We start from the raw sequence: 60,948 nt of genomic DNA on the forward strand, positions 1-60,948 counted from the left end.
GATTCAAGTTTACCTTGAGGATAGCTAGGTCAAATCCTCCCCAGGTTTTTATCGGTTTTGTTTCCTGGGTTATCATATCTTGTGTTATTTATTTTCCACTACTTTGCATGATTTGATCTTTGTTATTATGATAACCTAGACTTGTTAAATTAGACTAAGTAACAACTTGGCTAATTTCCTAGGTTAAATCAATTGTTTTAAAGGGTCTAAAAACTATTAAGTGGTATCAGAGCGGGTTGCTCTTTTGTTGTTGATCTTTTGACCACTGAGCTGATCCTTGACCCCTGTTGTCATGAAACACAGACACTCTCTAGTTATTCCTCCTTACTTTGATGGGAATAATTATGCTTATTGGAAAGTAAGGATGAAATCAATCCTGAAATCTATTGATGAGAGAGTGTGGAACTCCGTTGAATACGGATAGGAGAAGCCCACTATTCCTGTTAGTGAGTGGGAAATTTCTAAAAAAGAAGCAGCTGCGTTTAATAGCAAGGCTATGAATGCTATCTTTAACGCTGTTTCTATGGAGGAATTTAAGAGAATTTCTAATGTTGAGGTTGCTCATACTGCTTGGAATATCCTCCAGACTGTGCATGAAGGCAAAAAGGTTGTCAAAATAAATAAATTGCAGCAATTGACTTCTAAATTTGAAAGCATTAGGATGTCTGATGATGAATCTTTTGATGAATTCTATGCTAAATTGAATGACATTGTTAATTCTGTTTTTCATTTGGGTGAAATCTATGATCAACCTAAAATTGTTAGGAAGATTCTTAGATCTTTAACTGAAGACTTTAGACCCAAGGTGACTGTCATTACTGAAAGCAAAGATGTGGACTCCATCCCTGTTGATGAACTTGTAGGATCTCTTCAATCCTATGAGTTGGATCTACCCAAAACTACCAAATTCAAATCAATGGCTCTTAAGTCAGTTGATGATGTTGAAGGAGGTGGATTTGATGATGAGCTCTTTGCTACAGAGATTGCTTACCTTGCCAAGAACTTTAGAAACTTTCTCTGAAATAGTAACAGAAAGGCAAGAGGCACAAACACTGCTGAACCTAGAAACTTTAGGAAGCATGATCCCACTAAGGTTAACAATAATGATAAACCTAGAGAAATAGTAGGCCAATCTTCTAATAATTCTTTGGGTTCTCAGTGTTTTGGATGTCAAGGGTATGGACACATGAAATCTGAATGTCCTACCTATTTGAAGTCTAAGGGTAAGGTTATGGCTGTAACCCTTAGTGATGGTGAAGTTTCTGATAATGAGTCTGATTGTGATGAGAATGGAAACTTCATTGCTTTCACTGCTACTGCTGTAGTCGATGAGAGCATATCTGTTGAAGAGAACCCTTCTGATGGGGAACTCTCTGAAAATGCAAATCTTCAAGAGGCCCATAATAAACTTTGCAAAGTTGCTGCAAAGGATGCTATGAATGTTGAACTTGGCCTGAAGAAAATTGAATCTCTTGAGCTTGATAAGAAGAATTTGCTTGTTAAACTGTTTGATACTACTGAACTTTTGAACAATGTGAAAACTGAGAATATGCTTTTGTTTGATAACGTTAAATCTTTGGAACTTGATTTATCTGTTGCTAGATCTGCTAGTTCTAAACTTGATCAAATGCTGAGTGTTCAAAAGTCTTCTTCTGATAAATTTGGATTAGGTTATTTTGAAAGCATCTCTGTGTCTGCTCCCCATTCCACAAATTTTGTCCCTTCATCTTCTTCTGAATCTTCTGTAAGTGAGATAGTGAGTGAAACTGTCAAACTCCTTGTGAGTGAGGTTGTCAAACCCATAGAAGTTTTATCATCTAGGAAGATTAGGGTTGATCTGAAAGAATCTAAGTCTAAGAAGCCTACCCTATCTAAGGACAAGGCACATGATAAGCCTGCATGGGTTTGTCACTTTTGTGGAAAGTCTGGACACATTCGTCCAAACTGTTACAAGCTGCAAGCTGCAAAGAGAGCGAACAAACCAAAAATACCTGTGCCTCAAGCACAAGATCCTGTGGTACTTATTGGCAAATTAGTAAAGGCTTTAAACCTTTATTCCAATCCTGGAGTTGGTAATCATTCCCATGTGAATAAGAACTCCAATGCTCATGGTGCATCTAAAAGGTTTTGGATGCGAAAGACTCGAACTAACTGAGTCTTTCTGACATGGTCCTTGTACTTCATTGCTCTACCCTTTGTGACCATTGTTCTTTGGTTTTGTTTTGTTTTGTTTTGTTTTTTGTTTTTTTTCTAGGATTTGCATTGCATAACATTCATTAATTTCATTCTAGTTTTTTTTTTTTTTTTTTTTTTTTAAAGGAAGAAAAAGGAAGCAAATTGTGTTTTGTACTATTCTTCTTGGTTTTTGAAGAACAAGGTTGGTCAATTTATTTTCACATAACATGTCGTTTGTACATTGTTTAGCTTTGATGAGCTTACTTATTGCACTTTACTAGTTAAAGCTTTGTAGTGCATGTTGTGTGGGAAAGATGTTTATGATTTTTGATTACTCTGTCTTAATCTTGAAGTCTCATGTTTTTGACCGTCGGACTTGAACTTTTAGAGAAAGGCATAAATAACTATCTCACCACTGTTTACTAGCAAATCATGAACACCTTAGTGCATATCATAAGATTTTGTGCTTGAGAAAATGTAGCACATGCACGAAAAGAACATAAGGTGAAGCCTCGGTTTAAAATTGCTTAAATACTTAAAATTAGTGTGTACTATAAGGCTTGATGCCAAAATCACATGACTTAAAATTGGTGTGTATATTATGAGGCATAAATTCAAGAAACTTACATGATTGCAAGCTTATGATCTAGGAGATGTGAGAGTTATATGATGTAACTCTTTAGGTGATAGTCTCTTTTAAATTCTTTGTGATGAATTTTGTAGACTTTGTGATTGATTGCTATTCACATATCACCTCACAAGTGATAGTTTTTAGACCCCTTAAACAATTTATTAAACCTAGGTAATTAGCCAAGTTGTTACTTAGTCCAATTAAACAAGTCTAGGTTATCACAATATAAAAGATCAAATCATGCAAAGCAGCGGAAAATAAATAACACAAGATATGATCACCCAGGAAACTAAACCGGTAAAAACCTGGGGAGGATTTGACCTAGCTATCCTCAAGGTAAACTTGAATCCACTATCTTGAAAGAATCGAAATTCATACAATAAGACTTACAACCCCCCACGCTCGACTTTTTATTACTACCAACCAGTAGAACTTACTGACACGACCACGTGCAAGCTCTGAATCCACGAACTCCTTCTTTCTTAGATTCACCACCAGCTACAAGCACACTCGCTTGTATTTTCTTTAAGCTTCAATGGCAGCAACTGAATTGATCATGAAGGCGTAGATAAATCTTCTCCTTGAAAACCCTAAGTTTGTGTAAAAGAAAGCTCCTCTAGATCTCACAAGAGATTTACACAAACCGCAAATATGAGCAACACTAAAATGTGGCTAGGATTTGCCTTCTATACTTAGGACAAATAAGAAACCCTAAAAACGTTTTAAAACAACTAGGGCTGAGTTGGACGAATCTGCAGAAAAACATTCTGCCCGAGCTTCGATCGATCGAGCCTATCTTTCGATCGATCAAGCTAGGCCGAAAGGCACAATCCTTTCCTGCTTTAACTCGATTCCAACTTTACATTGACGCACAACTTTGAGCTAGCTTTAAACAATTCTAAACACATTTTTTTGATCATGGTTTGCCAACAATACAAATTAGAGTTATAAATACATAAAATCCTAAATTTTAGAACCTAACAAACTCCCCCTTTGGCAATCCATGACAAAACACAACTAGAAACTCAAAGTTTACAAAAATAAAAAGCCCTTTACAAAATAATTCTCATAAAACAAATTCAATCCTAACTACTATCCATCAGTTGCAAGTGTAGACAGCAGCTCAATTGAATCAACCTGTATGTTTCCTGAAACACTAAACAAAATGCATAACCGCATGTGTGGAAACAATACAAGTAACCAAAATAACTTCTTGATTTCAAACAACACACAAATAAAGACATATATCAATGAATAATTCATAAATATAAATCAATAAGCAGTTTGAAACAAGAAACATATAAAGTAACAACAAAAACATAAAACTCCCCCTAACATGAATATCCCATCACAAACAAGTTAAGAGCTAAAAATGTTAAGTACAAAGTGAAGCACCTAGATACAATCTAAACTCCACAAGCTCCAACCAAAAACAAATAAACTCCCCCTAAAAGTAAAAACTCTACAAAGTACTCCCCATTTTTGTGACGGAATGCCAAAGGGCAAACAAGATATCCATCATTAAAAGGGAGGTGGACTAAACTGCGCCAACTCTACACGCAAGGCACGGATCTCATCGAGCACGTCCACCAAAATCTGTCCATGAGCCGCCTGAACGGTCAAGACATGATCCAACGTGCGACGAATGTCTGAATCATCCGAAGCAGTCGGTGGAGGAACATCAGCATCAGCAGCAGCACCTGACGCCTCAGCAGCAGCTGTACCTATAGAAGAGGGAGGAGGGGGAACACCACTAGATGACGCACCTCTAGGACGAGAAGGAGCAACTCTTAACTGAGCAGCCCTCTGACGAAGAAAGGTGGCACCTATGGGAGCAATCACATGAACAGGCTCACCAGACGGAAAACCATCTAGACCTAAGAAGAGCAAAATCCTATGAATGAAAATAGGTTGAATCAGTGCATGCCCTACAGCAGAACTCCTATGAACCTCGTTCAAAGAACGAAGGAATAAGTGAGGAAAACTGATAGATGCTCCAGAAACAAAGGCATATAAAAACACACATCGCTCTAAAGGGATGGTGTGGAAGTGAGAGATAGGCCACAAGGAATGACACGCTATCCTAAAGAAGAGATAGGCCGTCTCGGTAAGCTCAGCGGACGTGATTTGAGGATCAGAACCCCACCGGATAGATGACCCAGTGATGTAAGACATGACAACATCTAATGAGGGTGACTCATCATGGGGATAGTCAGCATCCCGAACAACAGGCACCCCAAGAGCCTCAGCCACTACCCGAGGGGTAATGGTGAACTCTACACCTCGTATCCAACTCCTAACAAGGGTGTTGGAATTATAGATGTGGCAAGAGAGGTTCAAAAAGAACTCTCTAATCAGGGCGGGCGAGGGTGGATGATCTATCTCTAAGAGAGGCAACCAACCTCTAGACTCAAAATTGGCCCTAATGGCCGGATCAAGCTCATCTAAGACCATAGCTCGCTCGGCCCAAATCTTACGCTTACGGTTCAAAGTCTCATAGGCCTCACGACACTTCTCATTCCTAAACTCCTCAACCCTAGAGGGAGACACAGAAGAAGTGGAAGGGGTCCTATTGGCTCTAGTTTTCTTAGGCATGGTGCTAAGATAAGGACCAAAAACACAGATCAAAAGAACAAAAACACAAAACCAAAACCAAGGGCAGACTGCGAGTTAGCACAAAAACAGAATATAGAATAAAAATCTGTATGATGCATGAACAAATTTAAATGACATGATGCATGTTCTAATGCAGTGCATTAAGTCCAAAAGGTTCAAATTTACAAAATTGGCTTGAACATTAAGATTTTAACACAAAAACCCCAAAATTTGGAAAACCACTTGATCAATTTGAAAAATATTGATGAATTGATCATTACACACGATAGAATAACAAAAATAATGACCAAAAGCACCAATTTGATAAGCCAATTTCATCAATTTCACCCAATTAGACAAAATCCCCAATTCGGAACAAATTCAAAACCCTAGAATTTCCAATTTTTCAAAAATCACAGAATTGATCAAATTAAACTGTAAGGAACATCATTATAGCATCATAGAACAAAAACCCATTGATTAATTTCACCAAACTAGGTTCGAATCATCAAAAACCCCAATCTTGGAAAGTGCCAAAAATACCCATGATAATGCATGAAAAATGCATGAAATCAAGAAATAAAATTGAAAAGGAAGGGCAAAAGGGACTTACCGGCCTCCAAGGACAAAAACCTTGCAAAAATCTTGAAGGAAAACGACAAGAAATTGGATGGTGGAGCCTAGAGCCAACACGGAGAGAGAGAAAAGTTGAAAACTATTTGAAAAAGTGACTTTGAAAAAGTCCAATCTGTCTTTTAAAAAAAAACTGATTCACGAGTTTCGATCGGTCGAAAATCATCCTCGATCGATCGAAACAGACAGAGACTCTCTCTCGCAAATTTAAAAATTTTCGATCGATAAAAAAACAGAATGGATCGATTGAATCAAGCAGAGGCTCACCATATTTTTGAGGAAAAACACAATTTTTGAAAAACAATTTGATTTAACTCAAAGAATTGAAATTTAAGAACAAAAATGCATGAGTATGGGATGATATGATTTTCAAAACAAGGATTTTAAACCCAAAATTCCCAAAAAAAAATTTTCTTGCATTCTCCACAAATTTTCAAGCAACAAATTAATTTTGCACAAAAATCAAAGTATTTGCAAAACTTGGTTGGTCAGACCATAAACACACACAATAACATGTACAATGTTTAGCAAAGAGTAACTCGTGCAGTGTGTGCAACTAGCAAAAGCTTGAGATACATGTGATGTGATATGTGAATAGCAATCAATCACAAAGTCTACAAAATTCATCACAAAGAATTTAGAAGAGACTATCACTTAAAGAGTTACATCATATAACTCTCACATCTCCTAGATCATAAGCTTGCAATCATGTAAGTTTCTTGTATTTATGCCTCATAATATACATTCCAATTTTAAGTTATATGAGTTTGGCATCGAGCCTAATAGTACACACCAATTTTGATTTTAAGAATTAAGCAATTTAACCTGAGGCTTCACCTTATGTTCTTTTTGTGCATGTGCTACACTTTCTCGAGCACAAAATCTTATGATATGCACTAAGGTGTTCATGATTGGCTAGTGAACAGTGGTGAGATGGTTATTTATGCCTTTCTCTAAAAGTTCAAGTCAAACAATTAAAAATATGTGACTTCAAGATTAAGACATAGTAATCAAAAGCCATAAACATCTTTCCCACACAACATGCACTACAAAGCTTGAACTAGTAAAGTGCAATAAATAAGCTCATCAAAGCTAAATAAGGTACAAAAGACATGTTATGTGAAAATAAATTGACCAACCTTGTTCACATAAACCAAGAAGTATAGTACAAAACAAAATGTACTTCCTTTTTCTTCCCTTTTTTTTTTTTTTTTTTATAAAAAAAAAAAAAAAAAAAAAAAAAAAAAAAAAAAAAACTAGAATGAAATGCATGAATGTTATGCTATGCAAATCCTAGAAACAATAAAACAAAACAAAACCAAAGAACAATGGTCACAAAGGATAGAGCAATGAAGCATAAGGACCAAGAAGATCAAGACAGATCAGGGACACAGAATCACACCAATTACTTGACGAAGAGTCTCAAACTTACTTCTATCAAGAGGTTTGGTGAAGATGTCGGCATTCTGACGTTCAGTAGGAATATACTCAAGACACACAATCTTTCTTTCAACAAGATCCCTAATGAAGTGGTACCTAATCTCTATGTGCTTAGTCTTAGAATGTTGAACAGGGTTCTTAGATATGTCAATAGCACTAGAGTTATCACAGTAAACCACCATGGTATTTTGGGATATCCCATAATCAGTTAAAACCTTTTTCATCCAAAGAAGTTGTGAGCAACAACTTCCAGCAGCAATATATTCTGCCTCAGCAGTAGACAAGGACACAGAATTTTGCTTTTTGCTCATCCAAGCAACAAGATTAGCACCAACATAAAAACATCCACCAGTGGTGCTTTTTCTATCATCAGCATTATCAGCCCAATCAGAATCAGAAAAACCAGCAAGAGACAGATTAGACTCTTTACTATAAAATAATTCATACTCACAAGTTCCAGCAACATATTTAATTATTCTTTTGACAGATTTAAGTGTGAAACTTTAGGATTAGATTGAAATCTAGAACAAACACCAACACTAAATGCAATATCAGGTCGACTAGCAGTCAAATATAACAAACATCCAATCATACTTCTGTATAATGTAACATCAACAGACTCACTTGATGGATCTTTTGTTAATTTTGCATTGGCAGCCATTGGTGTTCTAGCATGGGTAGCATTGTCCAGTCCAAATCTCTTGACTAGATTCTTTGCATATTTTGCTTGGTTGATGTAGATCCCTGAATCCATTTGCTTCACCTGTAATCCCAAGAAATAAGTTAGTTCACCAACCATACTCATTTCAAACATCGCCTTTATTTGATTTGCAAAAGAATGAGCAAGAGAGTCATTAGTAGCACAAAAAACAATATCATCTACATAAATTTGAGCTACAACAAAACTATTCTTATCCTTTCTTATGAAGAGAGTAGTGTTTGCAAATCCCCTTTTGAAGCCGTGCTCAGTAAGATATGCAGTCAATCTATCATACCAAGCCTGTGGAGCTTGTTTCAAACCATACAGTGCTCTCTTCAACTTATACACATCATTCGGTCTGTGAGGGTCAACAAATCCTTTAGGTTGTTCAACATAACCTTCTTCTTGCAGCATTCCATTCAAGATTCTAGATTCTTTGCATATTTTGCTTGGTTGATGTAGATCCCTGAATCCGTTTGCTTCACCTGTAATCCCAAGAAATAAGTTAGTTCACCAACCATACTCATTTCAAACATCGCCTTCATTTGATTTGCAAAAGAATGAGCAAGAGAGTCATTAGTAGCACAAAAAACAATATCATCTACATAAATTTGAGCTACAACAAAACTATTCTTATCCTTTCTTATGAAGAGAGTAGTGTTTGCAAATCCCCCTTTTGAAGCCATGCTCAGTAAGATATGCAGTCAATCTATCATACCAAGCCCGTGGAGCTTGTTTCAAACCATACAGTGCTCTCTTCAACTTATACACATCATTCGGTCTGTGAGGGTCAACAAATCCTTTAGGTTGTTCAACATAACCTTCTTCTTGCAGCATTCCATTCAAGAAAGCACTTTTGACATCCATTTGATATAACTTGAAGTTCAGATGACTAGCTATAGCCAGCAATATCCTAATGGATTCCAATCTTGCTACTGGAGCGAAGGTCTCATCAAAGTCAATCCCTTCCACTTATGTGTAGCCTTGAGCAACAAGTCTTGATTTATTTCTGATGACAGTGCCATGTTCATTTGACTTGTTCTTGAAGATCCACTTAGTTCCAATTACATTCACACCCTTTGGTCTAGGAACGAATTCCCACACATTATTCAGAACAAATTGATGAAGTTCTTCATGCATAGAGTTTACCCAATCAGCATTTTGAAGTGCCTCATCTACCTTCTTCGATTCAAATTGGGACAAATAGTATGAGTGTGTAATTACACTTAAGGCTTTTGACCTTAATCTCATGTTGTCATTCAAACTTCCCAATATATTTAAGGAGGGATGATTAAGCCTTACTCTAGAGGAAGGACCTTTAACTGGAGATGTGGATGAACCTCTCTGTTCTGATGAAGGACTAAACTCATGTTGAACCTGTTAAGTCTCATGAACTAGAGTGGATGGTTCAGGATTTGATGGCACAGAAATTGCATCATTCAACACCATTAGCTCCTCATCACTATGTTTCACAACATAATTAACAGGAAGAGAGTCATTAACCTCCATAGGCTTATCTTGAACCTGAGTAGTACTTTATGGATGTGCTTCTGGACATACTTCATCATTGATCACAACATTTGACGATTCCATGACAGTTTTGGTTCTCAGATTATACACTCTATATGCTCTACTAGTAAAGGAGTACCCTAGAAAATATCATTTGTCACTCTTAGCATCAAATTTCTCTAGGTGTTCTCTATCACGTAAAATGTAACAATCACTGCCAAATATCCTGAAATACTTGACGACCGGCTTCTTTCCTCTCCAGAGTTCATAAGGAGTCTTCTTGGAATCAGGTCTGAAATACACCCAGTTGAGTGTATGGCAAGCAGTGTTAACTGCTTCTCCCCAGAAAGATTTTGGCAATTTTTTATTGTGCAACATGACACGTGCCATCTCTTGAACGACCCTATTTTTCCGTTCAACTATTCCATTTTGTTGCGGTGTCTTGGGTGATGAAAATTCTTGATGTGTGCCCTGTTCATTGCAGAAGGTAGCTAGCTTGGTATTCTCAAATTCTCCTTCATGGTCACTTCTGATTTTGGCTACGACTGTATCTTTTTCAACCTGCAATTTCTTACACAGATGTATCATCTTCTCAGGAGCCTCAGCTTTATCTTTCAAGAGCACAACCCAAGCATATTTGGTAAAGTCATCCACAACCACTAGAATATATTTCTTTCGTCTCAAACTCTGAACTCGAGCAGGACCCATAAGATCAATGTGCAGTAACTCCGGAGGTCTTGAAGTTTGAACACTAGCCACAGACGGATGTTTACATTTTATCTGTTTACCTATCTGACATGGTCCACATATGCACTTATCTATCTTCTCAAACTTAGGTAAACCAACAACAGCATCACATTTTGAAATCTTTTCTAACTGCTTATGACTTGCATGCCCCAGCCGTTGATGCCACAAATCAACTTGATCAATCTTTGCACTAAAATACTTGTTGCTTATGCTTGGTGTCAATCCATAGCAGTTGTCCGCTATTCGTACACCAACACACATACAGTCACCTCTTCCATCAATTATCTCACATTCATACTTAGTGAAGAGAACATTTAGTCCATTGTCACAAATCTGACTGATGCTGAGTAAATTTGCCTTCAGTCCATCAACATACCAAACATCTTCAAAGACCGGTAACCCTGGGATGTCCACCGTTCCAATGCCTCTGATGACAGATTTGCTTCCATCTCCAAAAGTGACTGTCCCAATCTTTCCTTCAAAGAGGGTCTTGAATAATCCTTTATTTCCTGTCATGTGCCTGGAACATCCACTATCCAAATACCAAAGACAAGAATCACGTGCCTTTAAGGCGGTTAAGGCAGTATAACACAAATAATTATTTCCACATATGATAAGACCAAGATGTTCAAGGAAAGATTTAACAAACTTAACAAGAGACAAATACACAAAGTAAACAAGTTGATGAATAAGCAGAAAGAATTTCCAAAAGTCCATAACAAAGGGGTCAAGGATCAGCTCAGTGATCAAATGATCAACAACAAAAGAGTTACCCGCTCTGATACCACTTGATAGTTTTTAGACCCCTTAAACAATTGATTAAACCTAGGTAATTAGCCAAGTTGTTACTTAGTCCAATTAAACAAGTCTAAGTTATCACAATATAAAAGATCAAATCATGCAAAGCAGCAGAAAATAAATAACACAAGATATGATCACCTAGGAAACCAAACCGGTTAAAACCTGGGGAGGATTTGACCTAGCTATCCTCAAGGTAAACTTGAATCCACTATCTTGAAAGAATAGAAGTTCATACAATAAGACTTACAAGCCCCTATGCTCGACTTCTTATTACTACCAACCAGTAGAACTTACTGACACGATCACGTGCAAGCTCCGAATCCACGGACTCCTTCTTTCTTGGATTCACCACCAGCTACAAACACACCCGCTTGTGTTTTCTTTAAGCTTCAATGGCAGCAACTGAATTGATCATCAATGCGTAGATAAATCTTCTCCTTAAAAACCCTAAGTTTGTGTAAAGGAAAGCTCCTCTAGATCTCACAAAAGATTTACACAAACCACAAATATGAGCAACACTAAAATGTGGCTAGGGTTTTCCTTTTATACTTAGGACAAATAAGAAACCCTAAAAACGTTTTAAAACAACTAGGGCTGAGTTGGACGAATCTGCAGAAAAACATTCTGCCCGAGCTTCGATCGATCGAGCCTGTCTTTCGATCGATCGAGCCAGGCCGAAAGGCACAATCCTTTCCTGCTTTAACTCGATTCCAACTTTACATTGACGCACAACTTTGAGCTAGCTTTAAACACTTCTAAACACATTGTTTTGATCATGGTTTGCCAACAATACAAATTAGAGTTCTAAATACATAAAATCCTAAACTTTAGAACCTAACACGTTTTTATTCATATCTTCCGACTATTCAATTGCCAAGGATCTTTCCAATCTTCTCTCAAATGTTATCTTTGTCAGTGTTAGGACATATATGATTCACTTGTTAGGAACATATGTCATTATTTTATGTAATTGGCTAATTCTTTGACAAAACGCACTTTGCTTGTATTTGGATAGATCTAGGATGTGTTCAATACTTCAAGAAACCTTGTTTCAAGTTCAAGTCTTAAAGCCAAGCAAGTTTGTCCAAGATTCAAGTGTAGAAAGTTCTGTTCATTAAAGCTCAACAGTTAGCCATCTATCGAGCCTTGAAGAGCTGTTCTAACTCGTGACTCGACAGCAGCTCGACAGATAGGCATCGGTCGAGGTTTATGAAAAACAGAGTTTCAAGTCTGTTTTGACTCCAATCCGTGATTGTATGTTTGGCATTTCTTTTCTTACAACCCTAGACATATAAAAGGATTATTTTAAGGGCCGTCAAGGGTGAGGAACAAGTTGCACAAGTGTTGAGCAAAGTTTGTTCAAGCAAATTGTGACCGGAGACAGAATTTGCCCTAGTTCATCTTCCTTGTGAAGAAGCTGCTGTGTTTGTACACCGTAGGGTTTTGTAACCAAGGAGCTTCTCGATCTTCATCATGTGATGAACTGAAGAACTTCGCAGCCAACAACCTTCTTTAGTTGGTGATTGAAGTCGCGTACTGGGATCCACGCAATTGGTTAGTCACGTATTAGGAGCCGTGTATTACAAGGAGATATTGTCACTACAGAACAATTCCAATTGGAAATTGGGGTAAGGGTTCAACTGTAGGTTGGTATAAGGTACTGGGATTCCTTTACTTGTAACCGCTTGTTTTGATAATAGTAGATTCTCGAGAGTGGTGACCTTAAAATCACCTAGTGGGGTTTTTTGCTATGTAGGTTTTCCCCATTCGTAAACAAATCACTGTATCAATTTATTTTCCGCTACATACTTAGTTTATTGGTGATTTGTTTGCGCTATCACGCGTTTGCATGTTAATTTGATTAATTAATAAATTTGGCTAATTAATTAATCAATTTATCACAAGGGGTTAATGCATTCTTGGCCTGTTAGTCTGTACTCCGATTGTACCATGTATATGCGACTAACCCTTAAACCCCAAATCAGCTATGGCAAAAGTTTTCAGTTTCAGCTTATTTATCTAAAACTGAAAACTTTTTTGCTGAAAGTATTATAGATAAAACTAAAAGGTAGCTGAAATAGTACATTGGAACCCATGAATAGTACTAAAAAGTGCAATAGGACCCATAAATAGTAACAAAAATAAACTGAATTGTAGCAAAAATAGACTAAGTAGTGAAAAAATATGGCTTTTTAAGCCGATGCCAAACGCAACCTAAAATAGAGTAATAGTCTAATAAACCAAGATGTGAATGCTCTATCAAAATGTAAAAGTAACATAACAGTAGAAATGTTAGATGACGGACCAGGACCAAGACCCTAGTAACGAAGCATGTAGCAATAGTGTGTTTATTAAGCCTTGGAATGGCCCCCTTAAAGTGTAGCATAGGAACCATTATAGTGGGCCTAGACCTAGGACCAAGGACTGAGGCTTAGCATGTGAGTAACCAAAATAGTACTCTAGAAGTGTAGAATGAAAGAAATCGTAACGTTTTCAACTTGGTTTTACTATATGATAAGAGAAAGAGAAATGAACGACCCCTCCCTAAACTTATTCACCACATATGTACGAAAATGCAAATAATTTAATCATTAACTACGCCAGACTACCATTTAACATGTTAATTCCATCTGAAGAATTGTATGGCAATGATGAGGAATGTGGAATTGTGGATAGCATCATATATGATAGAATTAAGAGTAAAGGGTCTAAGTGCAACATCAAGGACTACCCCCTCACCATATTTCACGTTTAAATAGAAATAACAATCATTTCTGGATAATTGAAGGTACAATAATTGAATCAGCATTAGTAAAAACAAGGTGAACAAGTATATTTCATCCAAAATACTGCACCTTACAAACATATTTAGTTTTACTAACCTCTAAATAAAAATAGCTTTCTACTTCATTAGAGTGTAACCTTAAATCACTTGATAATTTACAAAGCTTTTAAATATAGGCAAAATACAATAGAATAGTCAAAATAAACCTTAAAGCTCAGATAATGATGATCTGTACAACCTCTGCTGAAACAACTCTTCTCATCCCTGTTGTCTGGGGAAAAAAAATTTGAGCTTTCTGTTTTGCCATTTAATTTCTCTAATCTTACAACATAATGAACAAATATTTGTTTGGAATTCATCAAAACAAAAGATAAATCAACCCAGTTAAGGAACCCACTCACAATAATGAAGATAAATAATATGTCACAAATTGTTACAATATAAAAGCTCAAAATCAAGACCCACTTTCAATTAAAAATGAAATAAACCCAATTACTGGAAACAAATCTGTGTGTGTCTCAAATTTTTGCAAGCAACAAATTCCAACAAAGAAAACCCCACTAAAATCAATATAACTCACTTTTAATTTATTATTTCTTTAGCTTTTAATTTAAATATTATTTCTTTATTAATTTTTTATTATTTCTTCCACAACTCACTTTATCTGTCTCTCCTCTCATATGAAGATTTTGAAGAACAACTAGCAAACCCCTAACCCACAGCCACCTCCACTGCCCATGGGCCCCCATTACTACAACCCAAATCCACCAAATTTGCAACAAAATCACCCCAAAAGCCAACCAAAATCACACATAAAAACAAGCAAAATTCAACAAGCCCACAAATGGATTTGGGAAAGAAAGATTGGTTACTTTGAGGGTAACCACCTCCTTAGCAAAGGAAAGACTTAAAGAAAGGAAAAGAGAGAATACCTGTTTTTTTTTTTTTTTTTTTTTTTTCAATAGGTTGCAGGCTCTTAAAGAAGGCCACTCATTTGATGACTTTAATTTCTTCTTTTTTGATGTGTAAGATCCTTCATCCCTACAAAATGGAGCATACAAATAAGTGACAGAAGGTAATGTTACTATTAGCTGCAAATGAGATAAACTCTTCCTAATGCAATTATTGGGCTAGATCAAAGGGCCAAATAAAATAATAAACCTCATTAGAGGTATAGCAAGCAAGAAACTTACACTAACACACTTTCAAGAAGGGGTATCCAGCCATCCACGGAATACTTATGGACTGACTGAATGGAAACTCTCAATCCTTGTTTGTAAACATCATCATCCTCTTCTTCTTCTTCTTCCTCTTCTTCTTCTTCCTCTTCCTCTTCCTCTTCCACCTTAAGCACTACACAATATATATAATGAGCATAAAAAATTCTCCTACCCTTCTTCATCCTCTTTATACTCCTTGACTGCAAGATAAGGTAGAAATTCCCATTAGGCAGACTGGGAAGATCTATACGTACAGAGTCCCATCGTTCTTGCCTCCCAAAAATACTAGTAGTGTGTAGGCTTTCTTCATAACATTTTCGATTGACTAAATCAAATGCACTAATACGGCAAATAGAGTCATCCTCCTCCCGATTGGAAGCCCAATATAGAGTGCTACCAACAGTAATAAAACTTCCAAAATCAAAGTACTCTGTTTCAATCGCTCTTATTGGTCTTGCAACCTTATAATGAAAACCCATCTTACAATCAGCCAGAAGTTTTGTCCAAACACATGTTCCAACATCATTACCATAGATTTGAGCAATCTCACAATCACTTGAAATTGTAGACAGAAGAATCATTTGATTATCCTCTAAAGATGCAGTAAACATAAGATCCGACCTAATGCTAAATCCAGGATTTGGCAAGGGTTCCCAATTTCTTTTTATGGGGTCAAAAACCTCCATCCAGTGAAAACGATCACTCGTATTCTTTTTTAGGTCAAAACATCTTGAAACATACAGTTTACCACCTAGAACGATGGTATGCGGGTTGCATCTCCCAGTTTTCAATCAAGGTGCACGACTCCATCCCTCCTTAGCACACGCAAGGTCCAAGGTCCACACCTTATGACATAACAAATTTTCAGACGTTCTCACCGGAGCGTCCACGGAAAGATCATTGGCAACAAAATAAAGTTTGCCATCTAACACAGCAAAGTGATTGCATATCTATACCTTTTGTACCGAAATGGGTATGAGATGCTCCACCTTTTTCTCTTCTTTTTCTTTCTCATTGTCAAAGAAGAAGAAGAAGAACCCTCTTGATGGGTGTATGGAACCTTGATGACATAAAACTTAATTTCATCATTACAATTACCAAAATCATCTTCTCCTTTCCCACAAAGACAATTTTCAATTGTGTTTTCCATAGATGACAAGGGGGATGAAGTATACAAAGCCGTTTTTTTTTTTAGCTGAGACAAAAAAGTATTCAAGCCGTTATTAATAAATAATATATAAATAAATAAATAAACTATTGAATGGGTAAAATACAGTTTTATACAATTAGCAGAAACCATGCCAAGACTTATTATTCAAGTTTATATTCAAAGACTGTTGTGATTCAATTAATCTCCTTTCTAGTATATAAATCGATCTCACCATCAATACCAATCCCAATATCTAACATATGAATCCTAAAATATTCAAACCCAAAGCTCAGTTTCCACTAAAATTTCAAGTACACAATCTCAAAGAATTAGAATTTAAAAATTCCTTATGAATTTCGAATTTATATCCAGAATTTAAAGGCTCATGGATCAAAACACCAAAATCAATAGCACTATCAAATTATTCAGAACCAGCATAATTAGATCCATCGTCCAATACATAAGAACCATAATCAAATACAAGAAACCCATATCAAATACACTGGAACCATCATCCAAGCACCACGAAACCCATAATCAAATACACGAATCCCACGAAACCCTACCATTCATAGCGAAATACCCAAAACCAATCCAGAAAATTCAGAGTAAAAATTGGGAAAAGGAGTCACACCTATATGAAAACAGCAAACAGTTATTGCAAAACACACAAAAACAATATCGCCAAATACATTACCTTGAGCGAGGGAGAGTGAATAGAGGTTTGGGGATTTCAAGGAGATAGTAGAGGGATGAGATTAGAGATAATAGAGTTCTGACGTGACTGAAGGAGACAGAGAGGGAGATAAGCAGCTGAAACAGAGGTGGACCTTGGCGTGAAGTCGGTGGCGAGTTTTTATAACACTATTGTTTTAAAAAAAAATTAAATGGGAGAAATCAATTTAGGGGTTTGGGGGTTTTGACTATTGTGAGAGAGAGAATTTGAGATCTCCAATTACTTTTTGTACATTTAAATAATTAAAGAATCAGTTTTGTGCTTATTGGGCTCATATGTGACCGTTTTCCATTTATTGGGCAACCCGGCCCGATATAGATGTCGGCCTAGGCCAAGGACTAGGACCCTAGAAAAGAAGCAAGTAGCAATAGTGTGTTTTTTTAAGCCTTGGAATGGGCCCTTAAAGTATAGCCCAGGAACCATTAAAGTGGGCCTAGACCTAGGACCAAGGACCAAGGACTAAGGCTTAGCGTGTGAGGAACCAAAATACTACTCTAGAAAGTGTAGAATGAAAGAAAGAAATTGTAAATTTTTCAACTTGGATAGACTTTTGATAGTGTTTGGATGGCAATTATCTTTTCTAAAAGAGGGGAAAAAAAAAGGGTCAACATAATCGAAATCTTGAAATTCCTTCTCCTTCCTCCTTGTTTGTTCATTCTTCATTTTGGGGGTTTCGTTCAACATTGAACATCGAAGTCCGAGGAGGCCAATCCATAACCTAAACATAATCAAATTCGAAGTCTAATAATAAGGTATCATATCATTTTTTTTCTTTTTATCATTTTTAATTTCCTTGAAATTAAGGTAACCCTAGTCTATTGAACATGATGTCTCTACCGTTTTCAAAACCCTAATTCTTTCTATGCTCTTGTTGTTCTAGGACCTTAACATGATTGCCAAGCTCATTTGAATTGAATACTAAGCTTTATTATGAATTAACAGGCTTGCTTGATTCTAAATGGGGTTTGTTTATTATTGTATTTGTTATTGATGGTTGATATACGGGACGATTTGTTTGGTCTGTTATCCACTCATCCTGTAACTCCCTTGATATCCCTGCTCCAGGAGGTATAAAACAACGCAAGAAAGCTTGGCGAGCTAAAACTTTTAGAGTTACTTCCTTTCCAATCGAGTCTAAAATCTTAATAACTTATGCTAGGTTTGTTAATTCTGCTTCCAACAATCTTCCTCTATGTTCTTGATATTTGATCCTTCATTTTGTGAATTTTAATTATTTTTATTTTGCTTCATTCTTCTCTCTTCAAATATTACGATTATTTACTAGTGATATTTCTGCATTATGGTGTTTTTAATACAAGGCTACTTTTGAATCAATCTGTATCTATGCTAATGGTGTATATATTGAGAATTTTAATAATAATGGCATGGAAGATTTTGATAAAATCATGAATCTTAACTTTTGTTGAGGGCTGCAAAAGTAGGAAATGAAAATTCTAGAATTCTGCTTTTGTTTGCATAGTTTTGCAAGGCAGTTTGCTTATGATGGGGGAGCTTTAGTTATAGAGTAGGGAGAAGAATGAAGCAATCCAAGAGAGACTCTTTGTGATACAGTGTAGAGTCAACAACAATATGCCTTCACCTGTTTTCTCATATTTCATATGACAACTTAAACAAGTCTTATGAAGAAGGTTATTTTTAGTGATAAAATATAGTTAGTGAAGCTGCCCTTAGCAATTTAATAAGATTTTGTTGTTGATTTACAAAACTCTTTGAATATTATGATCATTTGTTATTAGTGCATGTCATATATTTTACTTTCTGTTAGTGTTTCTTTTAAATGTGATATGTAATCTTTTTATTTGAAATTTTACCCTTTATGTTGTGAAGGCAATAACCAGTGATAGAACATCATATTATTTTTCATCTACCCAAATTGTAAATCACAACAACAAAAAGTATGTAAGCTTCTGCCTAGAATGAACATTGTAAATTGCTTCAAATGAGTAATAATTTTCTTTGTTGGCAAATTAAGAAATACGTGACAAAGTCACTATACACACACACACCCCTATCTTGGTTGACCATCTCAAATCCTAATGAAATTTGTATATTCCTTTTTGTGTGAATTATTCCTTAAAATCCAAAGCGAAAAGGTCCATTTATATATACACACACACACCTACCTTGGTTGACCAACTCAAATCCTAATGAAATTTGTATATTCCTTTTTGTGTGAGTTATTCCTTAAAATCCAAAGTGAAAATGTCCATTTAAGTTAAATTTCTCTCAACCCAACAAAAAATGCATTTAATTTGATTCAAAAAAATATTTAGCATTTCTAAGAACTTTCCCGTGCATCGCACAGGTTATCGACTAGTTGTGACTAATACTAGTGACAATTAGTTCAATTTGCTCAAGCCGGTGAGCTATTATAAGACTAGCCTTTTAACAACCTATGTAATGATGCTCAATTTCTTCATCTTAGTCAAATCCTACTCTTCCTCTTTGCAACCCCCACCCCCCAAAAAAATATAAAAACATGAGGAAACAATGAATTCAAAGTCCAATAGATATACTATGTCTATGTTAGGCATTTCAATTCATATGACTACATGATAAATATAGGTAGACTATTCATTTAACTTTATTTCTATTGGACTTTATCTCATGTGTATAGTAAGATTTGTCATAACCTCCTTGCAGGTGAAAGCAACTACAAATAAAAAAAAAAGAAAAAGAAAATGTACATGCATAATCTCAAACTATAAAGTTCTTGTAATAATGCATATTGATGCAGCACACAGTAGATAATAGGCAATAAAAGAGTAACAAAAGGAGCAAAACAAATTTAATTAATGTTAAGTGATATGAGACTGATTTTGATGTGATTTTTTAAGGAAAGATTGTCTTTGGATGTTGAAAATTTACATGAGGGGTTCCTCATTTAATTATGTAGAGCTGTTCTTGTCCTTGTGTGATTGCAATGGTTGTAAATTTTAAAAAATTTCATGATGTACATTTGTACTATGGTAAACTCATTTAGGCCTATATTATATGAAATTCTATGCCTTTGTTCTGTAAGATGAAAATAAATTGCATTTATGGAGGTGTAGCATAAAAGTTTGTAGTTACTTGTTTAAAATACTCATGGACTCACAATGCAGGCAATAACCATGACCAACCTTTCCTTCAACACCTTCTTATGGGGAGAGGAGGTGCCATTTGTTCTAGAACTCATTGGCAATGTGTTTCTTCTTTCTATTAGGAATAAATGAAGCCATATCATGCATTGTAGCCTAATGCAATCTGCTTCTATTATTTCTGTTTTTATAAGTTCATTTTTCATATATCCAATTTCTTGTCATCTATGTGTTTTGTGCCTTATACTTGATAGATTTATCTCATCTAATATTAATTATGCATTTAAAACAAATCCTACATATTGGAAATTTGTTAGAATGTAAAAATTGTGAGCATTAAATATTACCTTTATATCATGATTCAACATTTTCTAACAGACGAATGAATTATTAGTGGAGGGCTATTTTTGTTGTTGTTTCCCTCTTTCTTTTTTCTTTTTTCTTTTTTTTTTTTTACAAGTATTGCTGTTGTTAATAATAATTAGTTACATGCAGCATTATATTTCATTCATATTACATTTTTCTGCTTTTGTTTTTGTTTCTTTTTTGTTATGTTATGTAATGTGTCCAGTATTATATTTCATTCATATCAACTTGTTTTTTTACTTGTCATTGTGCTTATATACTTGTTTTTATTTTACACCTTGACAGTTGAAATGGCAAGGCAAAAAACAAATATGTGCACACGTTCCAAGTGCATAACCGTGGAAGGAGCTTCTACAGAACATGTGGATCAAGAAATGAACCAAGAAATGCATGAAGTTTCTACACAAGGTATGGGTTTACAACTTGATATCAAATTTGCTATTAGTTTGCTTAAAAATTCTATTAAAAAAGAAAAGAAAAAGGAGCAGCCTCTATGTCTCAGCCCCTGCCCTATATGTCTTATGATGGTTGTTGTCATATGTTCTTTAATTGCTACAAAACTATTCCTTGATATCTTTCTATGGTAGAACTGATTTAAATATATATATATATATATATTTTGATACATGATAGAATTTCTACTCTAGCCTAATCTAAATATATATGTGTGTGAAGCTCCCTCCTAGAAACTTGAACCCTGACCCTTACCCCCCCCCCCACACCTCACAAGCATTTATACTTGTGGAGTGACCACCGCACCTTATATATATATATATATATATATATTTTTTTTTTTTTTATACATGATAGAATTTCTACTCTAACCTAATCTAAATATATGTGTGTGTGAAGCTCTCTCCTAGAGACTTGAACCTTGGCCGTACCCTCTACACCTCACAAGCATTTATACTTGTGGAGTGACCACCGCACCAAGGGTACGCGGTGGTTATATTCTTTAATTGATTTGGAGGATATTATTCAAATTGTTAGTGTATCAAATCACTCTTTGAATGCTTTGCTTTATTTATTTATTTTTAAATAATTATTTTAAGCCTCTTGCATTATATAAGGAGTTTTTTTTATCCTTTTATTGCACAGATTGGGAAAATTTTTTATGCTGCTTAATTTTTTCCTGGAGCTATTGTTTTTTGTTTTAGTAATTTTTATTAGGATTGTGAATTCATTTTTATATGATTCTCAACTTTGATTAGATTAAGAGGTTAGTCTAAGATGAGGAGCATAGTGAAGTTTACTTAAGTTTTTTTTTTTGAATAAATTGTGTTACTGTTGCATGTCTGAAACTTCAAGGTCAGATATTAAAGGATACTTGATGAAAACTGCCTATGATATGGTCACTGGTTGCTTCTTGGCTCTCACTCACAACATAAATTGAAATAAAAATCTCATGTAGAGTCTAACTCATCACTAATCATACCCTAGTCATGCTATGTCTCTATTGGTGTTGTATTGATTACATGCTTAGCATAGCATGAGACAATCTTCCATTACGATACAATTAGAATGAGGTTTAGAACTTAGCTATTTTCAGGCCGTATATTGGTATGTCTCATTTCCAATTGGTGTATAATCTCCTAGCTTGAATTAATTTCTGTAAGTGCTCGAAGGAGCAAACTCTATCACAACATCAACACAAATGTATCAATCATATTTGAAAATTTAATAAGCAAAACACATATGCATGACTAAATTAAAACAGCACATGCAAATTTTATTTCATATATATTTACTTACTTTAACAATATTGTCTCCTTTAAATTTCAGATGTGCAGCCACCTGTACGTGCCACTCGCGGGCCAAGCAAGTACTTGGATGTTTGGGATCTTCCCGACGACCAAGTAATTGGGTTGCTACTAAAAAGCATGCACTAGTCAGTTGATGAAGGGGTGAGGGCTTTCACTGGTTTATTGGGGACAATTGTGCGGAAACCCCACATGTGCTCGATAAGATATCTGAATTGGAAGGACATGCCAAAAGAACTTAAAGAAGAGTGTTGGCGTCTTGTAGAGGTAAACCAGGAACTTATAATACTTGTAATTATGACATATAGCATGCTTGTTGCAGTTCTAATTCTAACTCAACTATTTGATTGTAATTTGCTAACTTAACTATTTAATTGTAGCGAAAATACGTCGTCCCTACTAATCCTATTGCATATGCGGGTTTGAAGACATTTACCTTACAAGAAATTGGGAAGGCTTGGAGGGATCACAAGTGTAGGCTGAAAATGGCTCATTACATACTGCATCCAAGAAACAAAGCACGGGTGAAGAGCAACCAACCCAAGGGATACATACCAGAAGATTGGGATGTTCTTGTTGACCATTGGTATACTGAGGATGCAGTGGTATGTTGTTTAGAGCTCTCTCTCTTTTCATTTTTTAATATTAGTATCCTAACAACTTATACAGAAGTATTTTGTGCTTGCTTTTGTTTGGCTAAGTATTGATACCATTTAAGATAAGTAATTAAGGTTTTATATTTGAGTTAAAGTTCTAAGTTTGTCGTCTTCTTGGGTAAGTTTTTGCAAATATCTAAGATTCTGTTTTTATATGTTTAGTAACTCTTTGATTTACATTATATTGTTTGTGCAACTTATGGTAATTTAAACATAAGATCATAATATGCATTTTGAAGATGTGAAAATATGACTTTGAGTTGAACTTTTAACATTTGAAAATATGCATTTTGAAGATCTGAAAAGAACCTTGGACATCTTGTTGGAAAAAGAATAAAAGAAAATTAATAATAATGTTTTTACATTCCTTGCAGACTTTGATTGGCATATTGTACTTGAAGGTTTTGTAAGAGTGGTTTGGATATTATTAGAGAACTATGTTTTTCCTATGTAGTATGCACAGTTTCACGATCTTTCCTTTGGCCTGAGTTACAATAATATTGTCATTTAACCTATCTCTAAAGACAACCTGTTGTAGATTCTTTACATGTTGTCACATTGTGCCTTGACTAAACTATGTTATGATTTTACCTAGGCCTTGACTAAATTAGGTTATGTTGTCACATTGTGCAGTCTTCCATTTTGTGTAGTATGTAAGATCAGTTCAAATATGCCAAACCTCTTAGAGTAGAATTAGTAGTTCATATTGGCTTGTACATTTGTGTTTGAAGTTTTAGGTTGATTATATTTTGTTCATTGAAAAGCACCTAATCACGGTTGGCATTATTGTAACTATTCTTGAGGCTTGACATTGGGTTAGCTTTGTCTCTTGCATGATTTGTGAAACTTTTATTGGTCTAATTCTTAGTTTGTGATAAAAATGCTTGTGAGATGGCAGAACCTCCTTTATGCAAAAAAATCCATTTCATTCTTTAAAATATAAATGATCTTATTATGATTTTACTCTTTCATATGTAATAGTGTAAAATAAGAAATGTAGTTTTTTATTCAAATTGTTTATCTTTCACAGATTAGATTGATAATAGGTTGGATAACCTAATTAGGAGAAGAGACTACATTAGATCATGTTTCTTTTAATAGTTTTTGCAGAATTTAGCACTTACCAGGTGCGGAGCTGTAGAACCTCTTGGAGATTTTTTAAATTGCAACTTTGATGATTTACATGATCTGTGTGTTGTTAGATATCAAATTTTGTAGAAGTACATAAGAAATGTTATACGATGGCTGTTATATAGAATGTAGTAGGCCAAACCTAGTCAAAATATTGAAGTACCCTATTATCTTACAAACGTAGCTTAACTGCCAAACTTATTTTCTTTTTTATAAGTGCTTAATTGCTAAACTTATGCAGCAGGGGATTGCTAAGAACCTAATGAACCAGATGACTTTATTTTGAAATAAGCTCTTAATTTTCTTCTTTTGTAGCTAAACTTATACTTTAAGGTGTTTGATAGTTGTATTGTGATTTCCATATTGTAGTTGCAACCTTTGAAACTCCAAATTTCCCTTCTAATGCTCATGCATTAGGCAATTTTGGATTCCAATATTTGATTTCATTGTGTCCTAACTATTTTTTTTTTTTTTTGTATGTAGGATGTTCCTCCGATCCTACAATCCCCAGCTCTCCTACAATCTCCAGCTCTCCAAAAATCATCAGTTGTATCCCATCAACCAAGCAGCTTATAAATTTTATGTTGGTGTTTGAGGACATTTTGTGTACAATGAACCACATTTGAACAAACACATTTTTTCCAAGTGTTGAAAAATATTTTGAAACACTTTGAAATTTTGATTATGGTATTAGTTCAATTTAAGTGTTGAAGGACTTTCTGTGTACAAAGGACCACATCTTTTCTTTTGTTAATTTTATGATGATGGTTATAGAAAATGTTATGTATTTGATAATATTTTTCTATGTTAATATAATGTTAGTTTTAAGACATTTGTGGTGTTATCTAGTTAAATTTGTGGTTTTATCTTAGTGGAGCTAAAATTATTATAGGTTATTTGTAATAGAAATGTGGTTTTAGAATCTAGGAGGAAGAAAAAAAAAAAAAAAAAAAAAAAAACCTATAGTGGCGGGCAAAAACCGTTGCTAAAGCCTCAAACATATAGCGGCAAGTGTAACTGCCACTAAAAGGTGCGTAGAGTCTATTGTTTAATAAAACCCTATAGCAGTGCTTAATGCCCGCTGCTAAAAGGTCACTTGACCTGAATGGTAACCTCATATGGCGGCGGTTTTCTACCCACCATAATAGGCCAAAAGCCCTGCTAAATGGGTGATCTATTGCGGCGCTTTTTGTGACCGCTGCAATAGATCTATAGCGACACCGCAACAGTGGCGGGTAGAACTGCTGCAATAAGCCAAATAGACCTTTAGCAGCAGTTTTTTGGGCTTTTGTAGCGGTTTTGGCCCACTGCAATAGTACAGTTTTTTTTGTAGTGCTATCTATTTGTTGTGAGTGCTATAAAAATATTATGGACATATCACTTTTCATGTGAAATTTCTTACTTGTTTTTCTTATCTTATTATTATTGTTTGTCAAATTCTCTCAACTGAGCCAATTCCGAACCACAAAATAAAAACGATAAAACTTTGGGCAAAATTAACATCATAATTAGCAACCCTTTTTCATTTTTTATTTTATTTTTTATGGGAGCAACCCTTTTTCATGTTAAATGAATTTTAACTCTAATTTTTATTTTTATTTTTGTTTATCAAAGATGAAATGGAATCAGAGATTTGCTTTGATATTATGGTAACTTATTGCTACTATTCGAGTTAAGGAAGCATTTTTAATCATATCTTCCGACTCTTCAATTGCCAAAGATCTTTCCAATCTTCTCTCAAATGTTTTCTTTGTTCGTACTCCAATTGTACCATGTATATGCAAATAACCCTTAAACCCCAAATCAGCTATGGCAAAAGTTTTCAGTTTCAGCTTATTTAGCTGAAATTGAAAACTTTTTTGCTGAAAGTGTTATAGATAAAACTAAAAGGTAGTTGAAATAGTACATTGGAACCCATGAATAGTACTAAAAAGTGCAATAGGACCCATAAATAGTAACAAAAATAAATTGAATTGTAGCAAAAATAAACTAAGTAGTGAAAAAATCTGGCTTTTTAAGTCGATACCAAACACAACATAAAATAGAGTAATAGTCCAATATACTAAGATGTGAATGCTCTAACAAAATGTAAAAGTAACATAACAGTAGAAAGGTTAGATGACGGCCCAGGACCAAGACCCTAGCAACGAAGCAAGTGGCAATAGTGTGTTTATTAAGCCTTGGAATGGCCCCTTTAAAGTGTAGCCCAGGAACCATTATAGTGGGCCTAGGCCTAGGACCAAGGACCGAGGCTTAGCGTGTGAGTAACCAAATAGTACTCTAGAAGTGTAGAATGAAAGAAATCGTAACGTTTTCAACTTGGTTTTACTATATGATAAGAGAAAGAGAAACGAACGACCCCTCCCTAGACTTATTCACCACATATGTACGAAAATGAAAATATTTTAATCAACAACTACGCCAAACTACCATTTAACATGTTAATTCTATCTGAAGAATTGTATGGCAATGATGAGGAATGTGGAATTGTGGATAGCAGAATATATGAGAGAATTAAGAGTAAAGGGTCTAAGTGCAACATCAAGTACTACCCCCTCACCATATTTCATGTTTAAATAGAAATAACAATCTTGTCTAGATAATTGAAAGTTCAATAATTGAATCAGCATTAGTAAAAACAAGGTGAACAAGTATATTTCATCCAAAATACTGCACCCTGCAAACATATTTAGTTTTACTAACCTCTAAATAAAAATAGCTTTCTACTTCATTAGAGTGTAACCTTACATCGCTTGATAATTTACAAAGCTTTTAAATATAGAAAAAATACAATAGAAAAGTCAAAATAAACCCTAAAGCTCAGATAATGACAATTTGTACAACCTCTGCTGAAACAACTCTTCTCATCCCTGTTGTTCAGGGAAAAAAAAACATTATTAGAGAAACAAAAAAAAAATTTGAGCTTTCTGTTTTGCCATTTAATTTCTCTAATCTTACAACATAATGAACAAATATTTGTTTGGAATTCATCAAAACAAAAGATAAATCAACCCAATTAAGGAACCCACTCACAATAATGAAGATAAATAATATGTCACAAATTGTTATAGTATAAAAGCTCAAAATCAAGACCCACTTTCAATTAAAAATGAAATAAACCCAATTACAGGAAACAAATTTGCATGTGTCTCAAAATTTTGCAAGCAACAAATCCCAACAAAGAAAAACCCACTAAAATCAATATAACTCACTTTTAATTTATTATTTCTTTAGCTTTTATTTAAATATTATTTCTTTATTAATTTTTTATTATTTCTTCCACAACTCACTTTATCTATCTCTCCTTCTCATATGAAGATTTTGAAGAACAACTAGCAAACCCATAACCCACAGCCACCTCCACTGCCCATAGTCCCCCATTACCACAACCCAAATCAACCAAATTTGTAACAAAATCACCTCAAAAACCAACCAAAATCACACATAAAAACAAGCAAAATTCAACAAGCCCACAAATGGATTTGGGAAAGAAAGATTGGTTACTTCGAGGGTAACCACCTCCTTAGCAAAGGAAAGACTTAAAGAAAGGAAAAGAGAGAATACCTGTTTCTTTTTCTTTTTTTTAAATTTTCCAATAGGTTGCAGGCTCTTAAAGAAGGCCACTCATTTGATGACTTCAGTTTCTTCTTCTTTGATGTGTAAGATCCTTCTTCCCTACAAAATGGAACATACAAATAACTGACGAAAGGTAATGTTACTATTAGCTGCAAATGAGATAAACTCTTCCTAATGCAATTATTGGGCTAGATCAAAGGGCAAAATAAAATAATAAACTTCATTAGAGGTATAGCAAGCAAGAAACTTACACTAACACACTTTCAAGAAGGGGTATCCAGTCATCCACGGAATACTTATGGACTAACATAATGGAAACTCTCAACCTATGTTTGTAAACATCATCATCCTCTTCTTCTTCTTCCTCTTCTTCTTCTTCTTCCTCTTCCTCTTCCTCTTCCTCTTCTTCTTCCACCTTAAGCACTACACAATATATATAATGAGCATAAAAAATTCTCCTACCCTTCTTCATCCTCTTCATACTCCTTGACTGCAAGATAAGGCGAAAATTCCCATCAGGCAGATTGAGAAGATCTGGATGTACAAAGTCCCATCATTCTTGCCTCCCAAAAATACTAGCAGTGTGCAGGCTTTCTTCATAACATTTTTGATTGACTAAATCAAATGCACTAATATGGAAAATAGAGTCATCCTCCTCCCGATTGGAAGCCCAATATAGAGTGCTACCAGCAGTAATAAAACTTCCAAAATCAAAGTACTCTGTTTCAATCGCTCTTATTGGTCTTGCAACCCTATAAAGAAAACCCATCTTACAATCAGCCAGAAGTTTTTTCCAAACACATGTTCCAACATCATAACCATAGATTTGAGCAATCTCACAATCACTTGGAATTGTAGCAACAAGAATCATTTGATTATCCTCTAAAGATGCAGTAAACACAACATCCAACCTAATGCTAAATCCAGGATTTGGCAAGGGTTCCCATATTCTTTTTTTGGGGTCAAAAACCTCCATCCAGTGAAAACGATCGCTCGTATTCTTTTTTAGGTCAAAACCTCTTGAAACATACTGTTTACCACCTAGAATGATGGTATGCGGGTTGCATCTCCCAGTTTTCAATCAAGGTGCACAACTCCATCCCTCCTTAGCACACACAAGGTCCAAGGTCACACCTCATGACATAACAAATTTTTAGACATTTTGATCGGAGCGTCCACGGAAAGATCGTTGGCAACAAAATAAAGTTTTCCATCTAACACAGCAAAGTGATTGCATGTTTGTGCCTTTTGTACCGAAACGGGTATGAGATGTTTCACCTTTTCCACTTCCTTTTTCTTTCTCATTGTCAAAGAAGAAGAAGAAGAACCCTCTTGGTGGGCGTATGGAACCTTGATGACATAAAACTTAATGTCATCATTACAATTACCAAAATCATCTTCTCCTTTCCCATAAAGACAAATTTCAATCGTGTTTTCCATCGATGAGAAGGGGGATGAAGTAGACAAAGCTGCTTTTTTTGAGCTAAGACAAAAACATATTGAAGCTGTTATTAATAAATAATATATAAATAAATAAATAAACTATTGAATGGGTAAAATACAGTTTTATACAATTAGTAGAAACCATGCCAAGACTTATTATTCAAGGTTATATTCAAAGACCATTGTGATTCAATTAAACTAATTTCTAGTATACAAACTGATCTCACCATCAATACCAATCCCAATATCTAACATATGAATCCTAAAAAATTCAAACCCATAGCTCAGTTTCCACTAAGATTTCAAATACACAATCTCAAAGAATCAGAATTTAAAAATTCCTTATGAATTTCGAATTTATATCCAGAATTTAAAGGCTCACAGATTAAAACACCAAAATCAACAGTATTATCAAATTATTCAGAACCATCATAATCAAATCCATCGTCCAATACGTAAGAACCATAATCAAATACAAGAAACCCATATCAAATACACTGGAACCATCATCCAAGCACCATGAAACCCATAATCAAATACATGAATCCCACGAAACCCTAACATTCAAAGCGAAATACCCAAAACCAATCCAGAAAATTCAGAGTAAAAATTGGGAAAAGGAGTCACACCTAGACGAAAAGAGCAAACATATATCGCAGAACACACAAAAACAATATTGCCAAATACATTACCTTGAGCGAGGGAGAATGAACAGAGGTCTAGGGATTTCAGGGAGATAGTAGAGGGATGAGATTAGAGAAAACAGAGTTCTGACGTGACTAAAGGAGACGAAGAGGGAGATAAGCAGCTGAAATAGAGAGTGGACCTTGGCGTGAAGTCGGTGGCAAGTTTTTATAACACTATTGTTTAAAAAAAAAATAAACGGCAGAAATCAATTTAGGGGTTTAGGGTTTTTGACTATTGTGAGAGAGAGAATCTGAGATCTCCAATTACTTTTTGTTAGGTTCTAAAGAATTAGGATCTTATGTATTTAGAACTCTAATGTGTATTGTTGGCAAACCATGATCAAAACAAGATGTTTAGTCATGTTTAGACTTGCTCAAAGTTGGTTCATTTATGTAAAGTTGGATTTAAGTTGATGCAGATTTAATAAAGCATTTTGGCTTGGTTCGATCGATCGAAGCTTAGGCTCAATCAATCGAAATTCAGGCAGAATGCGTTTTCTACAGAATTCCAACTCGGCCCTAGTTTATTTAAAACGTTTAGGGTTTTGTATTTTTGCCCTAGGTATATAAGGCAAACCCCTAGCTACGTTTTAGTGTTGCTCATATTGCTGTTTGTGTAAATCTCTTGTGAGATTTGTGAGGAGCTTTCCTTTACACAAGCTTAGGATTATCAAGAAGGAGATTCGTTCAAGAACTTGATGATCATTCAGTTGCTACCATAAGAACTTAAAGAAACACAAGCGGGTGTGCTTGTACTTGCTGGAGAATCCAAGAAAGAAAGAGTCCGTGGTTTCGGAGTTTGCACGTGGTCGTGTCAGTAAGTTTCTACTGGTGGGTAGCAATAGGATGTTAGTGGTCTAAGTCCTATTGTAAAACTTCGATTCTTTCATAGTGGATTCAGGTTTACCTTAAGGATAGTTAGGTTAAATCCTCCCCAGGCTTTTACCGGTTTGGTTTCTTGGGTGATCATATCATTGTGTTATTTATCTTTCCGCTGCTTTGCATGATATGATTATTTGATTGTGTTAACCTAGATTTGTTAATTTGACTAAGTAATAACTTGGCTAATTACCTAGGTTAATCCAATTATATTTTTTAAAGGGTCTAAAAACTATCACTTTTTGTACATTTAAATATTTAAAGAATCAGTTTTGTGCTGATTGGGCTCATATGTGACCGTTTTCCATATACTGGGCATCCTGGCCCGGTATAGATGTCGGCCCAGGCCCAGGATTAGGACCCTAGAAAAGAAGCAAGTAGCAATAGTGTGTTTTTTTAAGCCTTGGAATGGGCCCTTAAAGTATAGCCCAGGTACCATCAAAGTGGGCCTAGACCTAGGACCAAGGACCAAGGACTAAGGTTTAGCGTGTGAGGAACCAAAATACTACTCTAGAAAGTGTAGAATGAAAGAAAGAAATTATAACGTTTTCAACTTGGATAGATTTTTGATAGTGTTTGGATGGAAATTATCTTTTCTAAAAAAAAAAAAAAAAAAAAGACACACACAACAAAAAGGGTCAACATAATCGAAATCTTAAAATCCTTCTCCTTCCTCCTTGTTTGTTCATTCTTCGTTTTGGGGGTTTCGTTCAACATTGAACATCGAAGTCCGAGGAGGCCAATCCATAACCTAAACATAATCAAATTCGAAGTCTAATAATAAGGTATCGTATCATTTTTTTTTTCTTTTTGTCATTTTTAATTTCCTTGAAATTAAGGTAACCCCAGTCTATAGAACATGATGTCTCTACCGTTTTCAAAACCCTAATTCTTTCTATGTTCTTATTGTTCTAGGACCTTAACATGATTGCCAAGCTCATTTGAATTGAATACTATGCTTTATTATGAATCAACAGGCTTGCTTGATTCTAAATGGGGTTTGTTTATTATTGTATTTGTCTTGTATTTGTAGCTGAGATGGACACCAATGTTATGGAAATTTTAATTTATAATTCCAATCCTAGGCTAGGACCTTGATATGGTTGCCAAGCCCAATCTAAATAATTGGGTTAATGAATTTAATGGGTTTGCTTTGTTTTATTGTTAATTGTTGTATAATTTGTCTTATATCTATGTTCAAATTTTAGTGCTTTACTTGGGCCTTTGCCGAGCTCTGTTTGGTTAAAAGCACCTGGTGAGGTTAGCTTTAATTGTAGAAAAAGAAAAGTGTGTGTATGGGCCAAGGCAAACTTTGATACAAGCAGGCTTTCTTATTCTTCACTTTCTAAGGTTGTTGAAAAGGATAATAATAATGCCCAATTCCACTATGTTGATGACTACACTGACTCTCCATGGGACTCAAACTCAAAGTCCTTTCCACCGGATCACACGTTTTACGAGGATGATTTTGCTGTTGATAGAGAAGGATTTGATTCAAGCAATGACACTCGTAATGTGCAACCTTATAATAATAATAATAATAATAATAGTATGCATCATCCTGAGGTTAACTTGAAGAATGTGCTCAATGGTATACTTGCCATTGTGACTGGCTGGAGCAAACTTTCGAGTTTCATTTCAAATCAGCAGTCACTACTCTTGTTAGGATTAGTACTCTTAAATCCTATTGTATGATGCTATGTATGACATTATGAATAACTTAATGTTGTGATTAATAAAGTTGTTTTATTATTATCTAAAATAATAGTAACATGAATATTTGGACATTATCATTTAGTCCATGAGATGCATAGTATGTAATTTATGTGATTTAGTCACAGAAGATATAAATCACAAGTTCTTTGGGGATTCTAGCATTTTACCCTTAATTTTTTAAAAAATTGGCAATATGCCTTTGTTTGCAAACTATATAGGGACGTGCCCCTGTTTTGATACTCGATTACCCTAAAATCGAGTTCAATTAAATACTCGATTTGTAGAAAATCGAGTTATACCCGATCAAACTTTAAAAAAAAAAAATATATTGCATGGAACTCGACTTTCAAGAAATCGAGTTCTATGCAAAAAATATATATATATATATATATATAAGTGTAATTGCCCCATATTCAGAGAGCCCTATAGTGGCGTTTTTAATCCCTATAGTGACGTTTTAAAGTCCTATAGCAGCGTTTTCCGGTAAAATTTTTTATAAGTGTAATCCCCAATTCAAGGAGCCCTATAGTGGCGTTTTTAAGCCCTATAGTGACATTTTAAATCCCTATAGCGGTATTTTCCTGCAAAATTTTTTAAGTCCCCATTCCAGGTTCAAGGAGCCCTATAGTGGCGTTTTTAAGCCCTATAGCGGCGTTTTGGAACTCGACTTCCCTAAAATCAAGTTCCATGCATTTTTTTTTTTTTTTTTTTTTGTAGTTTTATTGGGCATAACTTGATTTTCTACGAATCGAGTATTTTATTGAAACTCGATTTTAAGGTAATCGAGTATCGAAACAGGGGCATATCCCTATATAGTTTCGAAATAGGGACATATTGCTAAATTTTTTAAAAATTAAGGGCAAAAGGCTAGAATCTCCCAAGTTCTTTGTAAACTTAGAATTTTAGTTCGTAGTCGGTGATGAAATTGGGCATTTCATCTATGAAGACTATAACATATCAACTAAGATGATTTGTCTTGATCATGGAAGTGGAAACTTCTAGTTGGTATGTTGATATGCTTTAAGAGTTAAGACATATGGAACTGGACCGTTGTGAGATTTATTATTCTTTTAGTGACTGTCAAATGAATAATAAATCTCATGACTTCTATTTATATGAACACTTAATTCTGAGAGAATAATGGACCTGATTATACAGTGTAGGTTACTTTGATATATCAGGAGTGAGATTTAAAGTCATAATCAAAATCTCAGTATGTTGAGTAGCCACATTTAGTGTTAATAGAACATATATTCTCAAAATGGAATTCATTATCTTTTAACGGAGATATAAAATATTCCCTTTAGATAAATTTAATGGGTTCGATTATTCAGAGTGTTAAGTCTAACCACTTTAGTAAGGAATTACTAAAGTATATTTTTATGAAGTTGGATTTCATAAATATATGATGAATAACTTAAAGAATTAAATCGAGTACTCAAGAATTAAGATGTAGTAATCTTCAAAGTGGCAATCTACATTTATAACTTTGTGTTACTATAAATATTTTATGAAGGGGTTGCATGTACAATAAAATCTAAGGATATAATTTATTAATAAGGCATAGAATGCAATTATATTTATATAGTGGTATTAAATATAATTAATGGTAACTTTGAACTTGTTAAGAGTTGATAGAAAAGCCTAAGGCCCATTGGAGCTAGTGTCTTATTTGTTCGCTTTTGGTTCCACTCCAAGCCACATACTAAATCCCAATTGAAATGGCCCAAAAAGCTAGTCCAATTAGATAATCAATTATAAGGAGAGAAACATACAGAATTTTGTAAGTGAATAAAATGGTTTGTATGTGAGTGTTGGACACTCTATTATTCTCCCTTAAACACATTCATATAAACTGCTTGAGAAACCACACTTCTTAGGTGTTAGTGGAATTGGAGTAAAGATTAAAAGTATTCCCAAATACTTCTAATTTTTGTTTTGAAATTCACCACACCAAGATACGCTATCTTGTTCTTATATTCTGAAATTTATATAGTACATGTTATCAATTGTGAATAAAGTAGATCCACACAAACATGTATTTTTCCAACAACTCCCTACTTCAAATGTTTCATTTCTTGGGTCCGCAAAGGATGGTGATACCTTCTTGAACTCCTCCGTTTACATACCCTGGCCCCACCACTCCTTGAGCCCAATGGATCAATTGGGGTTAATTATAGTGTTTACAAGGATGTATTGGAGGCTGAGCCTCCTGACTGGCTACCGGATAGTTCTACTACAGTTTGCATGCAGTGCACTGTTCCTTTCACTGCACTTGCTCGTGGCAGACATCATTGTCTGTTTTGTGGAGGAGTTTTCTGCAAAGTATGTACCAAGGGGGGTGTTTGTTACCTGTTAAGTTCAGGGAGAGGGATCCCCAGAGGGTCTGTGATGCCTGCTATGATAAGTTTGATCCATTATAGGGTGTTCTTATTAACTCCATCAGCAATGCTGTGCAAGTAGCAAAGCATGATGTGATAGATTGGACTTGCACAAGAGGATGGTTGAATCTTCCACTTGGTTTGTCTACGGAACATGAGATATACAAGGCCTCCAATACTTTGAGAAGCTATTGCCAGGTGTGATTATCATTTGCATCTCAGCTTGTTTTTACATGTCAACGTGTTTTATCTTTGTAAAACTAACATCTCTTTCCTGCTTTGTAATGTCAAAGAGATAGGATTGTAAAATTCTAATGGGTAGTTCTTGCTAGGTCATAGATTCTATTTTGGAGCTTTGTTTCTGTGTTTACCCTTTGCTTCTTTTCATGTACATGTCAACTGGACTATAATGGTATTTTAGAAATTCATACTTTGCATCAACATTCTAAATATGCAATCCTTTGTAAAGCGGTTTTCCTTTTTTTTTTCTTTTTTTTTCTTTTTTTTTTTCTGACTTTATAGTTTTTGTTGGAATTGACAGGTTGCTAGGTTCAATCCTGACAAGTCGATACCTTTAGCAATTTTGAAAGGAGCAAAAGGCCTGGCAATTTTAACTGTAGCTAAAGCTGGTGTTCCACTTGCTTACAAACTTGGCACAGGCTTGGTCATTTCTCGAAGGTCAGATTGATCATGGTCTGCCCCATCGGCCATATTCTCTGTTGGTTTAGGATGGGGTGCTCAGGTAACAACAAAATTGTAATGTTACTTCTAGTGTTCATTTCTTTTTGTTATTATCACTACTATAATGTCTGTAAGCATCAATATTTGATAGAAGGCTTGAAAATAAAAAATCCAGGATATGCACGAGTTTGGCAAGAGTTCCTTTTGACTATTTGTGAAATTCTAATCGTTTATCAAGACTTCTTCAATTTATGTTTCAGCTAATAATTGTACTTAAATATGTGTTCCCAGATTGGAGGAGTGCTCATGGACTTCATAATTGTGCTTCATGATTCAAAAGCTTTGAAGACATTTTGTAGTCGCATGCATTTTTCTCTTGGTGCTGGTTGGAGTGCTGCAGCAGGACTGGTAGGGAGAGTGCTGGAGAGGTTTTGGAATGTGCTATACGTACAGTTGTGTCATGATTTAAGTTGTGTGTGTTTGTAACTTTTGGTTACATGATTAATTAGAATCATACATGTATGTAACGTGCTAGTGTGTATGATGGCTTAGCATGAAAAGAAAAAAATGAAGATCTGTAGAGGTTACAAACTGCGAACCTTTTATTATAGTATCATTGGCTGTGATCTGAATGTTCCTAAAATCTTTTTTTTTTTGATAACAAAAAATTTTATTAGAAAAAGGCAAACCTAGTACACCAGTGGTGTACTAAAAGAGAAGTACAATCAATTCAAAATACAATGATCAAACAAGTGTAAGAGAGAAAAACAAGGGGGAGAGAGAAAAGCAGCACTGAATGTTTAAAATCTTGTTCAAATCTTTGGAATGTACTAACAGATGACAACCAAATGGCTAAGGATTGTTCTTTGGGCTCTTGAAAGCATGCCGTAGGCTTCTTTTGGTCAATCATTTTCTGCTATTTGTTGATTTTGCAATCTCTTGAAATGGGAGAAAAATTGTGGGAACTTTGGAATTCGCTTCCTCATGGTTCCTGTTTATGGCTTCATATCAATTAGTGACTTTTCTAAGCCTTAATCCAGATGATTAAGGCTGGGCATTGGCTCCATGAATTGTTGGACTTAAAACTAAAAGAAATTGTTGTGAAAAACATCTTAAGTGGATGCTAGCACATTAGTTGATAGTAATCTACCTGTATTCCGGTGATTTATGGTAGAATTACAGCATTTAGATGTCCACATGTTTCTATGCGGGCATTTGGTGGTAGGGTGGGTGGGGGAAGGCATGGTTCTGTTAGGACAGTTTCTTTCAGGTGAGGGAGGCAAGATATATATCATAGTTCTAATTTCAATAGATTGTGGATTATCTTGTATTCTCCTATGCGACCATAACAACATTACTTAATTTATTCTTGTTGTTTTCGTGTTTGCTTTATATCTTTGATTCTTTTAAGATTAAATCTTCTTGATTGTTTTAATAGTAATCAACTTCTTAAAGTTTTGAATTGAATTGGAAGCGTAAGGATTTTTTAAAGATTGAGAGCCTAAAATAAATGCAAATAGTGAAGAAACTAGAGGAAGACACCAAAATCTTTAGTTTTAGAGATCAGCCTAATATATGTATATATAGGGGGTGGGATAGAGGGAGGGTGGAATGCAATATTCATTTTTGCAAGGTAGTACTGCTCAAGGATATTGTTTTCTGTACTTTTCCCCATTCTAGTATGATTTGTGCATTTGAAAGTAATTTTGCGGTAGCCTGAATATTGATAACTACTGACACTAGAAAACTATGGCAAGTGCATTTGTGGGAGTGTCATTGGAAGGGAATGTTGTTGCAACAAGGATGGATACCAATTTACGTTTTTATGGTGATCCTTATCTCACTACCTCAGATATTCTTCTTGGGATGGTGAGCACTGAGCAGACCAAAGGCTGCTAAGCCCTTGTATGCTGCACTTGAAGACCTATTCTCCAGTCTACGGTGATAATTCCTGTTGTCTGCAATTTGGCATCTTTCTGATGCATGTGAAGCATCTTAATCCTATTCAGACATGCTTGGATTCTGATACATATTCCTCATCTTAGATCTATAATTGTAAAAAAGTTATTTTGGATTGTTTCATCTTCTATCTGTATAAAGGGATATACTTAATGCCACAGGCAACTTAGTCTACTGTTTCTATCTTAATCCTATTCATCTATGATTGTCAAACTGGTTAGAATAATATGATGTAAATAAACTAAGATTCATTGGGACTTCTACATGTATATATGCAATAGAATGATAAAAAGTAAATTTAGTTGGCATGAATCAATTATTTTAAGTTCAAATATTATTTAATACTTATCAAATGGTTTGACTAGTGTATTTGGATGAGTTCATTTTCATTGGTTTGTTTTGTTTGAAAAATAAGTAGTGTAAAAGTACAATTGTCTACTAACGACATAAAAAGAGTGTGAAGATGCTTAGGGGTGTTTGGTTTGAGCATCACTCAAAACTCAGTTTTCAAAATTCTAACCCATATCTCATTTTTTATTCTCTATTTTTCTCTTCACCTACCAAATGATGTGTTTGGCTCAAATACTTGCTTTAGGAATAGTTTTTTTTTTGGGGTTAAATGAAGATTTTCTAATAGCTTAATTTGCATTTCAAAAAAAAAAAAAAATTATATATATATATATATATATATATTGGAACTCTTTTCACGTGACCTTATCATTGGAATTTGGAAGTGGTTTAATTTTTGAATTGATGCGTTTTCTCCAAAATTGAATATAAGGACCTGAGCCTTTAAGAAATTGAGGGGTTTGCTTGATTTTTTATTTTGCCCATCAAGCCAGATTTCGATTTGTTCCTGAAATTGGAGTCAATTTCTTGGAAGAACAATCAATCTAGGATATGGTTAAACGTAAGTGAAGAATTGAAAGTCTTACATTTGAATTGGCTGTGGGTTACTCCTAAAGTGTTTGATAGAATTCCTTAACCATATGCTCATTGGTTTTGATAGGTATTTGTTGGGTCTAGAGATGGCACAACAGATTTTGTGGGCTACTACCTGTATGTGGGCTACTACCCGTATATTATAAGTTGCATTTCTTTCTAATACTTAAAAAAAGATGAGGTTCAAAGAACTTGTACATAAGGTAAAGATGAATGTACATACCATGACCAGAACTATTTGGAAGTTTCAATCTAGGGTGAATAATATGGTTAATGTTGTTATATTTTAAACAGTAAAAGGTCTATTTCACTTTCTTGTAGATTAATGTCAAAATGCCCAAGAGCATGTGCTCAATAAGTTGAATAAGAATATGTTAAGGAAGTATGCCTTAATATGAGCCAAACCGAGAGCAACTTCAACCATCACCTCTACAATTGAACTCTACATGGCAATTGGATCAAAGTGATAACTATAAACTTTGTACGTGACTTCAAGGATATGGCTTCCAATTGACAGGTTTGGACCTGAAAATGCTCTAGCAGCTGATTAAGCAAGCAACAACAACTTGATTAATTTATACACTAATATAGCCTACAGTATTTTTCACACTAGTGGAGAAATAAATAAGGAGAATGCATGTGAAAGTTATGATAACTCAATAAAGTCTCTTGATGTCTTATCAGATATATATCAAATTGTTATCACGATCAAGTTACACGAATTTAGCGAAGTTCTAAGTTACATGAAAATGAAATCTAAAATGTGATAGAATTGTCATTGCTAAGACTAAATAGCGGGTTGTATTATATAGACAACGTACCTAGTCCAATGGGGAAAAATGATTTGTAATAATGGGGAATACACCTTAACACAAGGAAAATTATTTGACTGTTTCAATATCATACAGCTACAGAACTATGTTATTGAATTAATTTTGCATAATCTGACATCTACAATTCTATTTTGAGACTCCTCCTTCTGCAGGGTACAGAGGAACAATGGGAAAATTTAAGGGGCTTGTGTTGAGCATAATCTATCTATAATTAAAAACAATGGGAATATAAAATGATAATTACATTCCTACACCCACCTTCCCTCAGATTATATTTGGGAGAGGGTTGGGGGTATTTTCTAGAGCAAAAAGAGCATGGGGAGGGCATGCAGGTTGTGGGCTAAAGCTCATCAATATTCACTAGCAGTTTCTTGAGATGTCTTTTCGACATCTATTAATATCCGTTAGTTATTTTCTGAGATTTTTTCTTGAAATTTGTGATGCTGCAGTGCGGACAAATGTACTCCAGCCCATCCGTTTTAGCATAGTCCTGCCAATCATCATAAAGACATCAAGACATCAAATATACATTTTTGAATCTACTCATGCTGTCTGTATCTTCATGCAGATGGATCAAATAGGGAAAGCCAAATGGAAGGAAACCCAAAGCTAAGGTAAATTTGCAATTCATGACACCATTGAATTAAAAGAAACCTTACCAAGGGTTCATGTAAATTACCACAACATTTACCCAAATTTTGTATAAGAACTCAAATAAGGCAACCATACCTTAAAAGCACCAAGCCCCTGCCGTCTATCACAGCCAAAGTGAGCCCACTCGCCACATATTCCGCAGTTCACCCAATCACCAGCTGCACTACTGTTATATCATGCAGACTCAAATTATTTAGTAAAGCATTCAGTTTTGTGCGCATGCATACAGTAAACAACAACATGGAGACAGAGAGAGAGAGAGAGAGAGAGAGAGACCTGTGACACAACAAGCAGCATTCTCCATCTACATCATCATGAGCCAGTTCATATTCTAGAAGATAAGTTTCGTAATGCCTTTTTAGTGTATTCCCCACACCCTAATTATCAACAGAAATACAACTTGAGTCCTCCAAAAGTTTTCCAAAATCCTTGTAAGTTACAATAGGTTAATGAAATTTGAAGTATGAAACAATAACATCATATGAAACCAATCCCAAGAGAAAATCGCAATTTAAAAAAAAAAAAAAACTGCCAGAGTTACTTTCAACCTATCTAGCCCCCTCAAGTAAAGTCATAAAGCTCAACAGAAAATATTGAAAATAAATTTGTGTCAAGAACATTTTGAAAACAAATAGTAAAAAATCATCATTAGCAAACACCATCTCCCAGATACTTCAAATGTTCCCAATTAGATAAGCTTGCAATCACAAAAGGCATTTACTACGCAATGTGACAATATTAATTTTGTACTTAAGGTCTAACCTTCAATTGCATATCATGCAACATAAAGCATCTCAAGAATAAAAGAGGAAAACAATGAAAGTTGAAAAACCATACAGTCATTCTATTGGTCAATGTGTGATTACGCATCTTTGAGAAAACTTGTCCTTTCCAATTGATGCCGTTCCCAACATGAAAGCCTCCTCGTGAAACCACCTGAGGGACCAACTTTTTAAAAGCTAATTCTTGGCATATTTTCAATAGCCTTTAATAAGGTAAAGAACTTACTTCTCTATACAAGTTGAAAAGGTCAAGGCGCTTAGCATTGAGAACGGCATCAGGGAACTCAGCTAACCCACCTTGAGGAATGAGACGAGTATGTCCACGGAGGGTCAGAAACTGCATTACATCCCTCAAAAATTCCTCCTGCCAGGATAGGAAAGTTGACATATAAGTTTACTACTCCTTGCACATAAATTGCATTATATCAAGAGATCCAACATTTTGATCCAAGGTAGAAACATTCATTTGCATAAACAGCTAATTCATCTACAAGATTTTACTGCCAAAATCTATTCAAACTAGTAGGTTTTGGCTCTCAAAAACATTGTGCAAAAATATAAAAACGAAGCTGATTGGAATTACACAAGGAACTGACAGTGAAACTATTGATTAAATCATCAGCTAAGAATCATATGGCTTTGTTTTTGCAATTATGAGCACAATCTGGTCATATAGCATGCTTGTTATATTTTTAATTGCTGACACTATGATGGCAGTCCCAAGAACTTAGACATGTTTGTCAATTAGTTTTCCAAGTCACAATAGAGATAACACACACTCTTTGTCTATGACCAAACATAAATTCACAAGAATGCAACTTATGTTAAAAGTTGAGATAGCCTGGAAAAAGGTAAAGTGTTGCGATAGGTTGATATTCAGCGTAAAATTTAGTCATTTTATTACGAATGGAACCTTTACATACACAAGTTGCAGCATCCACTACCAACAAAGCACTAGATTGAATCCTGGATGTAACAAAAAGTAAGCAGTAAGCAACACGCAACATTGGCATCTGGGTTAATACATGTGGCCAACCCTGATTAGCCTGTTGAGAATCCATAGTTGACCCCAACATGTTGAAACTAAAGTTTTGTTGTTATTGTTGTAGAGACTAAAACTATGCAGCACAGATACTTCATAAGTTCTACAAGGAATCCTTACTGATATGGGGTATATAATATACCTCATAAACGTGTAGAAAATTTTAAGGGAAAAATCAAATTTAAATAATCTTTTTATAAGTAATATAACTATCTCAAGTACTTAAGAACCTGATACTTCTTGAGCACTTGTACATAAGCATTGGATACACATTAAAGATTAGGAAATGACTATTTATTCCAGGACAGGAATATATTGCTGAGTAAAAGAAGTTTTATGACACAATGTTTTGATCAATGAAAAAATTTTATATAAAACTTCAGAACATTTAATAACTTGACATGTGTGTGTGACTTTAAAAGAAAATGGTTCTCTAACCCAAGAAAATGAAATATGAAACCACTTCAATAGTGACATGGAAAGCAATGCCTAACCACACTCTTGGAACTGGAGACCAAATGACTAACCTCCAAGCATACTTGAATTGGAGATCTGCCACAGCCATGTTTTTTCAAGGGAAGTGGATTTAGAGAAATTATCTGCTGTGCCTGAAAAGAGCTTGATTTCCGGTGTGTGACAGCAGTAGGGCCAGGAATACTATGCTTTGCAGGGGCAACTGGAAAGTTTTTTTTCCCTTGGTCTCCATCTAATCTCTCAGGCTCAGAAATTCCAGAAAACGGAACCATCTTCTGACGATGACTCTGCGGGATTGGCCTCATTGCAGCAATATTCATTTTTTGTCTACCATTACGTTTATCTCCATTTTTCCTTTTCAGGCTACTAAAGGTGACAGGTTTTGTTTCTTGGCATGGTTCCAATCCCTTTCGACTAGGTGGAGGAGGCATCAACCAGCTGGGAGACACAGCAAGAACAGAATTGTTTGGATGGATTACTTTTCCCTGCTTCGTACAAAAGAAAAGAAGGCGTTCAGCATCATCATTTTCAAATGAAGCCACTGACAAGCCTTCAACACTGGCAATGCCCAACATAACTAAGCTGCGGTAGGAAACATCTGGTGCAAGCTGCCTCAAAACCTGCAGAAAGCATTCCAAGAAAAATGTTGAATCAGTAAAAAGAATTAACTCACATCATGGCATGTGCTTAAATCAAGTATATCGAATGTAAAAGTCCTTAGTTATCAAATTTACATCCCTTTTCATTTAACCACAGATTATATAATTAAATTCTTACATTTTGGGGCTTCTGTAGATATTAACAAGAGATAAATGCTTGATTAAGCCACAAATGCAGAAAATATAAGACAAAAAAATACTATTTTCTCAAACATCATGAAGGGAACACCTTCATTTAACTATCACATGCACCCAAGGATGTCAAAATCAGAATCCTACGTAGGATCGTTAAAGGTTGGTGGGATCGTAGATCATAGGATCGGATCGTGAATCATAAGATCCTACATATTTTCAGATTTAAAGCAAAAAACACATTGATAATGACTTTGTATGTTGAATAATCACGTAAATTATAAATCCATTCATAAAAAACTAAGATTTGCATCATATGATGTAATTTGCATATCATACATGGCTAAGTTTATACTAACAAAAAAAATATGTTAAAATTTTGATTCAATGTATCTAAAAAGTTCAATAAATGTTTAATTAGCAACCAAATACTAAAATATTTATCAAAACATATGGAAAATATTTTCCAAGTTCTAAGTTCCAAGTTTGAAATCCAAAATAAGTTAACAAATGGAAACTAGCTAACTACAATATGAAATCCAAAAGCAAGGTGAATATTAAGGTGAAGTGGACATTTAATTATTTCCATTCTAACGTTCTTATAACCACCGTCCTAAATTCCTAATCATCATCTATGTAGACATTATATATTTGTATTTTAGAGTTGCAAAAGACATTAAGATACAATCTCACACTCAACTATTCAAGTTATACCACTCAACAACAATTAAAGAGCATGCTAATAAAAAATCAATCAATCAATATACAAATACAAGCATAACTGATAAAATTATATATAAAAAAAAATATTTTAGTAATATTAGAACACAAATTAGTATATTGATCAAATAAATTTAACAACTTTACAGCTCAAATTCTTCATTTAAAAATGACAAAGTATTCCTTCTTTTTTATTACAAGTGAACTAGAAACTAGAAAACATTTGCTTAGGTTAACATAATTTTATAAAAATAAAATAAAAAGTCATACCATCACAACATGAAAAAACCCTTAAAGCTTCATCAAAACAAAAAATTTATCCAAAAAAAAAAAAAAAAACCCCAAAAATTTATGTTTTTGGTAGGATCGGTAGGATCCCATACGATCCTACGATCTTATACGATCCTACCATTTTTACAATCCTAGTGTGATCCTAAATATTTTGGTGAGGTGGGATTGTAAAATCATACGATTCTACGATCCAGATCGCGATTTTGACAACCATGCATTCACCAATTTAGGCTTATCTTCTTTTTTATTTTTCTGAAATGATAGTGAGCCAGCATGAAGATAGATTTGAACCCAATACCTTTTACTATGCAATGAGGCTAGAGCAGCCTAGGTGGCATCTTCACTGTGCCACTTAAACAAACCCATAAAAATAGCTATGAAACCAAAAAACACTCAAGAGATTTTGCAATCTACATTAATAAAATAAATATCATTAGACACCAATATCTTGGCTAACAATTAACTAGAATATATTTTACCATGGCCAGGAGCATACCCTCACTAAGGAAACTAACTATGCTAATGTATTGTAATCTTCCAATGTATGTATTCTTTTTTATTGAATGAAATCTTTTACTTATCAAAAAGGAAAAACAAAGAAATAAACTATGTTAAAATCAACATGAAATAACTATGTTAAAATCAAAAGCTTAGGAGAAATGTAACCTGTGAAGCCCACGTGGGAACCTTCATGCAGACTTCAAAAACACTTGCTCCACAGGCTATTGAGGTGGACTTTCGTGGCTCAGACAAAGGAAGTTTAGTTTCCTCAGAGCTGGGCAGTGCATGGACTAGCTGACTTTTCTCAATGAGCTCATTCTTTACATGATTCTCCAAAATCTGAGAAGATCCAATAATAATAAATAAATAAAACAGTTACATAATAAATTCATGTGTACTTATAAACTTGAAGAGCCCACAAATGGAAACATAAAGACACGACCCAACTTTTGTCAAAATAAATTCTCCTTGCCTGATCATTAAAACAAGTTTGTGCACTGCCAGAAACTAAAAGTGATATGTGGGCAGAACTGCAGGTTGATAAATCACACCGCATAGTCACAACACCACGAGAAAATGTCCCTGCTTGTAAAGGAGGAGGTGGAGCACTGCAAATAATAATGCATCAGTAGCTGAAAATGCTCAATAAAATTTGATGCAAGTAACAAACTAATTAATTAACTAATAAGATATAACATAAAAAGTGAAAAAACAATATCATAGCACTGAATAAAATGCCGTATGTGGGTTGATATTGTTAGTCACTAAAAACATCTCTCTCAACCAAACAGGTGTATGTTCAAGCTGTGTAACCGATCTACTTTATTTAATACCTTGCCCGATTATGAAGTTTACTCCCGCGTATCTGAAAAATAAGGGGCAAAAGGTGAGATTTGAAAGTAAACAAGAAAAGGAAAATTTAAGAGAAAATAAAGATATACATCTAGCAACCTTAAAGAAGGTACGGTTGGAAAAAAGAAATGCTATAATAATTATTATTATTTCTTTATAAATAGAAATGGTATAATAATATATAATCCTAGAAATACATATGATGATAGGCTACTTGGCAAATGCAAACTATACAATGACATTGGCATTAAACCAATATATAATATAATATTAAAGACACATATAAGAATCAAATTGTATATTGGTAATGACTTGCTATAACCATACTAATTTAACTTTGTATGGTATTTGGAGATTACCAACTAAATATGATAGGAGAACCCGATGAATTCAACATAAAATTTTGGCAGAACTACACTATTGGTCCTTCAAGTTTAAAATGAGCATTGTTGGTCCCTAAAGTTTAAAAAAATGAGCATGATTGGTCCTTCTATTAACCACAGTTAGTTTAAGCACCTACGTGGCTAATGGAGGAATGATGTCGCATCAAATTTAATATTAAGAAATTAAAACCCAAATTTAACTCATTAAAAAAACCCAACCCATTTCGAATTGACCTGTTAACAAATGAGTATTCCCAAATCAAACTAAAAAATGCTAGCCCAAATCTGAGATTTGCTTTGCCTACCCAAAATACCAATCTGCTTTGTTCAGGGCCACTAGTATCATTTGGCTTGCTCTGCCACCACCAAGATCAAGTTAAAACAACGTTGGCAACTCATTACTTAAGATTTTAAGGAAATAATAAGGCAGCACCACCTCCTCAAACAGTAATGAAGTCAAAGACAAATCATAAGGTAGTGGGCACAACATAGAAAAATCAAGTCCATATAACAATTGGCAACTCTTTATTCAAGATATTAAGGGAATGATGCACAGCTTTAAGATTTTGTTTATCCTGGACCTAAAGCATTCATGAATCGGTCTTCTACATTTGGTCCCATTTTCATTCCCCATTCAAACCATTCGATCCATGACTAGGAAATTATTTCAGCCAATTCAAACAAAGCAATGATTAGCGTTAGCAATTTTAAGAAAACCACATTTGAAAATTTCGGTCCACCCATATAAACAAGAGAATTTCAACAACAAAAAACGAGCATTAGCAATTTTGAGTTTGATCTGGAATATTCGTTTGTTAATGGATTAGTTTGAAATGGGTTGGCTTTTAATGGATTGGTGGGTTTTTTAATGAGTCAGATTTGGGTTTTAATTTTTTAATATTAAATTTGATGCAACGTCAGCCAAAATTTGCCATATCATTCATCTGTTAGCCAAATAGGCGCTTAAACTAACTGCGGTTAATAGAATGACCAATTGTGCTCATTTTTTAAACTTGAGAGACCAATAGGGCTTATTAGGCAAACTTGAGGGATCAATAGTGTAGTTTCAACTAAAATTTTTGGGGACAATTAATTTTTCCCAGCCCCTGAGGCAGAGGAAGCAAATTAAAGGCAAGAATCTTTTGGTGTCAGGAATCATTTTACGTCTACAGGTCTTCTGTGTTCTTCTTTCTTGCAATCTGGTTGGGGTTCTGTTGGTTTTTTTTTTTGGGGGGGGGGGGGGGTGACCTGGGGAGTGAGGGTTGTGCCACCACCCACCAGCAAGGCTAGTTAGGCTTTAAGTACTAGGTCATACCCACTATACACAGTCTAACCAGCCTAATGCAAAGCCATAATAACATTAAGTCTGAAAAAGTGAAGATGCCCCAAAGATATAGGACTGTTATGTACTTATAAAAGGTCATATTCAGGAATTTGGAGGAAAAAAAAATTGGTGCATGATACTTACTTCTATGCTTAAGAGAGCATTAAGTCCATCCTCCAAAGATCCTAATAAGCATGCATCCTGGAGGAGTACCATTTGTAAACAGTACATACCACAAGGATATATTCAGAATGTATTTCAGCCAAGTGACAAGTAAAACATGTAACTGGAAACTACGAAACCACGCTTACCAGTGTGCATGGAACTCCACAAACAAGAAACCGCATGGTCACATCATCATCATATATCTTGATAGCAGAAAGAGTCCCAGAAGAGCTTTCTTCCTCCTGCCCATCTACCTCAGCTGGAGCAACATCAATCATGGGAGGGTCCCCAAGCAAGCAAGGTCCTGGCTTACCATTAGTCTTCTGGCTATTGGAAGGTAAGACATTGCTGTTTCGTACACAATACAGCCTAAAAGATGCAAGAGCAAGCTGGAATGCATCCCATGTATGACTGCATGAACTGCAATGCACAATAGAGCCTAAGATTACACAGGTCATACTGGCATACCAGGAGAATTTTTAGACATTTTCCAGGAGATCGATAAACCTAATTATGGATTCACTGGTCAAGATCAACTAAATTCAGTCCATAGACCAAAACACACATACAATTGAAAATTCCTTTGAATCCAAGTACTTTCCTTGCCTCATTTCTGATTTACTCATTTGTTATACTTATATCACACTAAGGGTACATAAGCCATATTGTGTTTATCTTCAATGAAAACATAGAATCATATATGAGTATACCTTTGCACCACCGACAAAAGTGAGTGACGAAAATGGCATGCTGCATAACATGAAAATGCATTTTTCCAGTATATGATGTAAGGAACTCCCTGCAAAAGACAAACACTGAAATTTAAAAAAACCTTTAATTGAAAAGGCATTAAAAGTGTGTATAGTAGAGGTTCCAACTTTCAAATCCCAACAGACCATCTCTCTTTCCCCCAAGTTGACAATATCAGTAGTAGTAGTAGTAGTAGTAATGACAATTGAATTGCCTACAAACCTTAGAATGAAGTGCCTCTGCTAATTTTTGACCATTGGGTATTTCTAAATAAACCTGCAAAATCATTTAAGAGGGGGTACTATAAATAATTGTGTCAAATAAACACAAAAAAATTGCATCGCACACACAAAGAAATTATTAGACTTAATTGGTTAGGGAAAAAAAAACTACAATCAATCTTGTGGTAGCAAATATGATGATTGGATACAAAAATGCGACTTAGAATTTATGGATCTTAATTTGAACCATCACAAGAGGGATGGCAAACTGCAAGGATTTTCCTTGCCCTGAAAAGGTGATGAAATAGGAATAGGTCTTGCTCTCCCCACCCAGCCTCACCCTGAATGTGTATATATATGTTTTTATTTAATATATATTTAAATTATTTACATATATATAATCTAATACTTTTAAACCTATCCTATTTATAATTTTTTTTTACATATTCTATTATCATCCCCAAAAACACTTGTTCTCTCTCTCTCTCTCTTGACTGTCTCTACTTTTTTTGTTTCATTTCCACATCATTAATGTTGAAACTACCTCATTAGAGATGGCAAAATACCTCTCACCAGCCCCAAACCCGACCCCTCCCACAGTGGTTTTCCTTGTCCCAGAGAGGGCACCCCTGATCTGACCCAACCCTGCCCGATTGCCATGCCTCCATATGCTATCTCATTGACTCCCTCTCAAGCTAATTATAGCAAGTGGTGTCAGAAACTTGTCAAATTCGTAAACTAACAATCAATTTCTAAACTGATCTACATGGCCCCAATACAATGTCTTGATAAGCTACACGAGTTCAAACATAATCCACCAAACTCAAGTTGAAGTTTGAAAGTACAGTAGATTAGATTAGAGCCGATGAATACAATCCCTAAAATTAATGATAAAGAAGTTGAAGTTAGAAAGTACAGCAGATTAGATTAGAAGTTAGAACTGACAAATACAATCATAGAATGAATGATAAAGAAGTAGACACTCACAATGGTGGGCAATGTGGAACCAAATAGCCTGCACAAGGCTTCTGGGGTGGACAAATCAACGTCTCCCCATACAAGAGACCCAATTTCTTCACTAAATGCACCTGGTTGCTGCTCACCTTGCAGATAAACAAAATTGGGCTCCGTTGATTCAACAACTCTCCTGAACTCATCAGTGCTAGGATTGCTCAGAACTTGAACCTGCATTGCATTCATTCTTCAGTTGCAAACATTATATTATATTATATACCATGCAACTAAGCTTTAGTTCAACAATTTTGGTATATGAATCCTCAACAGACTAGTCAAAAACACACACACAATTCTGCTTCTTTTAAAAAAATAAAAAATACCCATTATCAGAAACAGCAAATTTAGAAGAATGGATGAAATTATATACCTGGAGACGACCAGAATAAGCAAGGTCCGGAAAAGGGTATCTGGGTTTATTATCTGAAACTGAAACCACCTGTTTGAGCTTTTGCTTCTTATCAGAAACAGAGACTTTTCCACACACAACTGCTAGCAAACTACACTGATTTTTTGAAAGCCCTTGCCCTTGTGCCGCATGGAACATCATGTATGTGCATACCCAATTGCCCAAACCACAACAAAAATTCAAAAAAAAAAAAATGCCCAACCCACCACCTTGTTTCTCACAATTTAATCATTGCATCCAAAAAAACAAAAAAACATTGAATCAGAACTTTCAAAGAATTGAAATCAGAGAGAAAGAGAGAGAGAGATCAGAGACCTAACACAAAAATCGAATGAAGAAAAAAAGTAAAGTATAAAGTAAAGGAACCCTAAGGTTAGGACTAATAATAAAAATAATGATAAGAAGAATAATAAAGAAATCTCAACGAAACCGCAAAGGGCATGTCTCTCTCTCTCTCTATAATAAAAATCCAATTCACTCTCTCACTCACTGCTTTTAAAAAAAATTGAAAAATCATGTACATAAAAAAACTAAGTCGCGCAATTAATTAAAGAAAAAAAAGTGTCAGTTTTTAACTACAGTCACAATGAGGACATATTATTATAGTCATTATTATTAGCGTATGTATTGGGAATGAGAGTTGTTTGAATTATTTGATCCATCTTTTTTGACGAACTAGTAAAGTGATAACCCAACCAAAAAAAAAAAAAACAGAGAATCTAACTTATAAATAAAGGAAATAATGAATGAATATAGTAAAAAAGGAACAAATCCCATTTCATGTTTGATTCCACAAACTCTCAAAACATCCAAATCCCAACACATTCGGATGTTATTACAACAACAACAACAACAACACCAAATGAAATGAGTACTGTAGCCTTTGGTTTTTTTTTTACTTTTTTTCTTTTTTGGTTGTTGGGTTTGGGTGTGAGTGAGTGAATGATGTGGATTTTGGACAAATTCCCATGACGCGATTTTCTCTGGTTGTTATCCAAAACATTGCTTTCTCGTTCGATCTATTTTGTTATTTTCGATTCGGCTGTTGTTGGTATCTGGTGATCACCGATGATGAGCATTGATAGATAGAGGTTGTGTTTTTTTATTTTTAACCCAGTTACTGTGTGGGCCCCGCTTATCTGAACTGGGTACTTCTAAACCTGTTCTGTTTAAGGAAATCAGACCAACCACTTTGAGCGCGTGTTAACTGTTAACTAGAGTGAATTAAAAATAAATAAATAAATAAATAAAAATTTGTTAAAAGTAGAGAAAATTAGTGCAAGAAATGGAAAGTTAGGCACTTTTGTTTATGGTTTTTTTTTTTTTTTTTTTTTTTTTTTGAGAAACACTTTTGTTTATGGTTAATTTGCAAGGTTTCATCACATTATTATTTTGCTAAGTCAATTTTTCGGAATGCCTTTGGCTAATCCCACTTATTAGACCAACCAAATTAATAAGCTTGTTCCCCTTTGCAGGTCTATAAACCGACGAGTCATTGCTCCTTGGGGAGTTCAAACTATGTTTCAGTTGAAGTTCTTGCAATGGTTCTCTCTCTCATAATTCTACCTAGTTCTTACAATATTACTCCTTAATTTGGATATGTAATTGTGTTTGGTTCCATGGATAGAGGGTGGAGGTTCTGTTGATAAATTTTGGGTGAGGTGGAAAATGGTTTACGGAAAATAAAAGCGTAAACTAATTTTCTCAATAAGTGCATTTCTTTTACAGTCAACTAGAAAGCAATTTTCGGTTGACCAACATTTTCTGTCAAACCAAACACATCATAGCGGTAAAGCAATATTGTGAAAATTACTCGATTGTTTAAAGTGAAGGGGTAGCAATTATGTACAATCATTTTCAAAATATAGAGACTAGAATTTAGATCTAATATGGTCCATATAATCAACAACACTTCCTTTTAAGATAATAAGAAGTGTATGTGCCAAATCCCAAATGATAGGGAGGGATTAGAATTTAGAAATCATGTAAGAGGCGATATCACCTTATGGTAAATTCTCATATAAATAGGTTACAAAATAATGATAATAATAATAATAATAATAATAATAATCTCATCTGAATTAGATTTTAGAGTGGACCAAGTTCAGCGTTTCACATTAGATAGTGATTTGTTGAGGCCATAATAGAACAAACTGTAGAAAGACTAATTTCAAGATCGACTAAACTTTTTATCTTTTAGACCGACTAAAACTCTTCGTATGGAGAAGATCAGTTTGAATATTCTTCCAAGTCGAGAGATAATAAATTCAAGATTTGTAGCTCAAGTAGTATGGTCTCTCTTAGGGGCCTGACCTATCGTAACATAGTTCCTATATAAGCCTCTTAATGGGTAAGGATGTTGTTCAATGACAACCAAGCTCTCAACATTCCTCTTGATGAATCACATGGCTTTTTTCTTATTTGTTGCAATATTTGGTGATATGTTGTGGTTGGAAAAGTAATGAGCAAATCCATGAGCCAAGTTGTATTGACCCTATGGAGATAGAAAGAAACACCATTAAAACCTTTAAAGCACACACAATGGCGTGAGAGTTATCTAGATCTTGTAAAAGACACATTGGGTATGTACTATACAAGTTATTAAACTATTAGTAGTACTCTTTTGAAACGTACTGGAAAAAATATTGAACCATACTGGTTGTATTGAGGTCTTTTTAAGTGTTTTGTCTAGTACAATATTAAGAAATAGTAAAAAAAAAACAATTATAGACTTAAAAGAGCATATATTATAAAATATATTATTTAAGCTAATATATTAGGTTAATGTACTTATGCTAATATTTGGGTTATATAAATAAATAATATACATATATAAACAATGGTAACATCAAGACGATACATCAGTATGGAAATATTTCATTCCTCTTATAAACTCAAAATGGCCTTCGGTACAGTATCAATTGATTGGTGATCTTCTACATGTAGAAACTTGAATTGCTTTATTTGCATGTATAAATGGTGCGAGAATAAGGCTAATCTTAGATTATTCACAAAGGTGGTGCTATTTTTCTTGTTATTCTCTACTGGTGTCCCACTATACTCATTGGCATTCTATTTTTTGAGTATTATAGAAGACATTAGGGCCATATTAACCTATTCCTTTTGCTAGTCAAATTGAAAAAGACCCCTTGAATTTAGTTCAATTGCAAACCCCCCCCCCCCCCCACAACATACTCTTAATTAAGTGTCATTATTCCTTTTTTAACCTATGTATAAAAACTTTCTCAAAAAAATAAAAAACCTATGTATAAAAAAAAAGTAAAAAAATAACCTATTCTATTCTGGTGTCTCACTATACTCATTGGCATTCTATTTTTTTGGGTATTATAGAAGACATTAGGGCCATATTAACCTATTCCTTTTGCTAGTCAAATTGAAAAAGACCCCTTGAATTTAGGTCAATTGCAAACACCCCACCCCCCCCCCCCCCCCCACAACATACTCTTAATTAAGTGTCATTATTCCTTTTTTAACCTATGTATAAAAACTTTCTCAAAAAAATAAAAAACCTATGTATAAAAAAAAGTAAAAAAATAAAATCATTTTTAAACTATTTGAAAATTTCAAAATTGATCCCTTTATTAAATTTATGTTGCTTATAATTGACCAAAAAAAATGATCATGCGCACTACATGCGACTCCTTTTATAATAAAATATTTATTTTCAAATTTAATTTTATAATTTTAAAATAATAAATAATTTAATTTAGTTTTAAAAGAAAAAAAGGGGCTAGAAATGTAAAAAAATCCATCTTCTCCACTTCCTCTCTTTATCTACAACATACACCTACTCTCATTACTACTTTGTCACATAATAAATTACTCCCCAAATCAATCATCCAAGACTTCACACAAGGATAAGATCCTCCCATTGAATCCTCAAACATTTATTTAGATGTAAGATATGTAGCATTTAAAAATCAAATAAATGTCACGTATTTCACAACAGGCTAAAAATAAGAGGGAATTTGAGGATTCAATAACAGGGGATCCTTTCCCTACAAAAATTGGCTTCACCCATAACCCATAAACCCATGCCACCACCAACCAGCCAAAACCCAACCAAACAACCACACTTCCAAACTCACGCTCTGCAAATCAAAAACCAAATCATATTTGTCATTAACGTAAACTGATCGGGTAGTAATGAGGCTCGTGACCACCACAATTGGCCTTTCAGTGGATCATGGCTTGCCATTCATGTGGTGGCCAGATTAGAGAACAAAGGAGGCATTTGCTTGAGGTTGGGTTAGGGCCCACAAACTTCGACATAAATTAAAATTTATTTAAAAAAAAAAAGGTTTTGAATGGGTTGTATTCATTTGGTTGGATGGAAATTGTGAGAAATTGAAAGACATTTTTTTTTTTTTTTTTTTTGTATGGCTTTGAACTATGTTTGGGTGGTTGGTAAGAAAGTTTGAAAGAAAAACTTGTTTAATTTTTTCTAACTATTTGGTGTTGTAGTTTGTTATGAAATTTTTATTGTTCAAGTTTTTCCATACATTTCCTTAGTTTTTTCCTTTAAACAAACACCTCTCTCTCTCTCTCTCTCTCTCTCTCTCTCTCTCTCTCTCTCTCATTTTAATTTTTATATTAAATTTTAAAAGGATTATTTATTGATATTTATTAATAAAATAAATTGGGGATATTTTTGGAAGAATATACACTTGCTCATTCATAGTCTCTATTATGTTTCCTTGAAGCCATTCCTCTTTTACTTTGCTTTGAATAAATTGACATTATCTCTAGATAAACAAAAAAGATGTCTTTTATTTTGTTTTGAATAAAGTGACATTAGCTGCAAAGAGAAAGGAGTATTGTTAAATATTGTCTCAAATTCCTAATTAGTTTTGGTTTGAGTTTCTTTGGCGTAGAATGAAAGGTTTTTCCGTGGTGTGGAAGACAAGGATTCTCTTTGACATAGAAGGAAAAGTATTCCTTATTAAAGCAGTAATTTGTATTCCTTATCCATCAAAGAATAGAACTGAAGTCTTATAAATATGCATTGTTACAAAGGGTTTGGTGGCTTTTGCCCAAAGTTCCTCCTGAGTGGAAAAATTCCTAGAAGAACATGACTGGATTTCTTGAAGAGTAGTTGGTAGATTATTTGGGGTTAAAAGATTATCCGTAGTTTTGTGTCAAGAGTTTGTTTGTTTGTGAGTGTGAGAAAGTTATTGGGTGTTTTGAGGCCTTGGGTTTATGAGTTCATGTTGGTGAGGTTTGTGAGTGTTGATTAATGTCTTTGTAATCCATATCGTTGATAGTGGATTTTTGGTTGGCATTGCCTGTGGACGTAGGCATGAAGCTGGCTGAACCACATTAAATATTGTTGTCTCTTATGAATATTTTATTTTCTTGTTCATGTGAATGCATTTTTGCTAGTCCTAAATCACAATATAATTGATAATAGAGCAACAGTTGTTGCACAATTATATTGTGTTTCCTTGAAGCTATTCCTCTTTTTATTTTGCTTTGAATAAATTGACATTATCTCTAGATAAACAAAAAATATGTTATCTCTTTTATTTTTTATTTTTTGAATAAACTGATTTTTTTTTTTTTGGGACTAAAGAAGGTAGAATAAACTGATATTAGCTGTGGAGAGAACTGTGTGTGTATATATATAATTTTTTTTTTTTTTTTTGGTTATCACTAGTATATAAGAGCACAGAGCATTCACATTGGTTTATCCAAAATTTTCTCTTAATTATAGAATAAGAAATTACTTTTTGTATTTTACCTAATCACTTTTCAAATTAACAGGTGATTATTTGTTCTATACTATATATCTCATTTAAATATTGTTTTCTTATTATTTTATTTTAGTATTTTTTTTTTTCTCCTTTCTTTCTTCTACAGCCTAGTATTCTCCATTTCCACACTACCAAATCAAACGCAGAAGCATGTCAATCCACAGCCAAATCACAATCCATCTTGGAATCCAAAAGCTATATCAATCCCTGTAAAATGGTAGACTCGTTCAATGAGGTTCATGATCAGAGAGAGGAAATTTTTTTTAAAATACTTAACTAAGAAAGAGGTGCTTGAGTTGAAACTCTCACATTAGCTGGCCCTGTTTGGTTAAGGTGAAAACTGAGAGGACGGAAAATGGAAGAGAGGAAGTAGGGAGAATAGGTGGTCTAATGTTGAAGGGAAAATTGGTGGTCTAATGTATTTTCTCCTGGGCCCACCAAATCCCAATATTTCCAAATTTGAGAGAAAACTTGGAAAGAATGTGAAAGACCATTAGGTCCCTTACTTATTGTTACAACACCTGATTTGTTATCCTTCTTTCTTTTTTCTATCATTGATTCTACTTCCTTATTTATTGTCTGTTCTTTGCTTCTACTTCTTTTTTCGTTCTCCAACATTTTTATTTTTTAATTGAAGGATATGTTTCGGTTTTATTGGATATGGTTGTGGGTTTTTTTTTTTTTTTTTTTTTTTCATGATATAATATTAAACTAAGAAATAATAAGTCTATTACAAAACATGCTAGCTTTATCAAAAGCCAACAAATTTTCCACCACAGGCGGTGGATTACAAAAAACCACAAAATGAGAGCCGGACTGTGCTCCAAGCTTGGCCAAAGAGTTATTCATACTTATCCTTTTATTCTTTTTCACTGTGTTGTTTATTTATTTTTATTTTTTTATTAACAATGTATTTTATTTTATTTTATTTTTGTGTTTATCCAAAAAATTTATAATAAATTGTGTGTATCTGTTTTATATAGGCGTAAAGCACATTTTAGTCTATACATTTTCAAGCTATTACCATTTTAGTCCCTACATTTTATTTTTGCCACTTTTAGTCCCTATCTTGAAAAACGTTTCCCGTTTTGGTCATTGTCGTTACGTTAGAAACGGAGAAAACTGACGTGGCAAACGGTAGGAATAAATAATACTAAATTAATGTCCACTGGCCTAAATTAATAATAAAAAATGTTTTTTGGCATTAAAAATGCAACGTTAGCATCTAAATTAAAAAAAAAAATTAATTTATTAATTTTAACTAAATAAAAAAAAATTAAAAACTAAAAATCATATGAATTGAGATCTAAGTGTGTCTTGAACAAGAACAACAAGAATAGAAACCCAAAAAAAAAAAAAAAAAAAAAACCACAGATTAGCCACAGATCCTCAACAAACCCCAAAAAAAAACCTGGATCCTCTATGCTTCTCTCTTTCAGATTTGGACTGATAGACCACCCAATCACTACCGATTGGCCATGGGGTTAAAGAGAGAGATAAAGATGATGAGTTAGAGAGAGAATGAACTAGGCATCAAGAGATTGAACTAAGAAGATGAAAGATCTGGGTTTTAATCACAGAGTGAGATCTTGGTTAAATACAAATTCATAAATCTCAAAGCCCCCATTTTCTCAAACCCAACAAAATCATCAAAGACCCATAACCATAACAGGCCACACCCAAAATCTAGGTTTGTTTTCACTCACTCTCTCTCTAGCAGTTGCGAGTGAGAGAAGTTTTTGTGGGTTTTTTTTTTTTTTTTTTTTTGGTTTTGGGTTCGATTAGAGGAGAAATGGTGATGGCGGAGAATGATCAAGAAGCGAGTGGTATCAAGTCAAAGTCGAAGTCTGCGTGGAAGACATCGACGGTGGCGACGATGAATGGCGACGATGCTCCTCCTCCTTCTCTTGTAATGATTGGTGCCTCGCCTGATTCTTAGCCAGCTCTTTCCGATGTAGCTGCAATGGCGGCGACAGCAAGAGGAGCAGCCTCAAAGCCTTGAGGTAGAGGTTGGAAAGCGAGCCAATGGAGTGGCAACAGGCGGTCGGAGAGTTTCAAAAGAGAAGTCAGGATTTTTTGCTTCAACTCCACCATTGCTAGGTGGGTTGATATGAAGGGAGATCTTGTGTTTTGCTTTGTGGCTTTTGGATTGGATTTGGGTTCTTGGCTTCTTGTTGTTGCTGTTGTTGGGATGACATTTTTGAGAGAAGAGAGAGAAAGAGAGGTGTTGTTGGTGTTGTTACATTTGAGATTTAGGTGTTGTTTTTTTGAGTGAGTTTGAGTGAAGGAAAGAAAGTGTGTGTATGTGGGTGTTTTTTTCTTTCTTTATTATTAGATCTGAAATTGTGTTCTTGTTGTTTTTGTTCAAGATACACTTAGATCTCAGGATTTTTTTTTTTTTTTAATTTCTAGGTTTGTGTTTTTGGATCTAAGTTTGTGTTCTTGTTGTTCTTGTTCAAGACATACTTAGATCTCAATTCATATAATTTTTAGTTTTTAATTTTGTTTTTAATTTTTTTAATTTAGATGCTGACGTGACATTTTTAATGCCAAAAAACATTTTTTATTATTAATTTAGGCCACATGGACATTAATTTAGTATTATTTATTCCTGCCGTTTGCCACGTCAGCTTTCTCTATTTCTGATGTAACGACAAGGACCAAAACAGGAAGCATTTTTCAGGATAGGGACTAAAAGCGGTAAAAATAAAATGTATGGACTAAAATGAGTATAGCGTGAAAATGTAGGGACTAAAACGTGTTTTCTGCTTTTTATATATAGTTAAAAAAATAATGTTATCTAAAAAAAAAAAAATTCTTATGTAATAGGGATATAAGTGTACATTCATACAAATTACATTTTTCATCCTCTCATTTTTTTTTTTCAACCAAATAAAAGAGTTTGTTATCTCTTCACTTTACCACCCTCAAACTATACACCATAAGGGGAAACTAAAATCTCTTAGGTGATGCTTGGTTCTAAAAATGGTGCATTCACTTTGCTGTATTCATTTTAAGAATCTAAATATTAAAAAAAAAAAAAAAAAAGGACCAATTTTCATATTTGAGTTTGTTTGGGGACCTATTTTGGATACATAATTTGAGTATGAAATACACCCTTCTCCGATTTGGCTATTGTTCCCTATTTTAGGAAAAAGAAGTGTTTTTATTTCACCTACATGAGTCACTTCAATTACTATTCAATCAGAACGGTAACAAAGTCTCAATTGTTTAAACCGAGTAGAGCACTCACATCTCTCATCTCTACCCCAAAAACAGTAGAGCACTCACATCTCTCTACTCCAAACCTAGTAGAGCTCACACCTCTCTCATCTCTCAGCTCTAGCCTAGATCGACTCAGACAAGCTGCTCTCTCGTCTCTCATCTCTCTACTGCAGTTCGAATTTTTGAGTGCCCAAGGTATTCTCTTTGTAATGTTAAATGCTTCTTCCATGGTTATGTACATGCTACTAGATTAGTGATGTTAACATACAATTTTATTTGTTATGATGCTTCATTTTCAGAGTGTTGGCAGGTGTACTTGTTTTAACTTCTAAATGATTTAACAAAAAATATGATACATTTTTCATTCTTTGTTAGGACCTTTGTTGTGCAGATAGCACCCTAGGAATCAAATCAATAACAGTAAATAAGCGAAAATTAAATAAGAAGCACACACAAAGAACACAAGAATTTACGTGGTTCGGTAAACTGCTTACCTCCACGGAGACGACGGAGAAATTTCACTATAAAAAATAGGGAGATATAATAGTGCACAAGAACACTCTCAAGAAACCCAAATCCCAATACACCCTAACTCTCTCTCACCCACAAGACAAGAAAACACTATTCTTCTTCTTATGCGGCTGCTGCTAGGGTTTTTGGAATTACTCTAGTTCTCTCCTGTATTGTCGTTCAACACAAACCTAATATATATATATATATATATATATATATATATATATATTATATAGGTCGGTTGTACTAGGAATTATATTCCTAGTTGAATTCGGTTTACTTATGACTAACTTTGGGCTTGTGGCAATTCAAGCCACACACACTGTCCACTTCAACAAATCTCCACCTTGGCTTGAATTGATCAAGCTACACGAGCAAACTCTTCCATTGCCTCCACCTTAGCCCTTAAAGGCTTACAAGCTGCAAACATCAACCAAGTCCAAGTAACTCTTGAACTTATCTGTTGGAACTGACTTTGTCAACATACTAGAGGATTCCCAAGTCTTATTCTTCTATAGTGACCCTATCTCTTCTACATCCCTGTAAGACAATGGATCTCCACTGCTAGTTATGAGAGCAAAGCTAACCATGTCTTCAAAGCCATATCTTTGTGGTGCTTTGTGAACCCGTTTCTCTCTACCTTTAGCAATTGAATAAGGCTCTTCTTGTTGCTGCTATGGATCAATCTCAATAGCACCCTTATCATTGGGTGAACTATTCTCGTCAAGCTCCACCTCAACAGTTAATTTATCCTGTGGACTATCATCACATGTCTCTGCTTCATTTTGTTTCAACATAAAGGCTTCATCAAATATGACATCTCTGCTGGTCACCGTTTTCTTTGAGATTGGATCCCAAAGCATGTAGCCTTTAACACCTTTTTCAAAACCAAGAAATATGCATTTTCTTGACTGCGAATCCAATTTAGAACGCTCTCCACTCTGCACATGCACATAAGCTAGACAACCAAAGATTTTTAGACTCGAGTAATCAACTGGTCTACCTGACCAAACCTCTTCTGGAATCTTGAAATCAATGGCTAATGATAGAGATCTATTAATAATGAAGTTTGCCGTGTTAACTGTCTCTGCCCAGAACACCTTAGGCAACCCTGCATTCAATTTCATGCATCTGGCTCTTTCTGCTAAGGTTTTGTTCATTCTCTCTGCAACCCCATTCTGCTGTGGAATTCCTTTAACTGTGAAGTTACGAGTAATGCCTTCTAATTCACAAAATCTTATGAATTCTTTATCTCTGTACTCTAGTCCATTATCTGTTCTAAGGTATTTTATTTTCCTGCCAGTCTGATTCTCAACCTGTGCTTTCCATTTTTTAAATATGCCAAACACATCAGACTTATACTTCATAAAATAAATCCATACCTTTCTAGAGTAGTCATTAATGAAACTTACGAAATACTAAGCACCGCTATGAGAAGAAACTAATACTGGACCCCAAACATCTGAATGAATGTAGTTAAGAACACCCTTACTTGTATGAGAGTCTGTCTTGAAACTGACTCTATGCTGCTTCCCATTCACACAATACTTGCAGAAGTCTAGCTTGCATGTCTTCACCCCTTTCAATAAATCTCTCTTGTGCAACTCTAACATACCTCGTTCACCAATATGGCCAAGTTACATATGCCATAATTTTGTGTTGTAAGTGCTGGACTCCACCGGAGTGGTGACTGCAACTCTTCCTACAATTGTGTTCCCAATCAATTTGTAAAGTGTGCTTATTTTCTGTCCCTTCATCACCATCAAAGCACCTTTGGTAATCTTTATGATTCCACCATTTGATGAGTATGAATAGCCCAAATCATTCAATA

At 34.6% G+C, this 60,948-nt stretch overlaps 1 protein-coding gene and 1 pseudogene across 1 annotated transcript; one reads left to right on the top strand and one right to left on the bottom strand.

Annotated features, from left to right (window-relative positions):
- The first annotated feature begins 32,241 nt into the window (after positions 1–32,241).
- LOC115969576 lies at positions 32,242–37,650 on the top strand (annotated as a pseudogene).
- Positions 37,651–39,177: 1,527 nt separating this feature from the next.
- Positions 39,178–50,680, bottom strand: LOC115968302 (AT-rich interactive domain-containing protein 4). The gene is made up of 15 exons (XM_031087655.1): positions 49,567–50,680; positions 49,170–49,367; positions 48,184–48,237; positions 47,922–48,010; positions 47,358–47,631; positions 47,191–47,247; positions 45,321–45,352; positions 44,960–45,095; positions 44,653–44,826; positions 42,238–42,804; positions 40,895–41,032; positions 40,724–40,822; positions 40,163–40,263; positions 39,962–40,052; positions 39,178–39,722 (listed from the first exon to the last, which is right to left on the bottom strand). Exons 1-15 carry the CDS (start codon positions 49,744–49,746, stop codon positions 39,627–39,629), a joined length of 2,286 nt encoding a protein of 761 aa, XP_030943515.1. The 5' UTR covers positions 49,747–50,680; the 3' UTR covers positions 39,178–39,626.
- Positions 50,681–60,948: the final 10,268 nt, after the last annotated feature.

The sequence above is a fragment of the Quercus lobata genome, chromosome 11 (genome assembly GCF_001633185.2).
Source record: "Quercus lobata isolate SW786 chromosome 11, ValleyOak3.0 Primary Assembly, whole genome shotgun sequence".
Taxonomy (NCBI): Eukaryota; Viridiplantae; Streptophyta; class Magnoliopsida; order Fagales; family Fagaceae; genus Quercus; species Quercus lobata.

Bases quoted from the DNA above. Each gene is read 5' to 3' on its own strand.
- LOC115968302 (XM_031087655.1), bottom strand. From the start codon at position 49,746: ATGATGTTCCATGCGGCACAAGGGCAAGGGCTTTCAAAAAATCAGTGT. The intron at 41,033-42,237 runs GTTAGTCATTTG...CTATCCTGGCAG, and splicing joins CAATTCAAGTATGCTTGGAG to GAGGAATTTTTGAGGGATGT. The intron at 40,823-40,894 runs GTAAGTTCTTTA...TTGGTCCCTCAG, and splicing joins TTTTCAACTTGTATAGAGAA to GTGGTTTCACGAGGAGGCTT.